The following is a 72,089-nucleotide window of genomic DNA, read 5'->3' on the forward strand; positions in this document are numbered from 1 at the left end:
ATACTTATGCCGTTTGTTTCTAAAGAAACTAGACTCAAAAAGGAACCTATACATATATGGAATGACTTCTAACTATCTCTGGTTAATTTATAATGAATTTCCTAAGTCCGAACAGGGAATCCAGAAACTGCTCTGGCCCTGTTTCGTAAAAACTTTAAAATCTCATAAAATACTGTTCATATGATCTTTTCATTACTTCCCTATGAAAATAGATTCATCAAGGTTAAATTAAATAATTTATTCACTATTTAATTCCATTCTTACTATTTTTAGTGATTTTTCAAATTTACACCACTGCTGCTGTCAGCATCTGTTTTTAAGGTAAACCTTACCTATTTCATGGTTTTCCATGAATCAACTAGAGTTTGTCATACATAGCATCAAAATAATCATAATTAACCATTCCCAATGGCTAATCGTTACCAAACATTTCCATACCTCTCAATGAACAACATACAAGACGATTATAATGCTATGCTCAAAGTGTATATAAGCCATTTTCGCATGGCTATCCAAATTTATACAAAACCAAAGGGTACATGACCAACAACAAAAAGGGTAGTCCTATACATGCCATTTCAGAGTTCAACCAAAAGTGTACCAAGGGGGGGCTTTGATAGTGTGGACGACTTCGACTTCGACAATCCTGAGTCCGATAGCTGACGAACCAAAATCTATAAAACAGAGAATCAAAGAAACGGAGTAAGCATTTAATGCTTAGTAAGTTTTGAATAATGAAATTAGTTTCGGCTAAGGTATAACATTCATATGGCTAAATGGATAACTTCATATATGCACATTCTCATAAACATACTTACTTCACGCTTCAATCAATATATTCATTCACAAGGTATCAAAACCTAACTAAAGGCCGAAAATTCGTTAATCAATTGAACGAATACTATTTAAAACGAATCAACTTTTCCGATGCATATACGAAACATACCTCATCATTTGGATTTTATGAGCGTATTAATTTGAAATTTACAGCAAGATCGCTCATTCCCAAACCAAGTACCTTCGGAGTTTAGCCGGATATAGCTACTAGCTCAAATGCCTTCGGGACTTAGCTTGGTTATAGTAACTCGCACAAATGCCTTCGGAACTTAGCCCGGATATAGTAACTCGCACAAATGCCTTCGGGACTTAGCCAAGTTATCAATCCGAATATCCATGCACATATCAATAAATCATGACACATCAATATTTCATTTTCATAACTAGAATTCAAACACAATTCACTTATCAAGCATTATCATTTTCGGCTCAATAGCTACATACAAAGGGCGTGATTTTGATTTGCTTATAACATAATCTAATCGAATCATAATCTAAGTTTCATTACTCGAAAACTTACCTCGGATGTTGTCGAACGATTTCGACGGCTATTCGATCACTTTTTCCTTTCCCTTATCCAACTTTGGTCCTCTAAGCTCTTGAGCTTAGTCTAGCAAACCACCATAGCCGATTTCCTCAAAGCTCTTTTTCCTTCTTTTTCTTTCTTCTATTCGGCCAAGAACAACATGAGAGCTTTTTTTTTCTTTCTTTTTCTTTCTTCTATTCGGCCAAGAACAACGTGAGAGCTTTTTTTTTCTTTCTTTCTTTTTTTTTCATCATCATTTACCTTCCCATTATTATTTTATTGCCCATACTCCTTATTTTATTTTTCCTAACATAAAGCATTAACCCAACATGTTCATGACATGTTTTTTTAGCCATAACATTTTGTCCACCCTCATGCTCATGGCTGGCCACTACTAATTAGGGGGGGAAAATTGACATGCAAGTCCACCCTTTTGATTACATGCACTAATAGATCCTTATAGATTAACCTATCACATTTCAAAAGTGTCACACATAAGTCCTATTGACGAAATTCACATGCAATTTACTAAATCGAAGCTTAAAACTTTCACACATTCATATTCACATATTTTAGACAATAAATATCATATTCAAATAATTTGGTGACTCGGTTTAGCGGTCCCGAAACCACTTTTCGACTAGGGTCACTTTAGGGCTGTCACAACTTTCCCCCACTTAAGAAATTTTCGTCCCCGAAAATCATACCGGTAAATAAGTTTGGGTATCGTTCTTTCATAGAGTTCTCGGGTTCCCAAGTAGCTTCTTCCATCCCGTGTTTGAGCCATAACACTTTTACTAAAGGAACCTTTTTGTTTCGCAACTCTCTCACTTCACGAGCTAGGATACGAATTGGTTCTTCTTCATAACTCATATCGGTTTGAATTTCAACCTCGGAGGGACTTATTATGTGCGAGGGATCAGATCTGTAATGTCGAAGCATCGAAACATGAAAAACGTTGTGGATCCTTTCAAGTTCAGGGGGTAAAAGCAACCTATATGCAACTGGACCAACTCGTTAGGAGATTTCATACGGCCCAATGAATCTCGGACTCAACTTGCCCTTATGCCCAAATCTGAGTATTTTTTTCCAAGGTGAAACTTTAAGAAACACTTTATCTCCCACCTGATACTCAATGTCCTTTTGTTTCAAATCCGCATACGACTTCTGACGATCTGATGCTGCCTTCAGACTTTCACGAATTATTTTTACTTTTTGCTTAGCATCTTTAATCAAGTCAACTCCGAAAATTTTTCTTTCATCGAGCTCGGTCCGAAACAATGGTGTACGGCATTTTCGACCGTACAAAGCCTCGTAAGGCGCCATCTTAATGCTTGACTGAAAACTATTGTTGTAAGCGAACTCAATCAAAGGTAGATACCGTTCCCATGAACCACTAAACTCAAGGATGCAGCATCTCAACATATCCTCGAGTATCTGAATTATCCGCTCGGATTGACCATCGGTTTGGGGATGAAAAGCGGTGCTAAAATGCAACTTGGTACCCAAAGCTTCTTGCAATTTCTTCCAAAATCGCGAGGTGAATCTCGGATCTCTATCCGACACAATAGAATGGGCACTCCGTGTAATCTCACAATCTGAGAAACATACAATTCAGCTAGTTTATCCAATGAAAAATCCGTACATACGGGAATAAAATGAGCCGACTTAGTCAGTCTATCAACAACAACCCAAATCGTATCTTTCTTACTTGTCGACAATGGCAACCCAGACACAAAATCCATCGTGACTCGATCCCATTTCCATTCAGGTACCATGATCGGCTGGAGTAAACCCGTAGGCACTTAATGTTCCGCCTTCACTTGCTGACATATTAAACACTTCGAAACAAAATCGGAAATGTCTCGTTCCATACCATGCCACCAAAACTGACGTCTCAGATCGTTGTACATTTTCGTACTCCCCGGGTGAATTGACATTTGGCTACAATGAGCTTCGTTCAGAATCATCGAAATGAGTTCTGAATTTCTTGGAACACACAAACGACTTCTGAACCTCAAACAATTGTCATCATCAATTTGAAACTCTGATTCCGTATTCGGAACACATTCAGCCCGTTTTGCAACCAATTCATCATCGACTTTCTGAGCTTCACGAATTTGATGGATCAACAATGGTTTGGCCTTTAATTCTGCCACTAACACATTGTCGGATAGAATGGACAAGTGTACATTCATCGTCAGAAAGCAAACGAAGGATTTACGACTTAAGGCATCCGCAACCACATTAGCCTTTCCCGGGTGATAGTCAATGACAAGCTCATAATCTTTCAACAACTCGAGCCAACGTCTTTGTCGAAGATTTAAGTCTCTTTGAGTCATCAAATATTTGAGACTTTTGTGATCCGAATATACATGGCACTTCTCACCAAATAAGTAATGTCGCCATATTTTCAAGGCGAACACAATGGCAGCTAGTTCAAGATCATGGGTCGGATAATATTTCTCATGTGGCTTTAATTGTCTCGACGCATAGGCCACAACTCGACCTTCTTGCATCAATACGCAACCCAACCCAAGTAGGGAGGCATCACTATAGATGACAAACTCTTTGCCTGATTCGGGCTGCACTAGAATTGGAGCTTCAGTCAAATAAGTTTTCAGTTGATCAAAACTTTTCTGACATTTTTCCGTCCATTCGAACTTAACATCTTTTGAAGTAGCCGTTATTGGTGTGGTTATCATCGAAAACCTTTTACAAACCGTCGGTAGTAACCGACAAGTCCCAAAAGCTCGAACCTCGGTAATATTTCTCGGAGGCTTCCAGTTAAGTATGGCGAAATTTTGTTTGGATCAACTCGAATACCCGATCTGAGATACCACATGACCCAAGAAGCTAACCTCTCTTAACCGAACTCACACTTCTCGAACTTAGCATATAACTGCTTATCCGTAAAATTTGCAACACTAATCCCGGTGTTCAAGATGATCGGTTTCATTTCTCGAATAGAACAAAATATCATCGATAAACACAACTACAAACCGATCCAAATACGGTCTGAAAATCCGATTCATCAAATCCATAAATACCGCGGGGCATTAGTGAGCCCAAACGGCATCACTAAGAATTCGTAGTGACCGTATCTCATTCTGAAAGCAGTTTTGGGTATATCCGAATCTCGAATTCGCAACTGGTAATAACCCGATCTCAAATCTATCTTTGAAAACACTGAGGCTCCCTTTAGTTGATCAAACAAATCGTCAATACGCGGTATTGGATATTTATTCTTTATTGTCACCTTATTCAGCTGACGATAATCGATGCACAACCTCATGGTTCCGTCCTTCTTTTTCACAAACAATACTGGTGCACCCCAAGGTGAGAAACTTGGTTGAGCGAAACCTCTATCCGTCAACTCTTGCAACTGAGCTTTCAACTCTTTTAACTCGGTTGGTGCCATACGATACGGAGCTATCGAAATTGGTGTAGTCCCAGGTACAAGCTTGATGCCAAACTCTACCTCCTGAATAGGTGGTAAACCCGGTAATTCTTCGGGAAAAACATCCGGGTATTCACAAACCATTGGCACAGATTCAGGCTTCTTTTCTAACTCTTTGTCATCAAGTACATACGCAAGGTATGCTTCACACCCCTTTCTTACATATTTCTGAGCCAACATCGATGACATTACAGCTGGCGACCCATTCAAGTCGGTAGACTCAACTCAAATCATCTCATTATTTGCACACCTCAAATCGATAGTTTTTCTTTTGCAATTTACAACTGCATCGTGAACGGTTAGCCAATCCATACCGAGGATAACATCAAATTCATCAAACGACAAAAGCATCAAATTGGCGGAAGCGAGAACCTCGGTTTCTAAGGGACATTTCTTACACACTTTGTCGACAAGCACATAACGACCCAAGGGATTTGACACCGAATTACGAACTCGATGAGACTCAACGGTAAAGTCTTCTTGGTTGCTAAGGTTTTACATATATAAGAATGAGTAGAACCAGGGTCAATCAAAGCAATCACATTAGTATCAAAGAGAGTGAAAGTACCGGTAATAACATCAGGCGAAGAAGCATCCTCGCGTGTACGTATAGCATAAGCTCTAGTAGGAGCACGAGCCTCAGATCTGGTTGTAGCATCTCTAGATCCTCTCTGACCGCCACTAGCATTGCCCGTATTCCTAGATGGTCTACCCCGAGTAGTAGTAGCACCATGTTTCCCACTCTGATTTACATTCTGTTCAGACAACCTCGGGCAATCTTTAATAAAGCGGTCAACTGATCCGCACTTGTAACAGGAGCGGTCATGGAATCTACAACTCCCCGAATGCCATTTACCACAATACGGACACTCCGTTTTGTCTCGACGATCATTTCCAACACTGGCGACCGAAGTGACTCGTGCACTCATAGGGGGTAGATCACGATCTCGTCTAGAAAAACCCGAAGTGTCTCTAGATCGGCCCAAATCATCTCTAAATTTCTTCGATGACTGTTGAAAGGGCCTCTCCGAAGACCTCTTACGAAACTCCTTTGCTCTCATATCAGCTTTTCTTTTCTTCACACTGAGCTCCTCGGCTTTGCAAGCTCGCTCGACAAGTACCACAAATTCTCGGATTTCCAAAATGCCAACATACAGCTTTATATCATCATTCAGTCCATCCTCAAAACGTTTACACATTACGGCTTCTGAAGAAATGCATTCTCGAGCGTACCGGCTAAGCCTTACAAAGTTTCGTTCATAGTCGGTAACCGACATGGAACCTTGTTTAAGTTCAAGAAATTCCTTCCGTTTTTGATCCATGAATCTCTGACTGATATACTTTTTTCGAAACTCGATTTGGAAAAACTCCCAAGTTACTTGATCTTTGGGCACAACAGAAGTCAACGTGTTCCACCAATAGTAGGCAGAATCACGTAGCAAGGAGATAGTACACTTTAGGCACTCATCGGGTGTGCAAGATAGCTCATCGAGTACCCGAATAGTGTTGTCCAACAAAAATTCAGCTTGCTCGGCATCATCGCTGTCCGTAGCTTTAAATTCAGTAGCCTCGTGTTTTCGGATTTTGTCAACTGGGGGCTTATTTAACCTTATTTGGTCGGTTGCCGGAGGTATTGTAGGTGCGGGGGTGGCATTAGTCGGGAATGGAGGTTGTGGAACAGCCGTATTAGTTCGAATGTATTGGTTAAACCAATCATTCATCATGCTATAAAAAGCTTGCCTAGCCTCATCATTCGGATTGCTAGCAATAGGTTGAGAGTCCGGCATTTGTCCCTTGTCTTGAGGAGCAGCACTACACTCTTAAGATCATCAGCTACCGCTCGGTTGGGATCGGGATCCATTACTATAAATAAACAAATCTGCAAATGTCAGAAATCACCACACTATCAAATAATCACAAAATGGCATGTATAGCTAGACCCAAACGTATTACGGTAGTCCTAGAATCGACTAAACTGTAGCTCTGATACTAATAAAATTGTAGCACCCCATACCCGAGACCGTTGCCGGGGTCAAACACTAGGGGTTAACAGACTTAATTCCCTTATTTTTACAGTCCATTTTAAAAATTTCTAGACTAGCTGGCTAACTGCATCACTGTCACCTTAAAAATCATATCTTGAGTTCCAAAACTCGAAAATCAGTTTTGTAAATTTTCCCTGAAACTAGACTCATACATCCATCAAAAACCTTTTTTCTAGAATTTTTGGTCAGCCCAATTAGTACATTTTATTAGTTAAAGTCTCCCCTGTTTCAGGGATCGACTGCTCTGACCTTCATGCATTACGACTTATATATCTCCCTGTACAGGGATTCAATACTTATGCAGTTTTTTATAAAAAAACTAGACTCAAAAAGGAATCTATACATATATGGAATGACTTCTAACTATCTCTGGTTAATTTATAATGAATTTCCTAAGTTCGAAAAGGGAATCCAGAAACCGCTCTGTCCCTGTTTCACAAAAACTTTAAAATCTCATAAAATACTGTTCATATGATCTTTTCATTACTTCCCTATGAAAATAGATTCATCAAGGTTCAATTACATAATTTATTCACTATTTAATTCCATTCTTACTATTTTTAGTGATTTTTCAAATCCACACCACTGCTGCTGTCAGCATCTGTTTTTAAGGTAAACCTTACCTATTTCATGGTTTTCCATGAATCAACTAGAGTTTGTCATACATAGCATCAAAATAATCATAATTCACATTCCCAATGGCTAATCGTTACCAAACATTTCCATACCTCTCAATGAACAACATACAAGATGATTATAATGCTATGCTCAAAGTGTATATAAGCCATTTTCGCATGGCTATCCAAATTTATACAAAACCAAAGGGTACATGACCAACAACAAAAAGGGTAGTCCTATACATGCCATTTCAGAGTTCAACCAAAAGTGTACCAAGGGGGGGCTTTGATAGTGTGGACGACTTTGACTTCGACAATCCCGAGTCCGATAGCTGACGAACCAAAATCTATAAAACAGAGAATCAAAGAAACGGAGTAAGCATTTAATATGCTTAGTAAGTTTTGAATAATGAAATTAGTTTCGGCTAAGGTATAACATTCATATGGCTAAATGGATAACTTCATATATGCACATTCTCATAAACATACTTACTTCACGCTTCAATCAATATATTCATTCACAAGGTATCAAACCTAACTAAAGGCCGAAAATTCGTTAATCAATTGAACGAATACTATTTAAAATGAATCGACTTTTCCGATGCATATACGAAACATACCTCATCGTTTGGATTTTATGAGCGTATTAATTTGAAATTTACAGCAAGATCGCTCATTCCCAAACCAAGTACCTTTGGAGTTTAGCCGGATATAGCTACTAGCTCAAATGCCTTCGGGACTTAGCTTGGTTATAGTAACTCGCACAAATGCCTTCGGAACTTAGCCCGGATATAGTAACTCGCACAAATGCCTTTGGGACTTAGCCAAGTTATCAATCCGAATATCCATGCACATATCAATAAATCATGACACATCAATATTTCATTTTCATAACTAGAATTCAAACACAATTCACTTATCAAGCATTATCATTTTCGGCTCAATAGCTACATACAAAGGGCATGATTTTGATTTGCTTATAACATAATCTAATCAAATCATAATCTAAGTTTCATTACTCGAAAACTTACCTCGGATGTTGTTGAACGATTTCGACGGCTATTCGATCACTTTTTCCTTTCCCTTATCCAACTTTGGTCCTCTAAGCTCTGGAGCTTAGTCTAGCAAACCACCATAGCCGATTTCCTCAAAGCTCTTTTTCCTTCTTTTTCTTTCTTCTATTCGGCCAAGAACAACATGAGAGCTTTTTTTTTTCTTTCTTTTTCTTTCTTCTATTCGGCCAAGAACAACATGAGAGCTTTTTTTTTTCTTTCTTTCTTTTTTTTTCATCATCATTTACCTTCCCATTATTATTTTATTGCCCATACTCCTTATTTTATTTTTCCTAACATAAAGCATTAACCCAACATGTTCATGACATGTTTTTTTAGCCATAACATTTTGTCCACCCTCATGCTCATGGCCGGCCACTACTAATTAGGGGGGAAAAATTGACATGCAAGTCCACCCTTTTGATTACATGCACTAATAGATCCTTATAGATTAACCTATCACATTTCAAAAGTGTCACACATAAGTCCTATTGACTAAATTCACATGCAATTTACTAAATCGAAGCTTAAAACTTTCACACATTCATATTCACATATTTTAGACAATAAATATCATATTCAAATAATTTGGTGACTCGGTTTAGCGGTCCCGAAACCGCTTTCCGACTAGGGTCACTTTAGGGCTGTCACAATTAAACTTATCACTCATACATAATCAAAGCAACATTAAAATACCAACAATTCAATTAACCAACACCTAATCACAAGTATCCATCACATGTTAGTCATTTGACAATTACATGAATCCATCCATTAATACAACACTTTGCATCATTCAGAAATTCACATATCATATATATAACATTAGTAATATTTATAATCCATAACTTATCCGTATAAACAGTATTTAGGCCCGTTGAACTTATTAGAACTTCATAGGATACTCAGTGAACATCATCAATAATATGTCAATCCATTAACGTATATGCTCTTTCGAGCCATTATCGGTAACCTCCTTCTGAGCTGATGAACAGTAAGCTCTTTTGAGCCGAAATGGTAAGTTCCAATGAGCTAAAAATAGTAACCTCTTTCGAGCAGATATATCAGTAAGCTCTTACGAACTGTGGTGAGTCCCCAACAAATGCAGGAGCTTGACCAAAACAGTAATCTTGGTATTATGTCACTCGTATCCAATGAATTCATACGATTCAAATAGGGCTTGGTAACATATACATTAAATCATTAAATCATTTATACTTCAAGTACTTCAAATATATATATTCATTTCAATAATTACAAGTATAGAAAAGTTCAATTCTAATTAGACGAACTTACCTCGTATTTTCAGATAAAACTATCAGCTATTTATCGATATTTCCTTTTCCCCAATCTAAAATCAATCTCGGCTTATCTTGATCTATATTTTATCAAATTCAGTACATTCAGTATTCAATTACTTCAATTTAGCCCTTAATACATAATTTTTGGAAATTTACACATTTACCCCTATACTTTTTAGTTTTTGACAATTTAGTCCTTATCACATAAAATTGCAAATTCATACAATTCAGTACCAACCCAAGCCTAGCTGAATTTAATATTTACTCCTAGCATCCCATATCTTTCATTATTTTACACTTTTAACTACCACATTTAACTTTTTCACAATTTAATCCCTATTTGATATTTTTATCAGAAATCACTTTATAAAACTTTGTAAAACTATCATCAAAGAACTCAAGTATTCAATAATGGCATCATTTAAAATCTATAAAAGTTTAAAAAAAGAAGGTATGGGCTTGCTAGATTAAACTGCAATGAGCTCAAAAACATAGAAATCATAAAAAAATCGAGCAAAAACAGTACCTACATGAGCACAAATAGCTTGGTTAAACCTTAAACCCTTCAATGGCTATTTTCTTTCTTTAATTTCGATGATGAAGAGATAATGGAAGAAGATGATACAATTTGCTTAATTAAAATTAACCTTATTTACTAATTTACTATATTAACCTTTAATAAAACATTAGAAAACCACTTATACCATGTCAAAGATTGTCCACTTACATTATAAATGGACTAATTATATAATAAGTACTTTCATATTAAGAAACCATAGCTATTTAATACTTTTAAACAGTAGAACTCAACTTTTACGCGTTACGCGATTTAATCCTTTTTACCGAATTAAGCATTTAAACATAAAATTTCTTTACAAAACTTTTACATAATTTATCTATCATGCAGTAAACCTTATTAAAATAATTTATCAGATTTGTGGTCTTGAAACTACTATTTTGATTTGACCTAAAACGGGCTGTTACAGGTAGACACACGGGCGTGTGTCTAGACCGTGTGTGACACGCGGCATGGTACATGGGCGTGTGGTTAGGCCGTTGTCCCTTGCACCTTAATTTCAAGAAAATACAATGCTCATAAGTGAGCACATGGGCAGAGATACGGGCGTATGTCTCAACCGTGTGTGCTACACGACCTAGAACACAGGCGTGTGTCTTGGCCGTGTGAAACCTGCACCTAATTTCGAAAGGAATCAATTAACCATACGGCCTAGCACACGGGCATGTGTCATGGCTGTGTGCACAAGTTAGAGAGTTACACGGGGTCAAACACGGGCTCCAGCACGAGCGTGTCCCAAGGTCACACGGGTGTGTCCCTTGGACCACACGGGCGTGTGAGCCTTTCACCTTAGAAAGTTTTTAAAATTTCGTAAAAAAATTTAGAGTTCCCAATTAAGTCCTGAGTCGATTCTAATGCTCGTATTGGGCCTGAGGGTCCAATTAAGGGACATTTTAAATGATCTCGGTTAATGAATAGTAATTTATGAGAATTATCTGAAAAATGTTCTGAAAAATTCTGGTAATGCTCCGTAACCCTGTTCTGGCGATGGATAAGAGTTTGTGGTGTTACATTTAGTGGTATCAGAGCTATGGTTTACTCAGTTTCTCGGACTGAACATAGCGTATGTGGAGTCTAGAAATACATGCTATTATATAAACTGTGATGGTGTGATATCTCCCGACTCTGATGAAAATTATTTAACAAATAGACAAAGATGCTTTCCAATCGAGCTAATTTCGATGGTTCCAAAAGAGATACTCAAGTATCTGAGAAAAATGTTACTTATGATGAAAAAATTTGAAAAGGTACAGATAAATGTTGTATAGTACATGAGAATGATAAATGTCATGTTATATGAGTATATATATGAAAGTTAAATTTTGAGGCTTATGATCTACACACCCTCACCAGTACAGTTTTATATAATGAAATTTACAATATTTATATTGATTAAGTTCATAAGTGTGAAAGAAGAGTTCAAAGGCTAAATGATTAATAATGTAGTCAAAATTAAGAATGGGATAATAAGTAAAGACGGTATTAAAAGAGATATCAGATTTTTCTGAGGATTATTCTGAATATATGATGCATTGTTAAGGAAAAAGTTATTCATGAGTAAACAACTTATCCATATATGATATTTACAGAACGGATTAGCTGAAAGTTCTTCCGAATTGACTTTTTCAGTGAACTGAATAATGTAAGATTATTGATGACTTTATTAGTCAGTGGAATAGTGATGAAATTGCACAGTTATTTGAATGTAGCTGTTATAATCAGGGATATTATAGCAATATCTTCTGGGTACTCTATAAGTTCTGTTATTCTCAGAGGCATATGAAATTGTTCATGTTCAGATACAATATTTATCATATTTGAAAGCTGGCTAATTATATTAGATGGAATTACTATAAGTTTGGTTGATTCACGAGTAGCTTTGCTCTATCTTACTGGGGCTTTCTAATTAATCATGATTGGCATAAGATTGGATGATAAGATTCATATGATATCATTTTCTACTTCTACTGATTGAAGCCTTGAATTGCAAATATGCAAAATTATAGTCTTTGTCATAGTTGTTTCTACTGAGTATACGTGATATTACTCTTCTGAATTTTCTCTGAGATATCATCAACCTCTTTATTATTCAAACATAGTTTATCTGTGAAAGATATTCATTGGTCAGTGGTAACTATACTTACTACTGTTATGAATTCTAACTTGAGCATGGGAATTTTGTAATATGGAACACAGATTATAGAAACTATATTATTGCACTGGTTGATATTGGAGCCACCCTTGGTTTTCCTCTTTTATTTGAAAAATATTATTGAGGTTGAGGTATTATTCCATTTATATTTTGGAAACGTTAGATCTATTATAGTATTATGGTTTTAACCTATCTGATGATTGTTTGCTATTCCGAGATAGAGCCTGTGTACTGAAGAACTTGGAAGTTTTATAGAAAATTTTACATGAATGATCATAGTGGTACTATGTCTATTTATCTGAGAAATGATAAGGTGCACAACAATTTGAAAAAGATGTATTGGTAGCCTGTAATGAAATGTGGTATTTTTGAATCTATATTTAAATGTTGGATGTATCAGCAAGATAGAGATGATACTTTCAAGATGGGTATAGTCAATGGAAGTACCGAAATGGAAATGGGACAAAATTACCATGAATATTATATCAGGATTATCCTTGTCTATGAAAAAGAAAGATACTATTTGAGTAATTGTCAATTGTTTGACGAAGCCTGCACATTCTATTCTGGAATGAGTGGATTTCACACTTGATAGATTGCTTGAATTATCTATTTTTGAGATTGTCAGATTATATGATGTGCTAGTTTCTGCTAACTGATAGAGATCTACAATTTAAATTGAAATTCTGAAATAAGTTACAAGAAACTCTAGGTATACAGTTACATTTTAGTACTGTATTTCATTTTCAGATGAATGATAAATTTGAACATATCATTCAGAATTTGGAAGATCTGCTTCAATGTTGTGTACTTGAATTTGAAGGTAACTGGGAAAAGCATTTGCCTCTGGCTGAATTTGCTTCTTATAACAGTTAATAGTCAAGTATAATTTTTTTACTGTACGAGGCTTTATATGGTCACAAATATAAAACTCCGGTGTTTTGGACGGAGTTTAGTGAGAAAAAGATACATGTAGAAGCTTTGAGTCATTGAAACTGAAAAAAGATGAAAATGACCTGATACAGTTTAAAAGCAGTATTTGATCACTAGAAATTCGATGTGAATCTAAAATGAAATAAGATTGGCGATAAAATATTTTTGAAAGTTTTGCCATGGAAGAAAGTTCCCCGGTTTGGCCGTAAAGGCAAATCAAGTCTGTGGTTTTATCGGGTCATATAAGATTATTGAAAAGAATTGGACCTGTTGCGTGTTTATAAGTATTATTATCAAAGCTCTATAGAATTCTCAATTTTTATATGAGTATATGTGTTATGACAGTATCGATCAGACCCATCATTTGTTATTACTTTGATAAATGTTAAATTCAGCCTGGCACAACTTACAACGAGAGATTAATTGAAATTTTAGCACTTCAAGAGAAAAATTGAGAATTAAAAAGGTAGTTTTAGTAAAAGTTTTCTGACAATGACATGATATAAAGGGAGCTACCAAGGAACTAAAGGAAACTATGAGAAAGTAATGTCTGAATCTCTTTACTAGTAAAATTTTCGAGGACGAAAATTCCTTAAGGGGGGAGAGTTGTAACAACCCAAATTTAGGTGAAATCAGAATAGTGGTTTCGGGACAACAAATTCAAGCAGAAAATAAAATTTATTTTTATTTTATTATATGGTCCATAATATGATAGAAATGTCACGTGAAAATTTTGATATGAAAAATTTATCGATTATGTGCTTAATTACGAGAAGGACCAGATCGCACAAAATGCAAAAATTGAATTCTAATAGCTAGAAGGATTAAATAGCTATGGAATTCAAAACTTGAGGTCCTTATATGGCAATTAGGCCATTAGTAAAAAGTTAGGAGATATTTTTGAGGATTCATCCATGGAAAATTATAAAAAGGCTAAGGACTAAATTGGAAATCAAAATGATTAAAGATGATAAATTAATTAAATAGAAATAAAAACCATTTATATAATCTTCTTTCCCACCCTAGCAAAGAGAAAACAAGCTTTCTTGGCCAAATTGGGTAAGTTTTCTTGTCCCATTTTTAGTAATTTTGATATTTTTGAAACCGGGATAACTTAATCTATCTATTTGGAGAATCAATTTGAGAAGTTATCAAAGTATGGAAAATGGGTCATGGATGTATATGCTGTAAATTTGAAATTTATGGTAGAAAATGAAAGATTGTTGATAGATAAACAACTTTTACAAAGTGATTTTTGATGAAAACATGATTTAGGGACTAAAATGTAAAGTTGTGAAATTTGATGAGAAATTCTATGAATACTTGTGTTGTAAATTTTGTGATAGAATTTTGGTTAGGCTTGGAATAGGGAGTAAATTACACAAATTTTATTTTTCGAGCCTAGGAACAAAATGAGAATTTATGGAAAAGTTAGGGGCAAAATGGTAATTTTCCTAGGATGTAAATTGAGCCTAAATGAGTATGAAATATGAGAAATTGATTAAAAGTTACTCGTATAGATCTAGATAGACCAAATTCGGAGCTAGAACGAGGAAAGAGCAAAATGTTGGATTAGTAGATTTTACGTACACGAACATTGTCGAGGTAAGTTCGTGTAACTAAATTGTGTTTATTTACATGCTTGCATTTATTGTGTTTATGTAAATTGTATAAATGTCATAAATATGTGAAATGATCACATACTTATTGAATCCCGATAAATGAAAGTGCCCGATCAATTATAATGCCCGACAAATGATAAATGATAAAAATGTAAATTTTATGCTTAAATTGAATGTGAACATTTGAATTGCATAAATGCATAAATAAATGAGATTGACCACCTGCTTTATAATGCTTGAAAGATGCTAAATTTCGTTTGAATAAATGGAAAATTCGATAGATATGTGATTTCTCGAAATGAATGAGGTCTTGCATTTGTTATTGACGGGATTTAGCTCGGACGAGTAATCCTATTGAACTCATTATAGAAAGGATTTAGCCCAGACAGGTAATCTTAATATAAGTCATCTCGAACATATGTTATGTATTGGGTTTAGCCCGAATGGGTAATCCAGATCAAGCTCCTTAAAGCATATTTCATAAAAAGGATTTAGCCTAGACTGGTAATCCTATTGCATATATGCGTGGCTCGAGAGTGTATTCTCTAAAATAGTACCTTATAGGTATCACTGAACATGAATTGACGGATTCTGATTTGTACACTTTGTGTGTACTACATGTGTATCCATCGATGTTCCAAACAAATTCAACAACAAAATATCTTGGCATGAAAGGACATGAATAAGAAATGAGTTATTACGTGTAGTTGTCTAAAATCCATGAAAATGATGCTACATGACAATTGACATATGCAAACATGAGATGATGATATTTGTACATGGGATTCTTTTGATGAATATGTTCATCCTTGGTTATAGACTTGTACACTTTAAGTGTACTACTACTCGTGTGACATTGCTATTTTGAGTAAAATGTGTAAAGCTTTTATATGAAATAATCTGAACTTGATATGTGTTATAAAATATACTTGAGATATAGTAATGTGAATTATACATGTTATGGAAAGCATATGTGCATGGAAACTTGATTGTTACTGAGCCCATACATGTTTTTCATGTTATTATGGAATATATGACTAACAAGGGCAATGATGATATGTGAAGGAATTGAGGTCAAATTGAATGTATGTGCCTTACATAGTTACCTCACAATAGAATAAATGGTAAGTTAAGTACCATGTTATACGGACTTAGTAAGTATTTTATGCTTACTTAGTTTTATTTCCCTGTTTTAGAGTAAGTCGGAAGCTCGTTGGATTGGAAGTTTGGTGGAGATCACTCACACTATGCATCGGCCCATATCGGTACAGTATGGTAAAGCAATTATGGTTACAATGGCATGTATAGGTTATATTGGTCATATTGGCATGTAAATGTAAATGATTATTATAATCTAGCCATTGGAATGGCTAGTGATGATTATGTTTTGGTATTTGTATGTATGTATTAAGTTCATTTTATGGATAACATAAGTGTTTATTATTAATTAAGTGAGAAAGGTTAAATGAGTATGCTTATGAAAGGTAAGATTAAAAGCATGAATTCATGTAACAATATATCATGCTAGATGTTATAAATTGCTTGGATTCCATGCTTGGAATAGGTTGGTATTTGGATGTAACTTTGGTGCAGGAATTTGTGTGATTTTGGGTGAGAAATAAAGCTAGGAATGACTTATTTTGTCCACACGGGCAGACACATGGGCATGTGTCTAGACCATGTATGACACACGTCCTGGTACATGGGCCTGTGGTTAGGCCGTGTGTCCTCTGTGCCTTAATTTCGAGAAAACAAAATGCTCAAAATTGAGCACACGGATAGAGACACGGGTGTGTGTTTCAACCATGTGTGCTACACGGCTAGAACACGGGTGTGTGTCTTGGCTGTGTCAAACCTGTACCTTATTTTGAAAAGAATTAATTAACCACATGACCTAGCACACGGGCATGTGTCATGGCCGTGTGCAGAAGTCAGAGAGTTACATTGGGTCGAACACAAGCGTGTCCCTTGGACCACACGGTCGTGTGAGCCCTGCACCTTGTAAAATATTTAAAATTTTGTAAAAAAAATTTTAGAGTTCTCGATTATGTCCCGACTTGATTCTAATGCTCGTATTGGGGCCCGAGGGTCCAATTAAGGGACGTTTTAAATGATCTCGACTACTAAATAGTAATTTACGGGAATATCTAAAAAATATTCTAAAAAATTTTGGTAACGCTCCATAACCCTGTTCCGATGACGAATGCGGGTGAGGGGTGTTACACACACCAGCAGAATGTTTAAAATGTGTTGTATCACTTTTGAGAGACACTGCATATCAATGGTGGAATACTTTGGTGTTTGTGGTATCGAGAGAAAGAGTTTCCTGGGAATTCTTTCAAGCTGAATTCAAAAAGAAATACATCAGTTAATAGTTCATTGATAAAAAATGCAAAGAGTTTCTAGAGTTGAAACAAGGCCGTATGTTTGTGACAAAGTATGAGCGAAATATGCTCGTGAATGTGTTTCAACTGAGGCCATTATGTGTAAGAGATTCGAAGTAGGTCAAACAAGGATATCAGTTAGTCATGATTCTAGAGTTGAAAGAATTTGTGGTGCTAGTTGACAGAGCCTGTAAAGCCGAAAAACTTGGCAAAGAAAAGAGAATGATTGATTTCGAGGCTAGAGATTCAAGAAAGAGATTGATGAGCAAACCATATCGATCCTTGTCAAATAAATCACGAGACTTATACAATCGTTTGACTGTTTCAATGGGATTTTCAAATAGAGATAGAGGAAAGCAACACTCGAGTTCTAAAACCCAAGCTATGTCAATAGCTAGCTTTGGTAATGCTAGGTTCAATAGACCTGAATGTCAGCAATGCAGAAGATGACATCCTAGTGAATGTAGATTAAATGATAGGGCTTGTTTTAGATTGGCTCGCCAGATCACTTTATCCGGGATTGTCCTGAGTTAAATGAGAAAGATAAATCTTAGAATGCAAGATCAAGCAATACAACTGCTAGAGGGAGACCAACCCGAAACACTGGAAGTATAAGTAGTGATCATGATACTACGAGAGATTCTATAGTGAGATCAGAGGCTAGAACACCTGCTAGAGCTTACACGATTCCTGCTCGCGAAGATGCATCATCACCGATGTTATCACAGGTACATTTTCTCTTTAAGTCACTAACGTAATTGCATGGATTGATCCTGAATCGACTCAATCATATATTTGTATTAATTTTTTTGTCTAGTAAGAGTTTTCCTGTTAAGTCTACTGGGTTTGTGATTAAAGTATCGAAGCCTTTAAGCAAGTATGTCTTAGTAGAAAAACTTTGCAAGAGTTCTCCTTTAATGATTCAGGGTTACAATTTTTCGGCAAATTTAATGCTTTTACCGTTTGATGTCTAATAGCCCGTTTTTAGTCAGAACGGAACAGTGGTTTCAGAACCACAAATTCGAGGTTGAAATATTTATTTTATTATTATTTCGATGTCTACACTATGATATTATGTTGGTGTGAAAATTTTGTGTAATAATTTTATCATTTGAATGTTTAATTCGATAAAAAAGACTTAATCGCATAAAATACAAAATTAGTGTTTTGTTAGTTAAAGGTGTCAATAGCTTTGGTTTTTAAATATAGAGGCCTTAAGAGGTAGTTAAACCATTTGAAACATTAGTGGACTTATATGGACACATTTTAGGTGTATTAAATGGTTTATTATTAAAGGTTAATTATGTAATTTAATTATTAAATATAAAAAAGTTAATTCATCTTATAACCTAAAATTAAAGAAGAATAAGAAGAAAATAGAGTTCTTCATTCGACTAAGCAAAATTCAAGCAATTAAGTATGTATTTTGATTCGTTTTTAATGATTTTTATGTTTTTGAGATCATTGCTTCGTATTCTAGCTAGCTCGTACCTTAAATTTTGAAACTGTTAAAGATTTAACATGTTGCCATTGTTGAATGTTTGATAATTTGATGTTGATGATAGATTATGAATGTTTATTGATAGATTTACTAGTTTTGTAAAGTGATTTTTGACAAAAATGTCAAAAAGGGATTAATTTGTGAAAATGTAAAATTATGTGGGTAAAAGTGTGAATAAATTGAAAATATGGGCTGCTAGTAACATGTAGTATATTTGGCTAGCATGAAATTGTACTAAATTGCATGAATTTGCAATTTAATGTGATAAGGACTAAATTGTAAAAATGTGAAAGTTTAAGGGCAAATATGTAAAATAGCCCTAATGTGTGTTTTAGACTAATTTGAATAAATAGTTGATTAAATAAGCTGATTTTGATAATATATAGATTAAGATAAGTCGAGATTGGGATTAGATCGGGGAAAAGGAAAAAGTTAACGAATAGTCGATAATTTCCATCTGAGCAACGCAAGGTAAGTTCGTATAATTAGAATCAAATTTTTAAATACTTATAATGATTTGAAAGTAATGTATGTAATTTAGTAAATGATCTACTTGAATTTAAATGCCTTATTGATAAAATTTGATGGTTACTGAACCCCGTTTGAACTGTAGGAATTCGTAGGATACGATTGACATGTCACTAGGGTTACGGTTTAGGTTGAGATCCTGCATGTGTTGTGGACTCACCGCAGCTCATATGAGCTTACCGATATATTAGCTCATAAGACCTTACTGATCTCAGCTCATCAAAGCTTACTATTTTCAGCTCGTTAGAGCTTACTGTTTATCAGCTCAGGAGGAGCTTACCGATCATAGCTCGAAAAAGTGAATACCATGATGAATTGATGGATTACCAATTAATATACTTAGTGTGTATCATCCGTGTATCATCGATATTCTAATAGGTTCAACGAACATAATTCTGCTAATGGTTATACGAATGAATTACTGGTTATATAAATGGCTTATCGATTATATGAATAAGAAGCAATTGTTACATATGTTATATATGTTACATGAATTTTGTATGATATAATAAATTGATGTATGAAATTGAGATAAATGTTGATTATATATATTTATGAGACTAACAAATTGATGAATGCTTGTGTATAGGCATTTGACAAGTGAAATTGATATACTTTGTTAAATTGTTTGATTATGTATAAATGGTAAGTTAAATTCTGAATTATACGGCCTTACTAAGCTATAAAGCTTACTCTATTTCTTTTTCGTGTTTTATAGAGGTTCGATAGCTTGCTCAATTCGGATAAGTCAGAGTTATGCATCACACTATCCAGTTGCTGCTTGGTACCTTTGAACTTATTAATATATGTAAATATGGCATGTATAGGCTAGTTGTAAATATGATAGTTATGGCCACTTGAGATGGTGATTTTGATTCATGTTTTGGTATAAGATAAAGCCATGTGATTTGTCTTAACTTGGTATAATGCTTTGGTTGTGTATAAGTATTCAAATATGGTATGTTTTGGTAAGTAGTCGATAGAATGGAATTAAGCAAATATTGTCTTGATTTGTAGTAGGCATATGAATGGAAACTGCATGATATTAATTAGGTATTTGAATACTATATTGAATTGGTATAAAATGTGTATGAAATGTTATGGATTGGCTACTTAATGAGTTATAAAATGTTGCAATTTATGCTTGTACAGGTATAAAAAAAATAGGGTGGCAAAATGGCTTTGCAAATAGCTTATTTTTGTCAAAACAGGCAAAGACACGAGTGTGTGTCTCAGCCATGTGTGACACACAGTCAAATTACACAGTTGTGTATCCCCTGGTCTTGAAATTAAAATGAAGTTAGTATACTCCACACGGTCTCACACACGGGCGTATGACTAGCCGTGTGGTACAAGTCAGTATACCCCTAAACTGGCACATGGGCATGTGACTTGGCTATGTTGCATAAGTCAATATACCCTATAGGATTGGCACGGCCTGGCACGCAGGCGTGTGTGGCCACTTTGAAGGGCACATGGGCTAGACACACGGGTGTGTGGTTGGCCGTGTGACCGAAGTTAGTATGTACCCCCTGTTTTCCCATGGTTGGTGACACTGACGTGTCTAGTGGCTGTGTGAGACACACGGCCTGCCCACACGAGCCTGTGTCTCCTATTTGAAGCAAAATTTTCTAAGTTTCCCATATTTGTCCTAACTTATCTGTTTAGTTCTGAACTATTTCTAAAGCATGTTTAAGGCCTCGTAGACTATTGTAAGGGACAAATTGATAGTGATTGTATAAATTGATTGAATGCATGAGAAAAGTACAGTTATATGTGTTATAAGTCTGGTAATGTTCTATAACCCTATTCCAGCGTTGAGTACGGGTAAGGGGTGTTACATTTATTGGTATCAGAGCTACGATTTATTAGATTCTAGGACTAAAGTAGCATATGTGAGTCTAGCTATACATGCCATATACAAACTATGATAGTGTGATGACTCCTGACATTTTCAAATGTGTTTTTATATAGTAAATAGACCCTAATCCTGACATTTTCAAATGTGTTTTTATATAGTAAATGGACCCTAATCCTGACATTTTCAAATGCCATCTAATTCTAGACTCGTAACGTGTAGCCAAGGAGGAGAGGCTAAAGAAGCCTTCTTACAAATGATGAACAAGTGGTTCACTCAATACAATCGTATGAACCCAGCTGATCAACAACCTCTACCCCCACCTATTCCCTAACCGATCCCTGTAGTTCCTAAAGGAATGGATCCTTTGCGATTGAATAAACCACCTGTTTATAAGATATGAAAATAGGGGGCTGAGGAATTTAGAGCCACTATTAACGATGACACTGAGAGAGCTGAGTTTTGGCTCGATAACACGATTCAGGTATTTGATAAACTTTCTTGGACACCTGAAGAATGTTTAAAATGTACTGTATCACTGTTGAGAGACACTGCGTATCAGTGCTAGAATACTTTGATATCCGTAGTTCCACAAGAAAGAGTTACTTTGGAATTCTTTCAAGTTGAATTCAGAAAGAAATACATCATTCAATAGTTCATTGATCAAAAACGAAATGAATTTCTTGAACTGAAACTGGGTCGTATGTCGGTAGCAGAATACGAAAGAGATTTTGTACGACTCAGCAAATATGCTCATAACTGTGTTTCTTCTGAGGCTATAATGTGTAAAAGGTTTGAAGATAGATTAAATGAAGAAATTAGACTGTTGGTTGGGATTCTTGAACTGAAAGAGTTTGTCGTTCTAGTTGGCAGAGCTTGCAAAGCTCAAAAACTTAGCAAAGAGAAAAGAAAAGCCGATTTTGAGGCTAGAGAGTTTGGAAAGAGATTTGCGGGTAAATCACATCAGTCAACATCAAAGAAATTTAGAGAATATCATCCTTGTTCTAATGTTTCTGCTGGGACTTCAATCAAAGATAGAAATGCAAGACATTTCAGCTCTAAACCTCAGACAACATCTGTTGCTAGTATGGGTAGCGTTAGAAATGTTGGACCTGAATGTAAGCACTGCAATAAGCGACATTTTGGTGAATGTAGAATAATGAGTGGAGCTTGTTTTAGATGTGGATCTCTTGATCATTATCTCAGGGACTGTCCAGAAAAGTCAATAGCTGAAAGAGATCAACCGGTGAAAGAGAGTAATACAGCTACTAGAGGGAGACCACCCCGAAACACTAGAAATACGAGTGGTAACTGAAGTGTTATGAGAAATTCTATTGTGAGCTCTGAGGCAAGAGCACCTACCCGAGCTTATGCTATCCGTGTATGGGAGGAGGCATAATGGCCAGATGTCATTACTGATACTTTTTGTCTATTTGATACTGATATAGTTTCATTGATAGACCCTGGATCAACCAATTCATATATCTGTATGAATTTAGTGTTTAAAAAGAGTTTACATGTCAAGTCTACAGAGTTTGTAATTAAAGTATCGAACCCCTTAGGCAAGTTTGTTTTAGTTGATAAAATTTGTAAGAATTGTCTTTTGAGGACTCGGGTTACTATTTTTTAGATGACTTGATGCCTCTACTGTTCGATGAGTTTGACATGATTCTGGGTATGGATTGTGAATTGTAGACGGAAGACTATCGAATTGAAATGTCTGAACAGTGAAATTATTCGGATTGAGTTTGATGATTCGCGTGAATTACCTACTGTGATATTGTCAATGTTAGCTCAGAAATGTATGAAAAAGGGCTATGATGCATATCTTGTATATGTACTAGATACAAAGGTGTTTGAATCAAAGATTGAATCTGTACCTGTTATTTGTGAGTTTTTGGATATATTTTCAGAAGAATTACTAGCTTTGCCACTGATCAGAGAAGTTGAATTTGGTATTGAATTAGTACCGAGAACAACACTGATATCGATAGCTCCGTACAGAATGGCTCCAACAGAATTAAAAGAGTTGAAAGCTCAATTGCAGGAATTGACAGACAAAGGTTTTGTTTAACCGAATTATTCACCCTAGGGTACACCGGTATTGTTTGTAAAGAATAAAGATGGCACGATGAGAATGTGAATTGATTATAGACAACTGAATAAAGTAACTATAAGGAACGAATACCCTCTACCGTGGATTGATGATTTATTCAATCAGTTGAAAGGGGCTACAATATTTTCAAAGATTGATTTGAGATCGAGTTATTATCAGTTGCGAGTTAAAGAATCAGATGTGCCGAAAACTGCATTCAGAATGAGGTACAGACATTATGAATTCCTTTTTATGCCTTTCGGATTAACTAATGCTCCTGTAGTTTTTATGGATTTGATGAACCAGATATTCAGACTGTATTTAGACAGATTCATTGTTATATTCATTGACAACATTTTGATCTATTCGCGAGATGAATCTAAACATATCAAGCACTTGAGAATTTTGTTACAAACTATACGTGATAATCAATTATTTGCAAAGTTCAGCAAATGTGAGTTTTGGCTCTGAGAGGTTGGATTTCTAGGGCATATTGTTTTAGCTGAAGGTATTAGAGTTGACCCGAGTAAGATTTCTGCTATTGTTTATTGGAAATCTTTGAGAAATGTGTCTGAAGTCCGTAGTTTCCTAGGTTTAGTGGGCTATTACCAAAGATACGTGAAAGGATTTTTGATGATTGCGACACTGATGACACGACTGCTTCAAAAAGATGTGAAATTTGAGTGGTCAAAAAAATGTCAATAGAGTTTCAAATAGTTGAAAGTACAGTTAACTGAAGCAACATTTCTGGTTCAACCTGAACTGGGGAAAGAGTTTGTGATTTATAGTGATGCGTCGTCATTAAATGGTTTGGGATGTGTTCTAATGCAAGAAGGAAAAGTTATAACTTAAGCTTCCCGACAATTGAAACTGTATGAAAAGAACTATTCGACGCACAACTTAGAGCTAGCTACAATTGTGTTCACATTGAAAATTTGGCAACACTACTTATATGGGGAAAAATGTCACATCTTTACTGATCATAAAAGCTTAAAATATATTATGACTCAGAAAGATTTGAATCTGCGACAAAGAAGATGGCTTAAGTTATTGAGAGATTATGAATTTATGATTGATTATCATTTGGGAAAAGCTAATGTTGTTGCTGATGCCTTGAGTCAAAAATCTTTGTTTGCATTATGAGCGATGAATACCCAGTTGATGATTTGTGATGATGGGTCCATTTTAGCTGAATTAAAAGCTAAACCAAAATTTTTCAACAAATCCGTGAAGCTTAGAAAGATGACCATGAATTGCAAGTTAAACGAATTCAATGTGAGACTATCCCTAATTCAGAGTTTCAGATCAGAGCCGATGATTGTTTAAGGTTCTAGAATAGACTTTGCATACCGAGAAATTCTGAACTTATTTAAAAGATTTTGCATGAAGCGCACAATAGCTACTTATCGGTTCATCCCGGGGGTACCAAAATGTACAATGATTTGAAACAATTTTACTGGTGGCAAGGCATGAAACGAGATACCTCAGAGTTTGTTTCTAAATGTTTGATTTGTCAGCAAGTCAAAACTGAACATCAAGTACCATCTAGTTTACTGCAGCCTACGATGGTTCTCGAATGGAAATGGATAGAGTTACAATAGATTTTGTGTCTGGATTGCCCCTAACTCCGAAAAGGAAAGATGCTATCTGGGTTGTTGTTGGTAGACTAAGGAAATTTACTCATTTCATACCAGTATTTACAGATTACTCACTTGATAGACTAGCTGAATTGTACATTTTTGAGATTGTTCGATTGCACGGGGGCCACTATCTATTATTTGTAATAGAGATATGAGATTTACATCACGATTCTGGAAGAAACTGCAAGAAGCTCTGGGAACACGATTGAATTTCAGTACTACTTTTCATCCTCAAACTGATGGTCAGACTGAGAGAGTTATTCAGATTCTTGAAGACATGTTAAGATGTTCTATTTTAGAGTTTGAAGGCAGTTGGGAAAAATATTCACTGTTGATTGAGTTTCCGTACTATAACAGTTTTTAGATGAGTATAAAGATGACACCGTACGAAGCTTTATATGGTCGCAAATGTTGAACTCCGCTAGACTGGACTGAATTGATTGAGAAAATAATTCACGGGGTTGAATTAATCAAAGAAACTGAAGAAAAAGTGAAAACGATTCACGACGGTTTAAAAGCAGCTTCAAATTGACAGAAAACATATGCAGATTTGAAATGTAAAGAAATTGAGTTTCAAGTCAGGGACCGAGTGTTTCTAAAGGTGTCACCATGAAAAATGGTTCTTCGATTCGCCCGTAAAGGATAGTTGAGTCCACAATTTATCGGACCGTATGAAATCATCTAAAAAATAAGGCTTGTAGCATATCGACTATCTTTATCGTCAGAACTTGAAAAGATTCATAATGTATTTCATGTTTCTATGCTATGACAATATAGATCCAATCCATCACATGTGATTTCTCCGGTAGATGTTGAGATATAGACTGATTTGACGTATAGTGAAGAACTGATTAGGATTTTAGCTCGTGAAATCAAAGAATTGAGAAATAAACGCATAGATCTAGTGAAGGTTCTTTGGCATAAACACGGGATCAAATAAGCTACATGAGAAATCGAGGAAGCTATGAAAAATTAGTACCCTAACCTTTTCACTGGTAAGATTTTCGAGCACGAAAATCCCTAAGGGGGAGAATTGTAACATTCTATTTTTAGTCAGATCAGAACCGTGGTTTCAGAACCAAAAATATGAGGTTGAAGTATTTATATTATTATTATTTTAATGTCTACAGTATGATATTATGTTGGTGTGAAAATTTCATGTAATAATTTTATCATTTGAATGCTTCATTCGGTAAAAAGGACTTAATCGCATAAAATGTAAAATTAGTGTTTTGTTAGTTAAAGGTGTCAAATAGCTTTGGTTTTTAAATATGGAGGCCTTAAGAGGTAATTAAACCATTTGAAATATTGTGGACTTATATTGTAAAGCCTCGAATTTGGGCATTGAGTATAGGTCCGTAAGGAGGTTGTATATAAGTATTTAATTGTACAAGGAAATGACACAATTAAATGTCTGCTTTAGTGGTTAAGGGTCCTGAAAGGAGTTGGAGAAATCTTGGATTCAAACCTGGGCTTTAGCAAAAATTTATTTATTTTTTCTTAAGGGAGCCTTGATGTTAGTGGGTAGGCTTTAAGAATATTTTTGATGAATTTATAACACAGAAAGAGCCTTGTGGTGTAGTGGCAAGGTGACGTGTTGGGTAACTGTGAGGTCTAAGGTTCAAGTCTTGGGATATGCAATAGAGTATTTATTTTGCTGTTTGAACTGTGTAAGAGGTGGAGCTGGACTGGAACTATGTGGTTGAAATGGTCATAAAAAAATAAAGAGTTTTCCTAATGGTTGAAAGTAATCCCTCATTGGGAAGCTAACATGATAATTGGCAAGAAGCTGGCTTTAAATAGAAGTGAACAAGATGAGTTGGTGATCACTGGGTTTGAGGGATTATTTCATACCTACTTAACCAAGGTGGGTGATCGTGGTCTTTGACGCATTCTCATAAATAGGTGTGTATTCACGCCCTTCTTTGTTGGAAGTCGACAAAAGCTGAAACTTCGGTATTTGGGACCTGATGAGCGTGCGATTGCTCGTGGGGTAAATCGAGCGCATGAAACGTGGGCGTACTTTGAGGAAGGCCACCATGAGCGATCTCATGGGCTTGGGCCGCAATGGGTCGTTTGGGCCCAATGGGCCTGTGGGCTCGCGTGGGTAAACTTCACTGTTAAGTGGGACGTAGATAGACTTGCCATGTCGCACACACGACTTAGGTAGTTCTGGGCCACGTTGGGCCTAGATGGGTCATGTGGGCCTAATGGGCTCGTAGGCCCCACACAGATTAAATCTATAATTTGTTATAATTATTGGACTGGGCTATGTAGGTCACATAGCCGTATCTAAATTTGGGCTAAATCGGCCACACGAGGGTGTGGGCCCACTTGGGCCGAGTAATGGGCCTTAGGCCCATTTGCACCGTTATGTCTGTTTAGGTTACTTAAGTCGCTCGAGGCAACAATGGACCTTCTGTTGGGTCGTTAAGACACCTGTTTGTAAAATCAGCAAAATATCCTTGTAGTGTAAAATGACCATAAAACCCCTGTATGGTAGAATGACAATTATGCCCTTATGTTCTGTATGACTGATGTGCCTATGATTTACATATATGATTGTACTGAGTATGACTCTGCATGCACGTAATATTTATGACATGACATATTGCATGGGGTTGGGTTATTATGGATGGAGGAAGTGTACGGCCTGTAGCCGTTCTATTAATTGGTAGCGTTGCTACGACATTTACAGCCTTTAGCCGTTCTATCTACGGCATTGAGCCGTTTTATTGACTTAGTGCCTCAACCAGTGCTAAGCTTGGTGTGTTGGTTGGGTGGGTCAATTTTATCCCCACATGATGTGTTCGTTGGTACGGGTGGTGTGTTCGTTGGACTAGGCTAGATATCTGTCTACATATTTGCATCTGACATTGATCCTATATTGCTCTTAGGCCCACCTGGTTCTGTTAATAGGCTAGGCCCAACTGTTACTGATATTGAGAATGGGCTAGGCCAATTGATTCAGATGAGGGCTGAGGTCCAAGTGAGATTGCACTGGGCTTAGGCCCACACTCATTGTTCTATTACTGTAATGGGCTCTGGCCCAGATTGATTCTGAATTCTGTCTGTTTCCTAACTGTTTTAATTTAGAAGGGGATTTGACACTGAGTATTCATAAACTCACCCCGTTTATTAACGGTGCAGGTAATCCCCAACCTTAGGCGATTTGGAGCCGCGAAGGACTCGAAGGTGGCCACACGACTGCTGATGCTCTACTGTAGACTTTTTATTTGAATTTTATATTTTGAGGTTTTAATTCTGTAATAAGGCCATTGAGGGATTAAATTTTTAATTGGGCTTTTGATTTCCTTATTTAAAACTGCTAAACACGATTTTTCAAAATTAATAACTATTAAAAAAACACTTAAAAATAGACGTTTTTATGTTTCAAACTTTAGTAGCTTCCACGATTTGAAATAACATAAAGTATCAATGCCAGACAGTAAGTAATCATTTTTGACAAGATGATTTGCTAACCTCGAGCAAAAGGTTTTAATCATAGAAATGAACTTTTAACGACAACTCAATTTTTGAACGACGCTTTGATGTGACACGCCAGATTCGGCCATAACGTCTAGACCGGGTTTGGGGTGTTACATATATGGACACATTTTAGGTGTATTAAATGGTTTATTATTAAAGGTTAATTATGTAATTTAATTATTAAATATAAAATAAATAAAACAAAGTTAATTAAAGGTTCCCATTATCATCTCATAACTGAAAATTAAAGAAGAACAAGAAGAAAATAGTGTTCTTTATTCAGCTAAGCAAAATTCAAGCAATTAGGTATGTATTTTGATCTGTTTTTAATGATTTTTATGTTTTTGAGATCGTTGCTACGTATTCTAGCTAGCCTATACCTTAAATTTTCAAGCTGTAAGAGATTTAACATGTTGCCATTGTTGAATGTTTGAGTAATTTGATGTTGATGATAGATTATGGAGGTTTATTGATAGATTTACTAGTTTTGTAAAGTGATTTTTTACAAAAATGTCTAAAAGGGATTAATCTCTGAAAATGTAAAATTATGTTGGTAAAAGTGTGAATAAGTTGAAAATATGGGCTGCTAGTAACATATAGTATAGTCAGCTAGCATGAAATTGTACTAAATTGCATGAATTTGCAATTTTATGTGATAAGGACTAAATTGTAAAAATGTGAAAGTTTAGAGGCAAATATGTAAAATAGCCCTAATGTGTGTTTTAGACTAAATTGAATAAATAGTTGATTAAATAAGCTGATTTTGATAATATATAGATCAAGATAAGTCTAGATTGGGATTAGATTGGGGAAAAGAAAAAGTAGACGAAAAGTCGATAATTTTCATCCGAGTAACTCGAGGTAAGTTCATATAATTAGAATCAAATTTTTAAATACTTGTAATGATTTGAATTGAATGTATCTAATTTACTAAATGATCTACTTGAATTTAAATGCCTTATTGATAAAATCTGGTGGTTACCAAGCCTCGTTTAAACTGTAGGAATTCGTAGGATACGAGTGACATGTCACTAAGGTTACGGTTTAGGTTGAGATCCTGCATGTGTTGTGGACTCACCATAACTCATATGAGCTTACCAATATATCAGCTCGTCAGAGTTTACTGTTTCTAGCTCGTTAGAGCTTACTATTTATTAGCTCAGGAGGAGCTTAACGATCATAGTTAGAAAGAGTGAATATGATGATAAATTGACGGACTATCGATTAATACACTTAGTGTGTATCACTCGTGTATCTATTGATATTCTAATAGGTTTAACGGGCATAATTCTGCTAATGGTTATATGGATGAATTACTGGTTATATAAATGGCTTATCGATTATATGAATAAGGAGGAATGGTTACATATGTTATATATGTTACATGAATTTGGTATGATATAATAGATTGATGTATGAAATTGAGATAAAGGTGGATTATATGTATTTATGAGACCAATAAATTGATGAATGCTTGTGTATAGGCATTTGACAAGTGAAATTGATATAATTTGTTGAATTGTTTGATTATGTATAATTGGTAAGTTAAATTTTGAATTATACGGCCTTACTAACCTATAAAGCTTACTCTGTTTCTTTTTCGTGTTTTATAGAGGTTCTATAACTCGCTCGATTCAGATAAGTCAGAGTTACGCATCACAACATCTAGTTGCTAATTGGTACTTTTGAACTTATTAATATATGTAAATATGGCATGTATAGGCTAGTTATAAAGATGATAGTTATGGTCACTTGAGATGGTGATTTTGGTTCATGTTATGGTATAAGATAAAGCCATGTGATTTGGCTTAACTTGGTATAATGCTTTGGTTCTGTATAAGTATTCAAATATGGTATGTTTTGGTAAGTAGTAGATGGAATGGAAATATGCAAATATTGTCTTGATATGTAGTAGGCATATGAATGGATAATGCATGATATTAATTAGGTATTTGAATACTATGTTGAATTGGTATAAAATGTGTATGAAATGTTATGGATTGGCTGCTTAATGAGTTATAAATGTTGCAATTTATGCTTGTGCAAGTATATAAAAAATAGTGTGGCAAAATGGCTTTGCAAATAGCCTATTTTTGTCCACACAGGTAGAGACACGGGTGTGTGTCTCAGCCGTGTGTCACACACGGTCAAGTTACACGGCCGTGTGTCCCCTAGTGTTGAAAATAAAATGAAGTCAGTATACTCAAAACAGTCTCACACACAGGAGTGTGACTGGCCGTGTGGTACAAGTCAATATACCCCTTATTTGGCACACTGCCTAGCACACGGGCGTGTGACTTGGCCGTGTTGCATAAGTCAGTATACCCTATAGGTTTGGCACAGCCTGACACATGAGCTTGTGTGGCCACTTCGAAAGGTACACGGGCTAGACACACGGGCATGTGGTTGGCCGTGTGACCCAAGTCAGTATGTACCCCTTGTTTTCCCATGGCTAGTGACACGGATGTGTCTAGTGGCCGTGTGAGAGGCACGGCCTGCCCACATGGGTGTGTGTCTCCTGTTTGAAGCAAAATTTTCTAAGTTTCCCAAATTTGTTCTGACTTATCTGTTTAGTTTTGAACTATTTCTAAAGCATGTTTAAAGGCCTCGTAGACTATTGTCAGGGAAAAATTGAATGATGATTTTATGAATTGACTGAATGCAAGAGAAAAGTACAGTTATATGTGTTATAAGTCTAGTAATGCTCTGTAACCCTATTCCGGCATTGAATTTGGGTGAGAGGTGTTATGTGATGAGTTTGATGTAATTCTGGGTATGGATTGGTTGACACTGAATTATAGGCAAAAGACAATTGAATTGAAATATCATAATTGTGAAATCATTCAAATTGAATCAGATGAATCGAGTGAATTACTTATTGTGATTTCATCTATGTAAGCTCAGAGATGTGTGAGAAAAATTTGTGAAGCTTATCTTGCTTATGTTTTAGATACAAAAGTTTTTTATTCGAAAATTGAATCTGTGTTAGTAGTTTGTGAGTATACGGATGTGTTTCTAGAAGAGTTACTGGGGTTACCACCGATTAGAGAAGTTGAGTTTGCCATTGAATTTGTACCAAGAACATCGCCGATATCGATAGCTCCATATAGAATGGCTCCAACAGAATTGAAAGAATTGAAATCTTAGTTGCAAGAGTTAACAGATAGAGGTTTCGAATGACCTAGTTTTTTGCCCTAGGGTGCACCTGTGTTGTAATAGCCCATTTTTAAGTGAAATCAGAACAGTGGTTTTGAGACCAAAAATCTGATCCAAAAACAAAATTTATTTTTATTTTATTACGAGATCCGTAATATGTTAGAAAAGTCATGTGAAAATTCTGATAAGAAAATTTTATTGATTATGTACTTAATTACGAGAAGGACTAAATCACATAAAATGTAAAAGTTGAATTCTAGTAGCTATAATGATTAAATAGCTATGGAATTCAAAACTGGAGGTCCTTATATGGTAACTAGACCATTAAATAAAAGTATGTAGATAGTTTGGTGAATCATCCATGGAAATTTAGAAAAAGGGCAAGGACTAAATTGGAAATTGAAAATTAATTAATTAATTAAAAGATGATAAAATATATCATCTTATTTTTATGTCATCTTCAACCTAAAATACATGGAAACCCTGGGAGAGAGAGAAGAAAATTTCATGGCTTAATTGGGTAAGTTTCCTTGTCCCGATTTTAGTAATTTTGATATTTTTGAAACAGGGATAGTTTAGTCTATCTATTTGGGGGATTAACTTGAAAAGTTATCAAAGTATAAAAATTGGGTCATGGATGAATATGCTAAAATTTTGAAATTTATGGTAGAAAATGAAAGGTTGTTGATAGATAAATAACTTTTACAAAGTGATTTTTGATGAAAACATGATTTAGGGACTAAAATGTAAAGTTGTGAAATTTAATGAAAAATTCTAAATTTTTATGAATACATCTACTGTAAATTTTGTGATGGGATTTTGGTTAGGATTGGAATAGGGAGTAAATTGCATAAATTTCATTTTTCGAGCCTAGGGATGAAATTAGAATTTGTAAAAAGTTAGGGGCAAAATGGTAATTTTTCCTAGGACAAAAATTGAGTCCAAATGAATATGAAATGTGTGAAATTGATGGTTAAATTCATTTATATAGATCTGGACAACACAAATTCGAGGTTAGATCGAGGAAAAGAAAAGTTTTCGGATTAGTAGATTATATACGCGAACAAGTGTCGAGGTAAGTTCGTGTAACTTAATCGAACATGTAAATATGTTAAATTGAATGTTGTGTTTATATGGAATATGATTTATATTGATGTGAATTATTTGATTGCTATGATGAAGAATTGAATACATGTTTTGAAATGTTGGAAAAAAGGTAAAGTCTCGTTTGAATATTTAATTCCAATGAATATATGTGCTTTCCCAAAATGAATGAGACCTTGCATTTGTTGTTGACTGGATTTAGCTTAGACGAGTAATCCTATTGATCTCAATATAGAAACGATTTAGCCCGGACGGGTAATCCTAATATAATACTGGAAACACGAAAATTTACGCATTTTTACATACCCTTTTTAGCTTAAAATCATACTGTTTCGATTAAATTCTTGTCAAAAAATAATTAATTTTTATAAAATAATTAAATTATACTTAAAATATGAACATGATGAATTTTAGTTAATTTTATAATTAATTTTGAGTAATTTTGGTTATTTTCGGTAGAATTGCGCAAAGGGCGAAAAATGGCTCAGCAGACATTACTTGAAGCACAAAACCAAGAAGCAATTTGAAGTATCAAGGTGAATTAATTTCCAGCCTAAAATGATCCAATTATGTGTTTTAATTCATAATATAATTAATTTTAATTTATACCCAATTTAATTTGGGCTAAATAAATTAATATTAATTAATTATGGAAAAAGTGGTCCCGTTGAACCGAACCGATTGAAGTGAACCGGCCAAAGATTGGGCAGCCCAAAACTGGCAATATGCTAACCCAAATCAGCTTATTAGCTGATTAATTAAGCTTGCAAAGAATCCCTTGAAGTCTTGTCAAATTTGCATTCAAACCCTCCACAATTAGTGGATTTTTGGATTTGCCACAAGCCATTTTTCGCAAAGTTGAAAGCATCAACTTTGCCACATAGGTGGCCAGCCAAGGGGTGGCTCTTTGGCTGCTATTTTTAGCAAATTTCAGCTGCCACACTCAGCTATAAAATCCCCCCTTGGCTGATCATTCAAAACATCTCATTCATTCCTCATTCATTTTACAAAACTTCTCTCCTTTCTCATTCTTTTTCTCTCATTTTTCCATTTCAATTCCCTTGCTCTTATGTCGATTACTTCCCTTGGAAAAGGGGTGTTCTTCAACCATTTTGGAGCAGAAATTGAGTGTTCATCGAAGCCTTGATCGGCGAGGACAACGAGAAAGAAGAACGGAGCAACCAAGTCAAGCCTCGGAAAACCACCCGATTTGATTCTAGTTCCCTATCTCTTTAATTTTTGTTGTTGTTATGATGAACATATCTATGAGTATTCATGTTGTTGGAATGGTTAATTTAATCAGCTTAGCTTGAATTTAATTCATGCTGGTTTGATTGCATTTTGTCTTCTTAAATTGTTAAAATTGTGTTTATGTTGTTATAGGCCTCGATAAAATGCTTGATTAAGTAAAATCATGCCTAAGTTATTCTTGCGTTACGACTGTGAGGTAAGTAATGAATTAATTATTTAAACAGATTGAAATTGTAATTAATTGACACAGAACTTGATCAGTGCATGTTTATTCTTCTAAGGTAGCTGAAGGTTAAATTAGCAATGTATCTAGCGATATTATTGCCTTGCATAACTTGCAAGATTATTGTGATTAAACTATTTCAAGGTAGGGATACCTTGTTACCTCACATAGTCTTTTATATGCTTGTTAGATTTAATTAATTGTTTGAATTGACATATGGATATGCAAGAGATTAGTTCAGTTTAATGAGTATGTATGTGCACTAACATGTTTGCTTACTAAAATCTGTTTAGTCTGTTGAATTGACATAGGGATATGTCAAGAGATGAATGGATTTTGGTATGTAAGTATGTTCATAAGTTAGCAAATTACTGGGTTGCCATGATTTTATTCGTAACAACATAAACATAAGTTTAATAATTCTAAGATGAGAAGTGTAATCAATCCAACACAATTATATCATCTTGATTAAATCTTATTTTGAAATCATGCATTAGAACTTTCTTTTACTTCATTTTTTATTTATTTTAATTTTCTTAAGTTTTAAATCACCCTCTTTAAACAAAATAATTTTCTTCACCAAAGTGTTTTAAATTGCATTCATAAATAATCCTTTTCACAGTCCCTGTGGGTACAATAACTTGACATTTACTTGTCACTTTATTACTTGTTGTGATTGTGTACACTTGCACATTTTCGTCGTTCCAAGTTTTGGCGCCATTGCCGGGGACTGTTTTAAAAAGTCATTATTTGTAAATTTGTTAGTTTTACATTTTGGTTTATTTTTCCTATTTAATTTTTTAATTTAATTAATTTTTCTGTGATTAATTCAGGTGTTTATGAGTATTGACCGAATTATTGACCTTCTCCCTGTAGACCCTGAGATAGAAAGAACTTTTTGACAGCGAAGAAGACAAGCAAATCAGAGGAGGACCGAAGAGATGAACTTCAAAAATCCAATCCAAGGAAACGGAGCAAACCCTGCTCAAAATCCTATCCTTATTGCTAATGATAAGGGTAGAGCTTTACGACAGTATGTCGTGCCAGTATCTAATGATCTTAATCCGGGTATTAGGAGACCCGAAATTGAGGCACAACAGTTCGAGCTGAAGCTAGTCATGTTCCAGATGCTTCAGACAATGGGCCAATTTAGTGGAATGCCTACCAAAGATCCTCACCTACACTTAAGACTATTTATGGAGGTGAGCGATTCTTTCAAGTTAGCTGGAGTACTCGAAGATGCATTACGATTGAAGCTGTTCCCATATTCGCTGAGGGATAGAGCTCGAGCCTGGTTGAACTCATTGCCACCAAACTCAATTTCCACATGGAAAGAGTTAGCAGAAAGATTCCTTATGAAGTATTTCCCGCCTAGCAAGAATGCTAAGTTAAGGAACGAGATCACTGCCTTCCAACAAATGGATGATGAGTCCTTATATGAGGCATGGGAAAGGTACAAAGAGTTACTACGAAAGTGCCTTCATCATGGAATCCCACATTGCATCCAACTTGAGACATTTTATAATGGTCTTAATGCTCACACGAAGATGGTTGTAATATCCTGATTTTGGGCCTAGTCCGAATAGTGGTTTCGTGACCACAAAATCCGAGATAGAAATAATTATTTTATGATTATTTTAAGGTCTATGATATGATTGCATGATTGTGAGAAAATTTCGTGAAGAAATTTTATGCATAAAGTGCTTAAATTGAAATTAGGGACTAAATCGAATAATTTGCAAAACTTGCATTCTAGAAGTTTCTAGTATGAAATTGTTTTGAAATATTAATTAGGAGGTCTTAAATAGAATTTTACCAATTTCTAAGTCTATGGACAAAAATTGGATATGGATGGAATTTTTGGAAAGTTTAGTAGTAAGGGCATTTTGGTCATTTAGGGTAAAATGAATTAAAATACAAAATTAAAAGCCAATTTTGCTCATCTTCAACCCCATGGCCGAATATAGCAAGGAGAAACCATGGCTAGGGTTTTCAAGCTTCCAAGCTCGATTGTAAGTCCGTTCTAGCCTCGTTTTTAATGATTTTACGCTTTTGGAGTCCCTAGCTCGATTTAGCTTATGCTAGCAATAATTTAACCTAGGGTTTATATTTGGAAAAATACTCATAGGTGAAATTTGTGTATTTTGGTGTTTTATGATAGAATATGAGATTTTAAATTATGTTAGACAACTTGTGCTACTCGGTTTTAAGTGAAAACGAGCAAAGGGCTTAATCGGTAAAAATACCTAATAGTCATAAGTACATGTTAGAGTGAGAATTTGATGTTGCCATAGAAGGGAAAAATGATCAACATGTCATAAAACATAAGAAAATAGGCTGAAGTTTAATTTACTAGCATTGGGGCAAAAGTGTAAATATGCAAAAGTTTAGGGGCAAAATTGTAATTTTTCCAAAATATGATTTTGGGTCAATTTGAATAATGTGAGTCCTAATTAGACTATATTTTAAATGATAGAGCAAGGAAAACTAAAATTCGGGCTAAAATGGGGAAAATACCAAGTTGTGGACGAAATGGTAAAAGTAGCCATTTTCGCATACGAGGTAAGTTCATGTGTCAATGTAGTAACATAATTGTCATTTTAAGCAATTTAATGTTGTTTATATGATATGATGCTGATTATTATCATGAAATATTATGCTTTGTGGTTATTGTTGAATAATATGTAATTATGTGAATTACTTGATGATTATGCAAATGATGTTTTATGTTTGCTTATATGGTTATGTTACTTGCTATTTGCATGTGAACTTATTAAGCATTTATGCTTAATCCCTCCTTTTCATTCCTTGTAGTTTTGACAAGCCAGCTCGAAAATCAGGAACGGCCTGAGGCTCGCTCACACTATCCGTATACCATCTTGGTATAATGGCTTGTATATTTTGAGTATGGCATGTATAGCATTATAATCATTTTGTATATATGGTCTTATGATATGGTTATTGAGTGGTATGGAAATGCTTGGTAATGATTAGCCATTGGAATGACTAATCATGATCATATTTGGTGTTATGTATGTCAAATTGCTAGCTAATCCATGGAAACCATGAAATAGGTAAAATTTACCATAAAATAGATTCAGACAGCAGTAGTGATGTGAATTTGAAAAATCACTAAAAATAGTAGAAATGGAATTAAATAATGAATAAGTTATGAATCGAAGCTTGATGAGTCTATTTTCATATGGAAGAAGCGAAACAGGTATATAAGCTATATTTTATGAGATGTTTAAATTTTTGTGAAACAGGGCCAAAGCAATTTCTGGATCCCCTATTCTGACTTTGTAAATTCACCATAAATTTTACAAAGATAATTAGAAGTCATGCTTTATATGTACAGATTCCTTATTGATTCTAGTTTTATTAGAGACAAACGGCATAGTCATTGAAGATCTGTACAGGGAGATATCTGATTCATAATACACAGAGATTAGAGTAGTTGAACCCTAAAACAGGGGAGACTTTAACTAATAAACTGTACTAATTGGCCCAACCAAAAATTCTAGAAAAAAATTAGTAGATAGATATATGAGTCTAGTTTCAGGAAAAATTTACGGAATTGGATTTTGAATTTCGGAACTCGAGATATGATTTTTAAAGTGACTCGATGCGCTTACCCAAATTTGTCTGGAAATTTTAAAATGAATTGTATGAGCTATTTAAGTAATGAATTGAGTCCATTAACACCTCGTGTTCGACTCCGGCAATGGTCTCGGGTACGGGGCATTAAATTTAGTGGTATCAGAGCAGGTTTAGTAGGTTCTCGGACTAATCTAGCATGTGTAAAAGTTTAGCTATACATGCCACTGATCTGTGATAGTGTGATGTCTTCCGACGCGTGTGAGTACCGTCTTATTTAGACAGGGTACTCTCCAACCGAGCTGTGCCAACCATGTTCAATGTTATGTGAAGGTATTTGAGTAAAAGTATGATTATGATAAGTCTCGGTTCAGAAAAGTATGAATAAAGGTTTATGATACATATGTGATAAATATTCATATTTGCTTAATGCTCATATGATGTAGTGTATGTGGCTTACTTGATAAGATGAATGGAATAAATAGAAAGTAGTAGAGGTATGAATAAAGGTCATAATATCATGATACGAATGAAAATGTCCTTGTCTTGATTGGACGTTGAATGTTGATGAATGTTAATGATATATAATTTTATGAGATAAAGGATTATAATGAAATCAACTTATCTATGTTAAATTGTTGGACCTGAATTATATGATTGTAATGATATGTACATGATGATGCACGAAATGAAAGTTGTGATTGTGATGCAAATATCTATGTTTGTTTGGCCTTATATAATGTCATGAGCATGACTTAATTTAATTAAATGAATGGATAAGTAAAGCTATCTAGAAAACATAGAATGTATGCATAAGTATATTGTCTAAATGGGACAATAGGAAAATTGGTGTAAGCCAACATGAATGAATGACATGATTTTGATGATGTTACTATGATGATGGAAGTTGTGTCATATGTGTATGTATAAGAAAGTCGAGTCGAGGTCCTACAACCCTCCCCTTATCAAGTGGTACTTATAATGGAATTTCATGAGATTTGTATTGAATAAGTTTCCGGTTGAGAACCCAAAGAGTACAAAGGATAGAATAATTATAAATATGATTAGAGATTGAAAATGAGCTGATAAGTAAAGTCGAGCCAAGAAAGTATCGGATTGACGTAAAGATTATTGGAGTTATGCATCGTCCCAGCTTGGAAAAGGAATTCTCCTTGGTAAACCGAATTACTCTGTGCAAGGTTGAGAAAAGTGTAAATCAAATTTATTCGAATTGGCCTTCTTTAGTGAATGGTTTAATATGAAATTTGTGACGGCAGAACTAGTTGGGGAAATGATATTTGAAATGTGAATTATCTGAGTGTGACAGTTATGACCGGACAGATTTAGCATTCTCTTTTGAGATGTTCTATGTGTTCACCCGTTCTCGTAAATATTTCTATGGCTATTGATCTTCGAAGAAATTCTTGTTATATGGGAATGTCTTCTAATTCGGTGTTGGATGAAAGCATTGGTAGTCCGATCGGTTTATAATTTATATTGCTCTATTTCATCGGGTATTCTATTTCATTTCATTCGATAAGAATTGATGAGAGAATACGTATGATATTATGATTCTGCTTTCTTCTACTCGATGCTTCATCTGATATATATGTATGGGAAGATATATTGATCCTGTTATATTTGATTTCGATGGGATTAAATGATGTTTTCTTTTGGACTTTCTTTCTTTGAAGAATTATCGTGGTATTCTGTATTTTCTCTATGAATTTGGTTTTCGATTCTCCGCATAGTATCGTATCTTGGGTTTCTTTATCCTTGATCTCTTTATTCGGATTTCTTTATTCGGGTTTCTATCTTGGATTTCTTTATTCGGTTTTCTTGTTATCTTTGTTCCATAATTTGTCAATTATGACTCATGTTCAAGTACGTTCTTCACTCGTGATAATCATGTCAAATATGACTATACTTCTAATTTGATCTTGGTAGTGTGGTGATTTTAGTATTGGGATTTTTCTAATTTCGTGTAAGGATTTGACATCAAGAAAGGCATAGGTGATAAAAGCGCGAGTTTCATCGGTATGGTAAATTATTTATTTGAAAGATTTCATGTGACAATTATGTCGGATTATTTTTCCCAAGTCCGATAATAGAATTTCATTTTGTACTAATAAAAGAGTAAATAGTTTGAACGAGAAGTGTATATTTATTAGAAAGAGTTGAATATTAGTTTAAGTCACTACTGAATGATAAGGTTTCCATCTTGTGAAAGCTAAAAAGTTTATTACATGTTGACAAAGTTCGGATAGATGAGAATATTGGTAACCAAGCGTCCGAACTAGACTAGTCTACATTGAGCAAAGACTTCGACTTTCAAGAATGTATTGTTGTATGAATTGTGACGTGTTTCAAGACAAAGTGAGGTAATGTGATAGTTTAGAGCATCCGATGTTACATAAAATCGGAGTTGTTAAAGGGTTAAAGTGAGCATTGGGATCTATCAAAATTATCCTTGTCGGTGTTGATATTGGGATGGAAATGAGAAGGATTATTCTTGAGGCCATATCGTAATCATTTCTATGGCGGAAAGAGGAAAATGTGATGTATCCTATTGTTAAATGTTTGGCGAAATCTATAAATCATATCAGATTGAATGAATTCCTACTCACCAGATTCATGGAATTTCGTGTCTCTTTGATTGTTTGATTTCTTGGAATTCGGTCTCCATTAAATCAAGTTGAGATCCGGTTCTATGTCATGATATCATGGGAAACCGAGAAGGGTTGAAAATTTAAGAACAGTTGAGAGTTGAGACTGTAAGCTTTTAGATCATATGAGAAATTGAAGAGATGTATTGGAGGTACAGTCTAAGTGCAAGTTCTTCGGCACCGAATATGAGATTAAAAGTGAAGACCACTTTTCTAGTAAGATTTTCGGGGACGAAAATCCCTCAAGGGGGAGAGTTGTAATATCCTGATTTTGGGCCTAGTCGGAATAGTGGTTTCGTGACCACAAAATCCGAGATAGAAATAATTATTTTATGATTATTTTAAGGTCTATGATATGATTGCATGATTGTGTGAAAATTTCGTGAAGAAATTTTATGCATAAAGTGCTTAAATTGAAATTAGGGACTAAATCGAATAATTTGCAAAACTTGCATTCTAGAAGTTTCTAGTATGAAATTGTTTTGAAATATTAATTAGGAGGTCTTAAATAGAATTTTACCAATTTCTAAGTCTATGGACAAAATTGGACATGGATGGAATTTTGGAAAGTTTAGTAGTAAGGGCATTTTGGTCATTTAGGGTAAAATGAATTAAAATACAAAATTAAAAGCCAATTTTGCTCATCTTCAACCCCATGGCCGAATATAGCAAGGAGAAACCATGGCTAGGGTTTTCAAGCTTCCAAGCTCGATTGTAAGTCCGTTCTAGCCTCGCTTTTAATGATTTTTACGCTTTTGGAGTCCCTAGAGCTCGATTTAGCTTATGCTAGCAATAATTTAACCTAGGGTTTATATTTGGAAAAATACTCATAGGTGAAATTTGTGTATTTTGGTGTTTTATGATATAATATGAGGTTTTAAATTATGTTAGACAACTTGTGCTACTCGGTTTTAAGTGAAAACGAGCAAAAGGGCTTAATCGGTAAAAATACCTAATAGTCATAATTACATGTTAGAGTGAGAATTTGATGTTGCCATAGAAGGAAAAATGATCAGCATGTCATAAAACATAAGAAAATAGGCTGAAGTTTAATTTACGAGCTTTGGGGCAAAAGTGTAAATATGCAAAAGTTTAGGGCAAAATTGTAATTTTTCCAAAATATGATTTTGGGTCAATTTGAATAATGTGAGTCCTAATTAGACTATATTTTAAATGATAGAGCAAGGAAAACTAAAATTCGGGCTAAAATGGGGAAAATACCAAGTTGTGGACGAAATGGTAAAAGTAGCCATTTTCGCATACGAGGTAAGTTCATGTGTAAATGTAGTAACATAATTGGCATTTTAAGCAATTTAATGTTGTTTATATGATATGATGCTGATTATTATCATGAAATATTATGCTTTGTGGTTATTGTTGAATAATATGTAATTATGTGAATTACTTGATGATTATGCAAATGATGTTTTATGTTTGCTTATATGGTTATGTTACTTGCTATTTGCATGTGAACTTATTAAGCATTTATGCTTACTCCCTCCTTTTCATTCCTTGTAGTTTTGACAAGCCAGCTCGAAAATCGGGAACGGTCGGAGGCTCGCTCACACTATCCGTATACTATCTTGGTATAATGGCTTGTATATTTTGAGTATGGCATGTATAGCATTATAATCATTTTGTATATATGGTCTTATGATATGGTTATTGAGTGGTATGGAAATGCTTGGTAATGATTAGCCATTGGAATGACTAATCATGATCATATTTGGTGTTATGTATGTCAAATTGCTAGCTAATCCATGGAAACCATGAAATAGGTAAAATTTACCATAAAATAGATTCAGACAGCAGTAGTGATGTGAATTTGAAAAATCACTAAAAATAGTAGAAATGGAATTAAATAATGAATAAGTTATGGAACCGAAGCTTGATGAGTCTATTTTCATATGGAAGAAGCGAAATAGGTATATAAGCTATATTTTATGAGATGTTTTAATTTTTGTGAAATAGGGCCAGAGCGATTTCTGGATCCCCTATTATGATTTTATAAATTCACCATAAATTTTCCAAAGATAATTAGAAGTCATGCTTTATATGTACAGATTCCTTATTGAGTCTAGTTTTATTAGAGACAAACGTCATAGTCATTGAAGATCTGTACAGGGAGATATCTGATTCGTAATACACAGAGGTCAGAGTAGTTGAACCCTGAAACAGGGGAGACTTTAACTAATAAACTGTACTTATTGGCCCAACCAAAAATTCTAGAAAAAAATTAGTAGATAGATATATGAGTCTAGTTTCAGGAAAATTTTACGGAATTGGATTTCGAGTTTCGGAACTCGAGATATGATTTTTAAAGTGACTCTGATGTAGTTACCCAGCTTGTCTGGAAATTTTAAAATGAATTGTATGAGCTGTTTAAGTAATGAATTAAGTCCATTAACACCTCGTGTTCGACTCCGGCAACGGTCTCGGGTACGGGACGTTACAATGGTAGTGGATGCTTCTACTAATGGTGCTCTCCTTTCTAAGTCTTACAATGAGGCTTATGAAATTATCGAGAGGATTGCCAGCAACAATTACCAATGGCCAACCAATCGAGCAGTATTAGGAAGACGAGTTGCTGGAATACATGAAGTAGATGCTCTTACTTCACTCGCATCTCAGGTATCATCAATATCCTCAATGCCTAAAAATCTTACTACTAATAGGTCTAACAGTTTTGCAGCACAACCACCAAATAAATTTGAAAATATAGCATGTGTTTATTGTGGAGAAGGACATTTTTTTTTAAGAATGTCCATCAAACCCAGAATCCATGTACTACATAGGTAACCAGAACCAAAATTGAGGAAGGCAAGGACTGCAATTCAATTTTTATAACCCATCGTGGTAAAACCACCCGAATTTTTCCTAAAGTAACCAAGGAGCTGGAACCAGTAATACTTATGCCCAACCTAGATCAACCCAGCCACCAAGTTTTCCCCAACAAGTTCAGAAACCAACCCAAGCTGAACCATCCAATGGCTTAGAAAATCTGTTGAAGGCATACATGGCCAAGAATGATGCCTTAATCCAAAGCCAAGCAATTACATTGAAAAACCTAGAAAACCTAATGGGCCAACTTGCAACTGAACTCAGGAATCGACCACAAGGCGCTTTACCTAATAATATAGAAAATTCGAGGAATCTGGGGAAGGAGCATTGCAAAACATTAACATTGAAGAGTGGAAAGATAGTAGAGCCCAATACCATTGAAGGTGAAAAGGAGCAAGCTGATGCTCAAGAATCAGAGGAAATTCAACCTAGCGTTGAAATTCCAGTTTCACAACAACCAAAATCTTCAAAACCCGACAAAGTAATTTCAGAACTAACTAATTCTGATCAACTATCAACGCCGTTAGATGCAGACTTGCCACGAAAGATGAATCAACCAGTTCCAGTAAAGAAACCACCACCACCCTACCCTCAAAGACTTCAAAAGTAGAAGTAGGAGATTCAATTCAAGAGGTTCCTAGACATACTCAAGCAACTTCATATCAATATCCCATTGGTTGAAGCACTTAAGCAAATACCGAACTACGTCAAATTCATGAAGGATATCCTGTCCAAAAAACAAAGACTCGGAGAATTTGAGAGGGCAACTCTGACAAAGGAATGCACTGCATATATTCAAGACAAACTACCCCCAAAATTGAAGGATCCTGGATGTTTTACCATACCTTGCAACATTGGAACAACATATTGTGGTAAGGCACTATGTAACTTGGGAGCGAGTATCAACTTGATTCCTATGTCAATATTTAGAAAGTTGGGGATAGGTGAAGTTAGACCTACTACTGTTACACTTCAATTAGCAGATCGATCCTTAGCACATCCAGAAGGAAAAATTGAGGACGTATTGGTACATGTAGATAAATTTGTCTTCCCTACTGATTTTGTTATCCTAGACTTTGAAGTAAACAAAGAAGTTCCAGTTATCTTAGGAAGACCGTTCTTAGCAACCAGAAGGACCCTTATTGATGTGCAGAAGGTCGAGCTTACTATGCGTGTTTAGGATGGTCAGATAACATTTAATGTTTTTAAATCTATGTGATTTCCTGACACAATTTATGATTGTTCTGTAGTGTTCGATTTAGAAGATTTAATAGTGGAGAAGGAGCTCAACTATGTGGAGGATCCGTTGGAACAAATTTTGACATCAGATCCTTAGAATGATGAAGAGGAGGATGAGTACTTAGCTTTGTTAGAAGCTAATCAAAGGGGATTTATTCTGCAATCTCGCTTTGAATCTTTGGAGTTAGAGGAAAGGGATTATGTCCAACCAAAAGCGAGGAGCCACCTAAATTAGAACTCAAGGTACTACCTTCATATCTAAAATATGTTTATTTAGGTAACTCTTCTACTCTGCCTGTGATTGTTTTAGTAGAATTAACTACTGAGTAAGAAAAGAAACTTATCTTGGTGTTGAAACAATTCAAAAGGGTTATCAGGTGGGCCATAACCGATATCCATGGTATTAGCCCATCTGTATGCATGCACAAGATCACACTAGAATATGGAGAGAAAGGGATGATTGATGGACAATAAAGACTGAACCCCATCATGAAGGATGTAGTAAAGAAAGAAATCATTAAGTGGTTAGATGCAGGTATAATTTACCCCATCTTAGATAGTTTATGGTTAAGTCTGGTCCATTGCGTGCCAAAGAAAAGAGGTATCACGGTCATTGAAAATGAGAATAACGAGTTGATACCGACTAGAACTGTAACACCTCTCGCCCGTATCCAACGTCGAGACAGGGTTCGAGGTGTTACCTAACTTAAACTCAATCAATCACACAAAAACTGGGCCGTAAAATTTCAATCAATTTAAAACTTTTCATTTCACATACATTTTGTCCCTTAAACTGGCTCTCGAGGCCCAAAACATGCGTGAGAGGAAGTTCGGGACTAAAAAGAGAACGTAAGAAAAACTTGAAAAATTTCATGCTTTAAGGCTCCACACGCCCTTGTGGATATAGATCGTGTAGTCACACACGCCTGTGTGGCTTGGGACATGCCCGTGCCCTTAGCCCGTGTGCAACACTGACTTTAAAACACGACAATGACTGTGACAGCCTTAAAACGACCCTAGTCAGAATGTGGTTTCGGGACCACAAAACCGAGGCATAAAAATAATTTGATATTTATTTTGATGCCTATAATATGTGTTAACTCATGTGTGACATTTTTGATGCTTTAATTTAGAGTTATAAATGTGAATTTCACTAGAAAGGACCTAGTAGTAAACTTTAAAAGTATGAGGGGGAAATGTGTAATGACTAGTTGATCATGCATGCAAAATGAGGGGTTTGCATGTCAACTTCCCCATTTATTAGCTAATGGCCGCCATGACAAGTGTGTATGGGCTAAACATGTCATGAGACATGTTTTGTTGGTGCATTAGGGAGAAACAATAAACAAATAAGTATGGGTGATAAAGAAAGAAAAAAAATGTGTGTGTGTGAGTGAAACCCCCTTGCCGTGTATTGAGGAAAAGAGAAGAAAAAAATTTGTTCATCCATTTTTTCTCCCTTGACCAAAAATACTAGAGGAAGGAAGGAATTTTGCTTCATGTTTGGTTTGGAAGAGGATTAGGAAGAGGTTGGCTATACTTGCATCAAGATTAAGGTATGTTTTGTGCCATGAGATTCATGCATGTTTTTAGTTGCTAGCTTGATGTTCTTGTTAGCCCATGGTTCAAATCTTTGCTATGTCACGGAATGAAGTTCGCCAAAGTGAATATGGTGTTAATGCCATTGCATGCTAAATATCAAGCTTGATAATGAAACATGTGATGGGGATTGAGGACTCTTAGATTTTCTTTTAGCATTTTTGAAGGAGATACTAAGTTCTTTGTTTAATCATGACCAAAATTATGGTGTTGTGGTATTCGGCCATGGTATATCCATAAGTATGATTCATGCATGTTGCATGGTAAGTAAGATTTAAGCTTTGGATATGTGTGTATATTTGGATATAAGCCACTTGAGAATTCGGCCCTTGCACCTACATGAATATATGTTTGCACATGTATTGGTATGCCATATATACTATTTCAAGTGTATATTTGCTTGTGATGATGTTTCGGTTATGAAGTAAATGAGAGAGGTGTATTGAGCTACGATATGTAATGCGTTAGTAGTAAAATGTATGCTGTTTTTGTGTGGTATTAAGTGTATAATTGGCCTCAACATGGACATGTATATTCGGCCACATGAGGGGAAATTGGTGTGCATGCATTCGGTTAGAGGCAAGCATATTGATGCCTATTCTTGGCTTAGAAAATTCTGCTAAGAGGAATATTAACTAATGTGTTGAGTTTGATTCATGATTTCGTACATATGCGACTTTGATGCCTAATGAGTATATATATTGACTAAGTACCTTGAATTCCTCTTTCGATGCTCAAATGATTAAATCGATTTATTTGTCAAATTAAGCTCAAGAGCAAAGGGGAGCTAAATCCGATAAAGGGAAGGAAAAAGTAGTCGAGTAGCCGTCAAAATCGCTCGACAACATCCAAGGTAAGTCTTCGAGTAATGACCCTACTTGAATTATATTGAAATCATGCTCCTTGTGTGTGTGGCTATTGAGCCGAAATTGTAAAGGTTTGATAAATATTTTGTGTTAGAGCCTTAGTGACGAAAATGAATTATGGATGTGTCTTGATTATTGATATATGTGTAAATGAACATTGGAATGATATCCGGCTAAGTCCCAAGGCAATTATGCTAGTAATTATATCCGGCTAAGACCAAGGCATTCGTCTGAAGTTGTTATATCCGGCTAAGACCCAAAGGCATTTGTGCAAGTTACCAAATCCGGGTTAAGACCAAGGCAATCGTATGAATCACTATAACCTGCTAGGTCCCAAGACAATCGAGCGAGTCGCTATATCCGGTTAAATCTCAAGGTACGTGATTCGAAGTGAGCAATCTTGCTGTAAAAATTTCAGTTTATACACTTGTGAAAATTCCAGCAATGAGGTATGTTTGTATGTGCTTGAATTAGTTGAGTCCTTACAAGTAAGTATGCGCCGTTGATAAACGAGCCACGGCCTTTGGCTAAGTTGTTCTTTATGTATGAACATAAGGGTCGGTAATGTGAAATAAGTATGATTATGGGAATGTGTATTAATAAAGTGATTCATTTAGCCATGTGAACGTCATACGTTAGTTAAAGCTGATTCCATTGCTTGAGACTTACTAAGCATTAAAATGCTTACCCGCTGCTTTGGCTCTCTGCTTTATAGGTTTCGCCGTTAGCTATCGGATTCGGGATCAACGAAGTCGAACTCATCCACACTATCAAAGCCCCTTTTGGTACAATTTTGGTTGAGCTTTGAAATGGCATGTATAGGACTACCCTTTTGTTGCGTTTTAAGTACTTTTGTGATGTATGTGTACGACCATGCGAAAATGGCTCGTAAAAGTGGAGTATAGCATTAGACCATTTGTGCTTATGTATATATGTATGGTTTTATGATGTGACTACGGACTGAATGGAAGTGTGAGCAAATGATCAGCCATTGGAATGGCTAAAAATGATTATATGTGGACCTATGTATGACAAAACTCTAGTTGGTCCATAGAAACCACGAAATAGGTAAGGTTTACCTGAAAAACAGATGCTGACAGCAGCAGTGGTGTGGATTTTAAAAATCACTAAAAATTGTAAGAATGGAATTAAATAGTGAATAAATTATGTAAATGAACCTTGATGAATCTACTTTCATATGGAAGAAACAAAACGGTCATATGAATCATATGTTAAGAGATATTAAAGTTCTCGTGAAACAGGGCCAGAACGGTTTCTGGATCCCCTGTTCCCACTTTAGAAATTCATTGTAAATTAACCAGAGATAATTATGAGTCATGCCATATATGTATAGATTCCTCTCTGAGTGTAGTTTCTATAGAAATAAACGGCATCAGCATTGAAGCCCTGTACAGGGAGATATCCAAATCGTAACGCACGAAGGTCAGTGTAGTCGATCCCTGCAACAGGTGAGACTTTAACTAATAAACTGTACTAATTGGCCAGACCAAAAATTCTACAAACAAATATGTTGATGGAATTATGAGTCTAGTTTCGGGGAAAAATTACAAAACTGATTTTCGAGCTTTAAAACTCAAGATATGATTTTTGAAGCGACAGTGATGCAGTAACCAGCTAGTCTGGAAAATTTTTATGGACTGTGAAAACAATTTAGCTGAGTTTGTGTGCACCTTGTGTTCGACTCCGGTAACGGGCTCGGGTACGGGGTGTTACAATTTTATTGGTATCAGAGCTACGATTTAGTCGGTTCTAGGACTACCGTGATGTGTTTGGGTCTAGCTATACATGCCATTTTCTGTGATTATTTGATAGTGTGGTGATTTCTGACGTTTGAAATTGTGTTTATTTATAGTAATGGATCCCGATCCCAACCGAGCGATAGCTGATGATGTGGAGAGTGTGGCGTCGCTCCCAGACAAGGGACAAAGCGCCAATGACTCTCAACCTGTTGCTAGCAATCCGAATGATGAGGCTAGGCAAGCCTTTTATAGCGTGATGAATGATTGGTTCAACCAATACATTCGAACTAATACTACTGCTCCACAACCTCCATTCTCAACAAGCACAACCCGACCTACAATGCCTCCGTGAATCGACCAAATAAGGTCGAATAAGCCCCAGTTGATAGAATCCAAAACATGGGGCTACTGAATTTAAAGCTACGGATAGCGACGATGCCGAGCAAGCTGAATTTTGGTTGGACAACACTATCCGGCACTCGATGAGCTATCTTGTACACCCGATGAATGCCTAAAGTGTGCTATCTCCTTGCTACGTGATTCGCTTCGCTATTGGTGGAGCACTCGACTTGTTGCCCCGAGAGCAAGTAATTGGGAGTTTTTCCAAACCGTGTTTCGGAAAAGTATATCGATCGAGATTTGTTGATCAAAACGGAAGGAATTTCTTGAGCTTAAGCAAGGTTCTCTGTCGGTTATTGATTACGAGCGAAAATTTGTTAGACTTAGTAGATACGCCGGAATGTGTTTTGTCCGAGGTCGTCATGTGTAAACGCTTCGAGGATGGGCTGAATGAAGACATAAAATGTTCGTTGGCATTCTTGAAATACGAGAGTTCAGAGTACTTGTTGAGCGAGCTTGTAAAGTCAAGAGCTTAGAAAAGAAAAACAAAAGTTGATGTGGGAACTAGAGAGTTTCAAAAGATCCTCGGAAAGTCTCTTCAACATGCATCAAGAAATTTAGAGATGATGTGGGCGGTCTAGAGGCGCTTCAGCCTTTTAGACGAGATCGTGATCGACCCCACAGGGTACACGAGGCACTTTGCCGCCAGTGTTGGGAATGAACGTCGAGACGAATCTGAGTGTCGAAGATTGTGGCAAATGACATTCGAAGTCTGAGGTTCCGTGACCGCCTCTGTTATAAGTGTGGATCAGTCGACCACTTTATTAAAGATTGCCCGAGGTTGTCTGAACAGAATACAAATTAGAGTGGGAAACCGGGTGCTACCACTGCTCGAGGTAGACCATCTGGAAATACGGGCAATGCTAATGGTGGTCAGAGAGGATCTAGAGATGTTACGACTAGATCCGAGGCTCGCGCTCCTGCTAGGGCTTATGCTATACGTGCACGTGAGGATGCTTCCTTGCCAGATGTTATTACCGGTACTTTCACTCTCTTTGATAGTAATGTGATTGCTTTGATTGACCCTGGTTCTACTCATTCTTATATATGCGAAACCTTAGCATCCAAAGAAGACTTTACCTATTGAGTCTCATCGAGTTCGTAATTGGTGTCAAATCCTTTGGGTCGTTACGCGTCTGGTCGACAAAGTGTGTAAGAAATGTCCCTTAGTAATTCGAGGTTCTTGTTTTCCCATGGACTTGATGCTTTTGCCGTTCGATGAATTTGATGCTATTCTTGGGTTAGATTTGTTGACCGCGCATGATGCGGTTGTGAATTGCAAAAGCAAGTCTATTGATTTGAGGTGCGCAAATAACGAGACGATCCGAGTTGAACCTACGGACTTGAAGGGGTTGCCAGCTGTAATGTCATCAATGTTAGCCCAGAAGTATGTAAGAAAGGGGTGCGAAGCATACCTTGCGTATGTACTTGATGATAAGGAGTTAGAAATAAAACCCGAATCTGTGCCGGTGGTTTGTGAATACCCGGATGTTTTTCCCAAAGAATTACCGGGTTTGCCACCCGTTTGGGAGATAGAGTTTGGCATTGAGCTTGTACCTGGGACCACACCGATTTCGATAGCTCCGTATCGTATGGCACCAACGGAATTAAAAGAGTTGAAAGCTCAGTTGCAAGAGTTGGTGGATAGAGGCTTTGCTCGCCCAAGTTTTTCACCTTGGGGTGCACCAGTGTTGTTTGTGAAAAAGAAGGATGGAACCATGAGGTTGTGCATCGACTATCGCCGCCTTAAGAAAGTGACAATAAAGAACAAGTATCCGCCATCACAGACGATGATTTGTTCGATCAACTCAAGGAGCCTCGGTGTTCTCAAAAATAGATTTGAGATAGGGCTATTATCGCCATAATCCGAGATTCGGACATACCCAAAACCGCCTTGAATCGAGATATGGTCACTACGAGTTCTTAGTGATGCCGTTTGGGCTCACTAATGCCCCTGCGGTATTTATGGATTTGATGAATCGGATCTTTAGACCATATTTGGATCGGTTCGTAGTTGTGTTCATTGACGACATCTTGGTCTATTCAAGAGATGAGACCGAACATGCGGAGCACCTGAGATTGGTGTTGCAAATTTTACGAGATAAGCAGTTATATGCTAAGTTCAGCAAGTGCGAGTTCTGGTTAAGAGAGGTTAGCTTTTTGGGTCATGTGGTATCTGCATTGGGTATTCGAGTCGACCCGAGCAAAATTACAGCCATACTTAACTGGAAACCTCCAAGAAATATTACTGAGGTTCGGAGCTTTTTGGGACTTGCCGGTTACTATCGACGGTTTGTAAAAGGATTCTCGATGATAGCCACACCCATGACGAAACTGCTTCAGAAGGATGTCAAGTTTGAATGGACAGAAAAGTGTCAGAAAAGTTTCGATCAATTGAAAACTCATTTGATGAAGCTCCGCTTTAGTGCAAAATTAATCGGCAAAGAGTTTGTCATTTATAGTGACGCCTCCTACTTGGGTTAGGTTGCGTATTGATGCAAGAAGGTCGAGTTGTGGCCTACGCGTCGAGACAATTAAAGCCACATGAGAAAAATTATCCGACCCATGATCTCGAATTGGTCGCCATCGATTCGCCTTTAAAGATATGGCGACATTACTTATTTGGTGAGAAGTGCCATGTGTATTCGGATCACAAAAGTCTCAAATATTTGATGACTCAAAGAGACTTAAATCTGCGACAAAGACGTTGGCTCGAGTTGTTAAAAGATTATAAGCTCGTCATTGATTATCACCCGAAAGGCTAATGTGGTTATGGATGCCTTAAGCCGAAATCACCGCTTGCTTTTACTTCTGCGATGAATGTACACTTGTCTATCCTACCCGATAATGTGTTAGTAGCCGAATTAAAGGCCAAACCATTGTTGACTCATCAAATTCGTGAAGCTCAGAAAGATGATGATGAGTTGCTTGCAAAACGGGCTGAGTGTGATCTGAACAAGGAATCGATGTTTCAAATTGATGATGACGATTGTTTGAGGTTCAGAAGTCATCTGTGTGTTCCAAAGAATTCGGAACTTATTTCGATAATTCTGAACGAAGCCCATTGTAGCCGAATGGAAATCCACCCGGGGAGTACGAAGATGTACAACGATTTGAAACGTCGATTTTGGTGGCATGGTATGAAACGAGACATCTCCGACTTTGTTTGAGATGTTTAATATGTCAACAAGTGAAAGCGGAACATCAAGTGCCTTCGTGATTACTTCACCGATTACGATACCCGAGTGGAAATGGGATCGAGTCACAATGGACTTTGTGTCCGACCGCCATTGTCGCAAGTAAGAAGGACGCGATTTGGGTTGTTGTTGATAGATCGACTAAGTCGGCTCACTTTATCCCTCGTATGTAAGGATTTTTCATTGGATAAACTAGCTGAATTATACGCTTTCTCGATTGAGATTACACGGGTACCGATTTACATTGTGTCGGATAGAGATCCGAGATTCACCTCGCGATTTTGGAAGAAATTGCAAGAAGCTTTGGGTACCAAGTTGCATTTCAAAGACCGCTTTTCACCCCCAACCGATGGTCAATCCGAGCGGATAATTCGACATCGGAGGATATGTTGAGATGTTGCATCCTCGAGTTCGCTTGTTCATGGAACAGTACTTACCTTTGATTGAATTCGCTACAACAATAGTTTTCAATCAAGTATTAAGATGGCGCCTTCGACGCCTTGTATGGGCGTAGATGTCAGTACACCATTGTTTTGGACCGAGCTCGGTGAGAACAAAATTTTTGGAGTGGATTTGATTAAAGATGCTGAATGTAAAGTAAAAGTAATCCGTGAAAATCAAGATAGCCTCCGATCGTCGTAAGTCGACGCGATCTCAAACGAAAAGACATTGAGTATCAAGTGGGAGATAAAGTGTTTCTTAAAGTTTCGCCTTGGAAAAAGATACTCGATTTGGCAGAAGGCAAATTGAGCCCGAGGTTCATCGGGCCATATGAGATATCCGAACGAGTCGGTCCAGCTTATGTATCGCTTGATTTTGCCCCGAACTTGAAAAGATTCACGACGTCTTTCATGTTTCGATGCTTGGCGCTATAGATCTGATCCGTCGCACGTAATTAGTCCATTAGAGGTTGAAATTCAATCCAATATGAGTTATAAAGAAGAACCGATTCGTATCCTAGCTCGTGAAGTGAAGGAGTTGCGAAACAAAAGGGTTCCGTTAGTAAAAGTGTTATGGCTCAAACACGGGATGGAAGAAGCTACTTGGGAACCAAGAGCTCTATGAAAGAGCGTTACCCAAACCTATTTACGGTAAGATTTTCGGGACGAAAATTTCTTAAGTGGGGAGAGTTGTGACACCTTTAAAACGACCCTAGTCGAATGTGGTTTCGGGACCACAAAACCGAGGCATAAAAATAATTTGATATTTATTTTGATGCCTATAATATGTGTTAACTCATGTGTGACATTTTTGATGCTTTAATTTAGAGTTATAAATGTGAATTTCACTAGAAAGGACCTAGTAGTAAACTTTAAAAGTATGAGGGGAAATGTGTAATGACTAGTTGATCATGCATGCAAAATGAGGGTTTGCATGTCAACTTCCCCATTTATTAGCTAATGGCCGGCCATGACAAGTGTGTATGGGCTAAACATGTCATGAGACATGTTTTGTTGGTGCATTAGGGAGAAACAATAAACAAATAAGTATGGGTGATAAAGAAAGAAAAAAAAATGTGTGTGTGAGTGAAACCCCTTGCAGTGTATTGAGGAAAAGAGAAGAAAAAATTTGTTCATCCATTTTTCTCCCTTGACCGAAAATACTAGAGGAAGGAAGGAATTTTGCTTCATGTTTGGTTTGGAAGAGGATTAGGAAGAGGTTGGCTATACTTGCATCAAGATTAAGGTATGTTTGAGGTTGTGCCATGAGATTCATGCATGTTTTAGTTGCTAGCTTGATGTTCTTGTTAGCCCATGGTTCAAATCTTTGCTATGTCACGGGAATGAAGTTCGCCAAAGTGAATATGGTGTTAATGCCATTGCATGCTAAATATCAAGCTTGATAATGAAACATGTGATGGGGATTGAGGACTCTTAGATTTTCTTTTAGCATTTTTGAAGGAGATACTAAGTTCTTTGTTTAATCATGACCAAAATTATGGTGTTGTGGTATTCGCCAAGGTATATCCATAAGTATGATTCATGCATGTTGCATGGTAAGTAAGATTTAAGCTTTGGATATGTGTGTATATTTGGATATAAGCCACTTGAGAATTCGCCCTTGCACCTACATGAATATATGTTTGCACATGATGTATTGGTATGACATATATACTATTTCAAGTGTATATTTGCTTGTGATGATGTTTTGGTTATGAAGTAAATGAGAAAGGTGTATTGAGCTACGATATGTAATGCGTTAGTAGTAAAATGTATGCTGTTTTGTGTGGTATTATGTATAATTGGCCTCAACATGGACATGTATATTCGGCCACATGAGGGGAAATTGGTGTGCATGCATTCGGTTAGAGGCAAGCATATTGATGCCTATTCTTGGCTTAGAAAATTCGCTAAGAGGAATATTAACTAATGTGTTGAGTTCGATTCATGATTTCGTACATATGCGACTTTGATGCCTAATGAGTATATATATTGACTAAGTACCTTGAATTCCTCTTCGATGCTCAAATGATTAAATCGATTTATTTGTCAAATTAAGCTCAAGAGCAAAGGGAGCTAAATCCTATAAAGGGAAGGAAAAGTAGTCGAGTAGCCATTTAAATCGCCGACAACATCCAAGGTAAGTCTTCGAGTAATGACCCTACTTGAATTATATTGAAATCATGCTCCTTGTGTGTGTGGCTATTGAGCCAAATTGTAAAGGTTTGATAAATATTTTGTGTTAGAGCCTTAGTAACGAAAATGAATTATAGATGTGTCTTGATTATTGATATATGTGTAAATGAACATTGGAATGATATCCGGCTAAGTCCCAAGGCAATTATGCTAGTAATTATATCCGGCTAAGACCAAGGCATTCGTATGAAGTTGTTATATCCGGCTAAGACCAAGGCATTTGTGCAAGTTACCAACCGGGTTAAGACCAAGGCAATCGTATGAATCACTATAACCTGCTAGGTCCCAAGACAATCGAAGCGAGTCGCTATATCCAGCTTAAACTCAAGGTACGTGATTCGAAGTGAGCAATCTTGCTGTAAAATTTCAGTTCATACACTTGTGAAAATTCCAGCAATGAGGTATGTTTGTATGTGCTTGAATTAGTTGAGTCCTTATAAGTAAGTATGCGCTCGCTTGATAAACGAGCTACCGCCTTTGGCTAAGTTGTTCTTTTGTGTATGAACATAAGGGTCGGTAATGTGAAATAAGTATGATTATGGGAATGTGTATTAATAAAGTGATTCATTTAGCCATGTGAATGTAATACGTTAGTCAAAGCTGATTCCATTGCTCGAGACTTACTAAGCATTAAAATGCTTACCCCGTTGCTTTGGCTCTCTGTTTTATAGGTTTCGCTCGTTAACTATCGGATTCGGGATCAATGAAGTCGAAGTCATCCACACTATCAAAGCCCCCTTTTGGTACAATTTTGGTTGAGCTTTGAAATGGCATGTATAGGACTACCCTTTTGTTGCGTTTTAAGTACTTTTGTGATGTATGTGTGTACGACCATGCGAAAATGGCTCGTAAAAGTGGAGTATAGCATTAGACCATTTGTGCTTATGTATATATGTATGGTTTTATGATGTGACTACGGACTGAATGGAAGTGTGAGCAAATGATCAGGCATTGGAATGGCTAAAAATGATTATATGTGGACCTATGTATGACAAAACTCTAGTTGGTCCATAGAAACCACGAAATAGGTAAGGTTTACCTGAAAAACAGATGCTGACAGCAGCAGTGGTGTAGATTTGAAAAATCACTAAAAATTGTAGGAATGGAATTAAAAAGTGAATAAATTATGTAAATGAACCTTGATTAATGTACTTTCATATGGAAGAAACGAAACGGTCATATGAATCATATGTTAAGATATATTAAAGTTATCGTGAAACAGGGCCAGAACGGTTTCTGGATCCCCTGTTCCCACTTTAGAAATTCATTGTAAATTAACCAGAGATAATTATGAGTCATGCCATATATGTATAGATTCCTCTCTGAGTCTAGTTTCTATAGAAATAAACGTCATCAGCATTGAAGCCCTGTACAGGGAGATATCCAATTCATAATGCACGAAGGTCAGTGTAGTCGATCCCTGCAACAGGGGAGACTTTAACTAATAAACTGTACTAATTGGCCCGACCAAAAATTCTAGAAAAAATATGTTGATGGAATTATGAGTCTAGTTTCAGGAAAAAATTACAAAACTGATTTTCGAGCTTTAAAACTCAAGATATGATTTTTGAAGCGACAGTGATGCAAGAACCACTAGTCTGGAAAATTTTTATGGATTGTGAAAACAATTTAGCTGAGTTTGTGTGCACCTTGTGTTCGACTCCCAGAATCTGCTCGGCACGGGTGTTACAATGACACACGCATATGGGGGCAGACCGTGTGTCACACACGGTTTAGACACACGCTTGTGTGTCTACCCGTGTAGACAATTACAAGGCTATTTTCCAAAGTATTTGTCACCCTCACAACATATGCACACATACTTATCCAATAACATACAACATGGCATAAATGAGCTCTTAAACATCTACAAACATGTTATGTTCATGTCAATTTCTTATGCAATAAATGTCATAGAATTTACTCACATCATTACCACATACTTGTTATAACTATCATTACGTCACAAACTTCTTGTCCATCACTAGGAATGCATAATCATATCCACAAACCATTCATGAGGCATTATTAACTATTTACCAATCACTTAATCTTTCATCAGTTACTAACTCATCAATGAATCTCAATTCAATCTCTAAGCATACATGTTGTAAGCCACATCACAAGAGATAATAACATACATGCATGAGAATAATCATATAAGCCCATAACGTCATTAGCCGACATAGGCCAATTTACATGACTACAAACTACCTTAATAACAAGCCAATGACTTTGGCTAAATCATAATATCACATACTCAACATTAAGACCCTAGTCATAGTCATACACAACAAGCCATAGACTTGAAACACTAGGATTTACTTACGCTGATAGCGTTAACTCGACAATCTTTGACGGCCTCCAACCCGAGCTAACCTGGGAAACCCTAGGGAACATGGGAAAAAAAGGGGGTAAGCTTTACGCTTAGTAAGTTCATATGAAAACAATAAGCAACTCATTAACATGTTTTATCAATGTTTACAACATATTCTCAATTTCACAACAAGCTGTCTTCCTGAGTAACAGTCACTAAATTATTTATATCTAGAACTACGAAACTCCAAATTAAGTTAGGTTAATTTTCCTTGAAAACTAGACTCATGTACCTTTCTATCGTAAAGTTTACAGAATTTTTGGTGTATCAAATTAGTACAGTTTATTCCTCAAAGTTACCCCTGAATCACTATCTGACAATTCCAACCCTTCTGCACTAAAGTTCAGTTATCTCATAGCACAGAACTCGAATAAGGTTCTTGTCTATTTCTCTTGAAACTAGACTCATTAAGGATTCTAAGAATATAAATCATAACTCATAAATTTTTTTTTAAAATTTATAATGATTTTATAAATTCAGAACAGGGGATCTCGAAGTCATTATGACTCTGTCCCATGCAACTTCAAATATCTCATTATAGGAAATTCTTTTGCTTACACGATTTATTTTACAAGAAACTAGACTCAATAAGATTTATTTGAATATTTTATTCAGCTTCTAACTCATTTTCTAGTATTTTTAGTGTATTTTCAAAGTTACACTACTGCAGTAACTCAAATCTATCAAGGTTAAGTTACTCATTCATGATCATTGTTCACAAAATTAATACAACATCATTTCATCCATCATGGTAAGAGCACATATTTATGCATCATAGATCATTCACATACCAAGGCATTCTTATAGGCTCAGTGTACATACCTGCACATCTCATAACATAACTCAAGTACATACTCACCAATGACTTACCTCATTGGGACCATCATCAACTCTTTCCTCAGATTACCCATTGAAAACTCGGAATACTAATTGGATACTCAAAAAAACCTTTGCACATAAGTGCCTCAATTGTAGTTAAAGCTACCTCATATCTCATGACATTAAAATGCTGACTCTTGAGCTAGTCATCTAGACTCATAATTCCTAGTGACATGTCACTCGTATCCTATTTTATTCCTAAGTTTCAAATAGGATTTTTCCTCGTCTATTTAGGCTTTGTCTTATCATATTTATATTAATCACATACACTTAATATCTATACAATTCAAGTAATGATAACATTTAAATACATGTATAGCATGGTATCGTTTACATACGAACTTACCTCGATACCACAAAAGTGAAAAAGACGTAATCGTCCATAAATTGATTTTCCCCGTTCTAGGCCCAAATTGCATTTTTCAACATCTAAAACATCAAATTTAGCTAATTAAAACAATGTACCAATCAAATTAGTCCATTGACACATTTTGAAAAATTTACAATTTTGCCCCTCTATTTTGTCAAATTTACCAAATTGCCCCTAGGCTCGAAACAAGATTTTTATTCAATTTCTTTACTCCTTAAGCCTAGATAAACCATTTTCATAACTATGGCAACTCAAAAAAATCATTATTACACACATTAACAACCCATTTTACAACTTTGCATAATAACCTTTTTAAGGTATTTTCATGCAAAATTCCTTCACAAAAGTTGTTTATTAGACAACTACAATTCATATTCTTCCATAAAAACTTAGCAAAAATACATATACATTCATGGTAAAACCCTAGACTCTTTATCATTTTGCAAAATAGTCCCCTCTTATGAAAGCTCATGCTTTAGGGGTTACAAAAATGTAAAAATCTTCAAGAAAAGTATTAAAATCACTTCCTAGAAGAGAAACTAAGTGGCTGAAAGTTTCAAGCTCTCAAAACCCTTTCTTTGCTGCATATTTTGGTGGAGGAGAAGAGAAAAATGATAGTTTTTTCTTTTTGATTTGTTAATAATAAAACTAGTCAAAATTGGTGACCAAATTTCAACTAATTTTGACTTTTCAACAATTTTTGTCCCCCATGACCGGTCATGCTTTATTTAGGGGTCTAATTTCACTTTAAAGTCCCCCAATCTAAGACACAAAGCAATTTAACACCTTAGGCATCAAAACACAACTTTTATCTTTTACGCGATTTAGTCCTTTCTCGAAATTGGACTAGAAATCGCTAAAATTAACTTACCAAAATTTACATGCACTTATAAAATTATATTAAAACACAAAATAACATCAAAATAATTTTCCCTGGCCTCAGAATAGTGGTTTCGAAACCATTGTTCCGACTAGGCCCAAAATCGGGCTGTTACATTTCTTTCCCCCTTTAGGGATTTTTGTCCTCGAAAATCTTACTAGAAAAAGTTGCTCTCAACTTTCACGAATCACTTATATCTTTTTCTCACAACTTACAAAACAACTCAGCTCAAGCTCATACTCAGGATTTCTGTAACCTTTTTATAGTTACCATAAGAGACTCGACTCAATTCGAAATACTGAAAACTGACATTCTAAGAACTAGAAGCTTAGAAACACAACTTGTCCAAATCCGTCTAACAATACCTCTGTATATACCAGAATAGTCATGCGGACTACTATCATCAATCTATCAAAATCCAACATGGTTTCTCTTATTTACCCGGAGAAGAGAGACATCCCAGTACGAAATTCATACTAGTCCTTTTTCTTTTTTTTTTTAAATGCCATCGCTGATAATCATAAATCTCAAATATAACTGATAATCGACCTTACCTTGTACCCTTTGGAAGAACAGATAAGATGTTATTGAGAACTCTCTACATAACTTGGAGCTTCTCGGTACTCAAACCTTACTCACTTATAGCCTCTTCTCCATGCTCAAGCCCTTAACTATTTTGAAACTTTACTATAACCACATCTCTCAAATAAAAGAAATCCAACGAATGAGGTCTTCCATATCATACTTATAAGATTAAAACCTCATCATTTCTGACTGTACGACTACTTACCAAGGAACATGTAATGGTATTCTTGAACCAGAGAATAAACTTAAATGTACATAACTCAGATTTACTTTTGCAGAATAGCCATTCTATACCCCAAGAATTTTAAAGAAATTTCGACACTGAAATCCCCGCACTTCTATAGTTGAGCTAGAAGCATAATCATAACAGATTCTAACATCGCAAGTCAAAGATTTCTCGTAAAGATAAGCCAAGCTCGATAGTTCTCGAAACAAGAACGAGAGAAAAATTGATATAAGAAATTCCAAGATATAAGACTATACCAGAAATCCGAGAATATATTCCAAAAGAAAATAATAAAGATGATCCGGAAAATCCCTCAGAGAAAACTAGAAGGAAACTATTGTCTATACGCTCTAGAATTCCTCATAACAAAGATAACATAATACCCGCATATCTAAACCACAATCAATAGAACATCAGAATAATCTCACATAGATTTTTACTATCAACTTCATTCCAATATATCAGAATAGAAATCTGAAGAGATGGAGAAATGTCGATCATAACTAACTGGACCAATAGAGCTTTTCATCTAATATCATAGTCACTAGCATCCTTATATGATAGAATTCCCACTCGAAAGGGATAACCATACGTATTCTCCAGAATAGAGGAAAATATAGAATACTCAGAAGAGAAAAATAGCCATAAATTTTATTTAATTGAATCCGACATACTCAAACATATGTGCAAGTCTGACATTATTCCTCTAACTAATTCTGTCTTCACTAATCCCATACTATTCCATCATTGTACTCTTTAATTTCACTTTTACAAGCTTATGCAACATATCTCTCGAGAATCTCATCGTATAACTCTATTTTGGTAAGGGGACGAATATTGTAAAGCCTCTAAACTTTTGACTCTCAAGCAAATACATATTCAACAACAACATAGCTTTACGCGCATTGATTCAAACATTTCAAATTTACAACTTGTTATAAACACATTTTCACATATCTCAATAATACATGCAAATTTATTTCATGTGAATATTAGCTAAACATAAGTAAATTTCTCACAACTCAAACTTTCATTTCTTTTACCCAAATTACTATTAATGTCTGATCAAGTTCCCACATTTAGTCTTAATCACTTGCCAGTATATATCAAATTGGAGAATGTCTTAGGTTTTGAGTACATCGCTTACTTGATGCCATAGTCCAACTATGGTCTTGTACTAGCTCTCGTCCATCTGTGTCGATGCTGTGTCCTAGACAGGTCTTACATTGACACATGTAAGCGTGCCGATGCATGTCCCAGACATGTCTTACACTAGCACATCTCGTAGCCGACGCATGCCGCAGACATGTCTGACACTGGCTAACATCTTGAGGCCGATGCATGTCCCAAACATGTCTTACACTGGCTCTCATAATATGGCTAATGCATGTCCCAGACATGTCTTACACTAGCCCTCATCTCAATACCGATGCCATGTCCCAGACATGGTCTTACATTGGCTATCATAATATGGCCGATCATGTCCCAGACATGTCTTACACTGGCACACAAATCTCATATATTGTAATGGTCTAACCATGGTCTTTCCTGTCAATTCATTAGTGAACGATCGTACTCATTCCCTGCATTCCACCCAATTTGATCTTTCATTACAACTTTCATGCTATTGTGACATTTATGATTCTGCAACTAAGATTATAAAGCATTACATTACGGCATTTTGACTTCATTAATCTAGACATAAATGTCAAACTCATGTATATACTGATTATTAATCATGCAATAAAAGCATTCATACATACATTCTGTCATTTCAAGCAATTTTATTTTTATAAACACTTGGCCAATCAAGTTAGACATTTAACATCGTATGAACACTAACATGCATAAAAGAGCTTTTCACAACTTAACTTTGTTTTATTCTACTATTTCATATTCTTTAACTCAAGAGTATCACATAATGAATACTAGTTCATGTAAAAATCATGAATTTCTTGTCATACCTTCCCCACTTTCAGCATATCACAAGCATGATTCAATAATCTCAACTTTACTCTTATCTCTATCAAGATTTGCTCGGTTGGAACTCATTCCTATCTTAACCAACAGTTTTGTTAGGGTCGGGAGATATCACACTATCATGAGTAATACTATGGCATGTATAGCTAGACTCTCTTACACTAGGTTAGTTTGAGAATCGACTAAACCATGCTCTGATACCACTAAATGTAACACCCCTCGCCCGTATCCGACGCTGAGACAGGGTTCAAGGTGTTACCTAACTTAAACTTAATCAATCACACAAAAATCGTGCCGTAAAATTTCAATCAATTTAAAACTTTTCATTTCACATACATTTTGTCCCTTAAACGAGCTCTCGAGGCCCAAAACATGCATTAGAGGTGGTTCGGGACTAAACCAAGAACTTAAGAAAAACTTGAAAAATTTCATGCTTTAAGGCTCCACATGCCCGTGTGGATATAGATCGTGTAGTCACACACGCCCGTGTGGCTTGGGACACCCCCGTGCCCTTAGCCAGTGTGCAACATTGACTTTAAAACATGACCATGACACACGCCCATGAGGCAGACCGTGTGTCACACACGGTCTAGACACACGCCCGTGTGTCTACTCGTGTAGGCAATTACAAGGCTATTTTCCAAGCCATTTGTCACCCTCACAATATATGCACACATACTTATCCAATAACATACAACATGGCATAAATGAGCTCTTAAACATCTACAAACATGTTATGCTCATGTCAATTTCTTATGCAATAAATGTCATAGAATTTACTCACATCATTACCACATTCTTGTCATAACTATCATTACGTCACAAACTTCTTGTCCATCACTAGGCATGCAAAATCATATCCACAAACCATTCATGAGTCATTATTAACTATTTACCAATCACTTAATCTTGCATTAGTTACTAACTCATCAATGAATCTCAATTCAATCTCTAAGCATACATGCTGTAAGCCACATCACAAGAGATAATAATATACATGCATGAGAATAATCATATATGCCCATAACGTCATTAGCTGACATAGGCCAATTTACATGACTACATACTATCTTAATAACAAGCCAATGCCTTTCAGCATGTATGTTATTTAAATGACTACATACTATCTTAATATTTTGGTTAATGTATATAAGCCATGCGAAAATGGCATCTTTTGAATGTTTACTTAGAGATGTTTAAATTTTATCCCTGGTTGTGCTTAGTACTTATTTAAATGAATGATCTTTATTTCAAGAAAAAGTTCAAAATTTTACTGTTCTGACATGAGTTACAAGTCCGGTAATGCCCCTTACCTATTCCGGCGACAGTTACGGGATGGGGGTGTTACATTTTATTGGTGTCAGAGCTACGATTTAGTCGATTCTAGGACTAACGTAGCATGTGTGAGTCTAGCTATACATGCCATAAAGTGATAAAATGATAGTGTGATGATTTCTGACAGTTAAAATGTGTTTTTCGTACAATAATAAATTTTGATCCTGATCGAGCTGTAGCAGATGGTATTGAGAGGATTGGAACATGCTTATGATGTGTCAAAATTGAGAAAAGAGTGAATTACGGAATATGATATGCTATGTGAAATGTACTTGTTGATTTTGCTATGTGCCTTTTTCGAATGATGCAATGAATTTTATGATATGCATATATCATGTGCGAACTAGAAGTATAAGCCCTAAGGTATGTGATAAATTTAGTAAGTTTTGAGTAATTAAGTTTAGTATAAAAGTTAGAATGGCATGTTATAAAGGTATGATATATGAATCATGGCCCATTGATCTTACTTTACTCAAATTTGTTTACGAGATAGTTGTGTATAAAGCATGTATCCGAATGATCATTAGAAAATAAACTGTGAGAATTAGGTGGATATGTGATCCTTGTATATATAGATCGAATGTCAAATGAAAGTTATACATTATGTGCTTGTATACGAATAAAGCAAATGAAATGCCAATGTGATAAATTAGTGAAATGTATACTTGATGGATAAATATGCATAAAAGTTCAGTATGTTATATCCGGGCTAAGTTCCGAAGAGCATTCGTGCTGGTGTTATATCCAGGCTAAGTCCCGAAGAGCATTCGTGCTGGTGTTATATCCGGGCTAAGTCCCGAAGAGCATTTGTGCTGGTGATGTATCCGGGTAATGCCCCGAAGGCATTCGTGCTGGGACAAAATCCGGACTTGAGGTCCGAAGGCCTTTGTGCTGAAATTATTTATGGGTTAAAGTTCCGCAGGTCTTGTAATGGTGATGTGTATTCGAGCCTTCGTGCTTAGCAGGCTTAATGCCAGTTATTCGAGCAAGTTTAATGTTCTTCACTATATGAATTCAAAGTTAAATGAAAAGATACGTTAAAAGTGTACATATATGATGTTTTATAGACTTGGTTAAGTTACTTTAATGAATAAGAACGAATGAATATGAGGAACTATGTGTGCGAGTTCTTCAATTGAGCACTATGTGTGCGAGATCGGTCAGTGGGCACTGTGTGTGCGGATTTTGTTTCATGTAAGACCTCGTCTAGGACGACGGCATTGATCTGTGATAGTGAGTAAGACCGCATCGAGGACACTGGCATCACTTGTGTGAAGCTTTATGACTATTCGACTGTATACTGGTAATTTTAACTATGATTGAATGAATTAAATGAACTAAATGTTCAGGTACGTGGAAGTTGATATTCTTTTGGAAATAAGTTAAGTTGAATATTTAGATATGATAAAGTTGTAAAGGATATTCATTGGGATGTCTGAGAATATGTGTACTTTCGGCCAGGATACAACTTATACATGAATGAAAATATGGGTTATGAATATGTGAGTTGATGTTATGTATTTGTTTTAAGATAAACAAATGATGTTATAGATCAATGTGAAATCTGTAATGAATTACAATTGTTATTGATGAGCTAATGTTTACATGGACATAATTCAATGAGAGAACGATATCTGAACTTATTCATTAGTAAGATTTTCAGGGACGAAAATCCCTAAAGGGGGGGAGTGTTGTAACATCCCTAATCTGACCCTAGTCGAGAAGTGGTTTCGGGACCACTAAACCGAGCCACAAAAATAATTAAATGTTAAATTTCATGTCTATTATATGTGAAATTACATGTGTGAAATTTTGGTGTATTGATTTTGTCATTTAGATGTGAATTTTATTAAAGGGGCTTATATGTGAAACATTGAAAATGTATGAGGTTAATTAAAAGGGCCAAATATTTGCATGATTTAAAAGATGGGATTTGCATGTCAAATGCACCATTTTAATTTTAGTGGCCGACCATGATTGCACTTAATTTATGTGTATATGTATTTTATATTAAGTAAAATGATTATAATAAAAGATAGTGAGTGATAAGAACATAGGGGAGACTTCATTGTTTTTGGGTTCTAGCCGAAACTAAAGAAAGAAAAAGGGGAAAGTGACTTGGGAATGTTCGGTCTTTTGGAGGCCAATTTCTAAGGTAATTTCATTGTAATTTTGTTAAATTTTGATGAATACAAGCTTCACTTCTTTATCTAGCCGAAACCCATTTGCTAATTTTGGTCTAAGTGGCGTATTAAGTTCGGTTCATGTGTTTTTGAGCTAGGGATTTGTTTTTAAAGTTAAAAGTTGCTGGATAAGTGTTGGATGGACTTGATAATGTTAAAATTATTAAGTGTGTAAAGTTATAAGTTTAGTTTATGATTGGGAGCTTAAATTTAGCTCAAATTTAACTCAATTTCTTACATTAAGCATTTCGGCTATGGTGTGGATTGCATAAAATTTGAAGTATTTGATGTTTGAGAGTTCTAAATAGTTAATTATTAAGTGAGGCTTAGTAATTTTGTGTTAAAGATGAATTTCATTACTAAAAGTGGTATTCGGCTATGTGGCATTGTGTTAAATTTTGGATGTTGTTTTTTTAATTTTAAATTGACTATTAAGTAAGCTTTAAGGTTGTTAAATGGTAAAAAGAGACTTGAGAGTGATGTTTAGGTAGCTTTCGGCCTTAGAGTGAATTATGATTGTTAAAGGATGGACTTAAGTTGTGTAAATGGGATTTAACCTTGCCGATTATGTGTTAACAAGGTGAAAATGGTTATGTTGCGTTAATAGAGTGTCGAATGTGAGTTTGGTGTTAAGCTATATTTGAATACTTGGTTGAATGATTTTTTTTTTAGTAAATGAAACTAATAATTTAGTTAAGACTAAGGTTCTTATGATAGTTATATATATGTATATGCCTTATGTATGTGCTTTGTAAATATAGAGACATTCGGCTAAATTTATTTAAGAGCTATGTGGCATATAGTCATTAGAAAATTTATGTCTAATTTGATATGTGTTTAAATAGCGAAAAATGAAAGTATTGTATGTACTATGTGAATAAAATTATCGAATTTTTTTATTTAGATGAAATATGATAAGATGTTAATATTTGATGTGGTTTTCTATTAAAGAGTATATGAATTCGAATGTAATGATAAGTGAATAATTATACTTCTTGTTTTGAATGAGTTTTGATATACCCGAAATAAGGTGCATGAATTATGGATTAGTAATGATTTGAATTTGTTTAAATCTAGCTCAAGAACAAAGGACACCAACTTCGGATAGGGGAAAAGAGAAAGTAGTTGAATAGCCGATTTGTACTAAGTTAATCAAATTCAAGGTAAGTTCTTAAGTGTTTGAACTTTGGAAATTTAAGAATAAATTGTAATAACTCTGCTTAGGACAGCAGCAGTAATGTGAATTTATAAAATCACCATAAATTGTTGGAGTTGAATTAGGGGCAGAATAAATTATGTAATTAAAGCTTAATGAATCTAGTTTCTTATAAAAGAAACTGTGTAAGCAAAGGAATTTCTGGTAATGAGATATTTAAAGTTGTGTGAGACAGTGTCAAAATGACTCCAAAATCCCTTGTTCTATTTTTAGAAAACAAATATAAATTGTACAAAAAATTTTATAAGACAAAATTTATATGCTTAGACTCCTTAATGAGTGTAGTTTCAAATAAAATAAACAAGAATATATTTTAAATTCTGTACAATGAGGAATTTGATTCGTAGTGAAGAGTGGTCAGTATAGTCAAATGGTGATACAGGGGAAACTTTAAGAAAAATCTGGTATTGATTGGCCAAACCAAAAATTCTGAAAATTTAATGGATAAAATATGTATGAGTCTATTTTTATGGAAAATTAACGTCTCTATTTTTATGGAAAATTAACGTCACTTCATTTTGAGTTTTGTAGCTCCAGTTACGAATAATTTAATGACTATTGCTCGGGAAAAACAGCTCGTAGTGAATTTGTGATTAAGTAGTAAACATTGATAAAACTGTTTGAGTTACTTATAAACTATCAATTAAAATATTAGTCAAAGTACTGAATCCGTATTAAAGTGAGGCTATAAGCCGTAAATGACTAGTATACCTAGTCAATTTTGTTATGATGAAATTGATGTACAAGATATATATATGTGGTAAAGCCGAATGGCTAATGTGAAATATGAATGAGCCATGCATATGTGGTAAAGCCAAATGGCTAATGTGAAATATGTATGAGATGTGTATATATATTGTGGCCGAATAACAAATTGTGAAAGGTGTGTATTAGTAGATATTTGATAAGGCAAATGAATTACAAATATGATAGTCGATGTGAATGTTGTCACATGGGATTAAATGTACTTGAATCTTGGAAATATATTCCTGGTAAGACCCGATGACTACGTGTGGAGATTATGTTCGGGTAAGACCCGATGACTACGTGTGGGGATTATCTGAGCTAAAGGTCTCGCTGTTGATTCGAGTAAAGCGTAAGATTATATGACTTCACAGTAACAATTGTTAATAAATACGTTCAATGCGTTAAGTTGGACAGGTATGTATTCTGAGCTTGTATTTAAGCTTGATTTGAATTAAATCACAAGGTTGTTATGTGATGCATATGTGAGTAAAACAATAAGACTGTTTCTATGATTATTGCGCATTTGGTCAATGTGAAAAGTTAGGTGAAAATACGTAATGTACCTATGTTTATAAGAGATCACTATCAAGTGAGAATTTATCTGTTTATTGTGTATTACGTAATTGTGTATATTCGGGCAAAAAGGGCAGTATACCTAGAAAGAGGTTATATGAGAATTCGTAAGATCGACTTTAATTTGGTTGGTCAGGTATGTGATAAATACTTGTACATGTTAGACCCATCAGAATTAAATCATGATTGTAAAGTGGAAAGCAAATATGAAAATGCCATATGAATATGTGGGTATACAGTTATGGAGAAATATTATAGGATATTGGGAGATATACATTTTGACTTGACCGATGAGGGTAACTATAGATATGAAATGAAATGTTATATATATGAATCAAATAAACAAATTGGTTATATTTGAGTTCAAGAGTTTTTTTAAAATTTTCTTAAGACTTACTAAGCTTATAAAAGCTTACTCTGTTGTTATGTTTCTCTGTTTTATAGATTGTTGAATTTGGCCTTTTGCTCGTGGATCGTCAAGAACTTGTCACACTATCACTATCCACCGCTTGGTACTGCTATGTTTTGGATTATCGATGGCATGTATAGAATAGACTAGTGGCGGAAGAATATTTTGGTTAATGTATATAAGCCATGCGAAAATGGCATCTTTTGAATGTTTACTTAGAGAAGTTTAAATTTCATCCCTGGCTGTGCTTAGTACTTATTTAAATGAATGATCTTTATTTCAAGAAAAAGTTCAAAATTTTACTATTCTGACATGAGTTACAAGTCCGGTAATGCCCCTTACCTATTCCGGCGACGGTTACGGGATGGGGGTGTTACAAGTCTGCTTGCTGTCCGGCGGCACTTGTGCGGCACACACTTACACCAAGCCCCTTAGCCGAAATCTTCCAACCCACCTTAAATTGACCTCTTTTGTTTATTAATTATTTTTAAGAGTTCTGAGTTTAATAAAAAAAGGTGGTAAGACAATTTGTTTTCTCCCAAATTTTAATTTTATTCAATTATTTAATTTTTCAGTTTACTGAATTATTAATGAATTTTTTAAATTAAATTTTTGAGAAAATAATTTTTCCCATCTTTTGTTCAGGTTAACCATGCCTCGCAAGAGAACTCATGCTTGTGCCCAAATTGATGAAACACAAAACAAATTCCATTGTGAAGAAGCCAAGGAAAGATACGCCAGTATCTTCAAAAAATCAACAAATGCATCTAGAGAAAGGCTTCACTATGAAAGAAAACAACTACAAAGACTTTATGGCACGTATTCATCAAGTTGCTGAAGCCCTCAACTGGGAATTGTTTTGTGAAAAGAGGCATAGTGTGGATGAGGAACTAGTTCATGAATTCTAAGCGAATTTAACCTCAAGCGATTTGATAGAAGTTCCAGTTCACGGAATCAAGGTACCAATAAGTTCAAAGGCTATTAATGAGTTCTTTGAATTACCTGATTTTGAAAACGATGAATATTCTTCTTTGATAAGTAACATCAAGCCTGAAAATTTGCAAGAAATTCTTGAGAAACTTACAGTTCTAGGTTCTAAGTGGACTGTGTCAAAGCAAGGAACCCATACTTGTCGAAGAGAATCTTTGACACCACTTACAAAGGTATGGTTCTATTTCATCCGTTTCAGCCTTATGCCTAGTTCGCATGGGACTACAATCTCGTTAGAGCGAATGGTCTTATTATATTCAATTTTAACTGGAAAGACCATTGATATGGGAAAAATCATCCTACAGAGATGAGGAATTGTGCCACTAAACGTTCTAGCCTAGTTAACTTCCCCTTTACGATAACAATTTTGTGCTTAAAAGCTGAGATTCTTGCAAACGTAAAGAAGACAGGGTATAGCCAGGGCACAATCACAGATTGGGACTTCTACCGAGTAGCTGGAGATTCTATTCTATAGCAGCAAGTTGAAGAAAGTGACGATCCCGATGAAGAGGAGGAAGATCCCATAGAGATCGAGCCAATACAATCAGCTGAAGTCCCTAATAAGGTGGAACCAATAGAACCAGAAATTGAGCCCGATGATGAAACTTCAATATTTAGAGCTCAACCACCTAGCCTAGATCCTTGAAATGAAGTGTCAAAGTTGATGGACATAATGCAGCATATGCAATGGCAGCAACAAGCTTACTGGAGATACTAAAAAATAAGGGATGACTCGATGAGAAGTGCTCTTAAGGAAATTTACAATGACCCATTTATTTTTGTGCTTGAATTTCCAGATTTTAGATTTGAACCATGGATTCCATTATCGAAGAAGGAGCGAAGCAATTCATGCAAAGGCGAAAGTGATAGAGCAAAAGATGAGTCAAATTTGGAAGGGTCTGCAAATAAGTAAAAGGGGGATCTTGACTTTATTTTATTTCTATTATTAGGTCATTTTAGGATTAAGTTAATTAGGATTTTTTTTATTAAGAGAGGAAAATCACTATTAAAATTTGAGCAAGTTACGAAGTATAAAGTGTGGCAATGGGTATATACATGTCTAGGATTGGATTTAGAAAAGAGCTTGGTACTTAAGCAGTCAAATTGACTCACCTCCTCTTTTCTAGAATCCTACCTGGTGTATAGTATCTATTCACTTTAAACAATGAGAACATTGTTCATTTTAAGTTGGGGGACTGAAATTTTGAATTATTTTCACTCAGAATAATTTTTTCTGTTAATTATGATTAGATATATTTTGTTCAATAATTTGAAATTTTATTAAGTATAAGTATGAATAAAGTTCTATTATTTCAATGAATTGTTATATTAGCTTAATAATGATATAAATGTATCTTTAATAAAACATGCAAATAACACCATAAAATTTTAGTTCCTTACGAAAGTTAGGCATGCATGAAAGTTTAAGTCTTTAGAATTGACTTAGTAGTTTCTTGAGGCGAAATCCTAGGAAGCATGGAATGTTGGAAATGATTTAGGTAACTTTTGATTGGACCGTTTGAGCCTTTCAAGCCAACCATGATGAAATTTTTATCCTTTGAGACCGAACTTTGAGACTATATGGCTTAATTTTATTTGAACCCTTGCAAATTTAGCCATCACTTCTCTCTTAACTATCTTAAAATTGTCCCAAACACTAGACTCAGTACTATTGCAAGTATTCATTGAAAATAAGTTTGGGGGAGTTGAAAAGATGTAAAAAATGCTCTTAAAATTGTGGTACATTCAGGAAAATGCTCGCGTAGATTAAAAAAAAACATATGTACCTAAAAGAGAATGTACAAAAGAGCATATGAAAGCAAAGAAAGTTGGTGTATTGAAGATCATTATTTCGAAGTTCCGATACAAGATGAGTCTAGGGTTTGAAAGCCTAAAATTATCTATCTTTTACCTGCCCTTAAGCCCAACCATGTTACAACCTTGTTAAAGACCTATTGATTCAAAAGTTCCAATGCTACCTACATTAGTGGAGAGAAATTGCTACGTACAACATATGAAAACATAAGTTAAACTTAATGATTGCTGCTTAATCTTGAATAAAGGGAATAAAATCACATTGGTAAGCTTTAACATGACTTTATTAAGAAGCATTTAGTCTAATTTCTGCTATCATAACAATTGTTGAGATTAATTTGAACAATATGTATACTTAAGTAGCCTAACTATC

The 72,089-nt window shown here is 35.5% G+C and overlaps 1 non-coding gene across 1 annotated transcript; it reads right to left on the bottom strand.

Moving 5' to 3' along the window:
• Window positions 1–35,736: 35,736 nt before the first annotated feature.
• On the bottom strand, window positions 35,737–35,843 carry LOC128280990 (small nucleolar RNA R71). Its single transcript, XR_008271207.1, has one exon. It is a non-coding gene; the product is annotated as a small nucleolar RNA R71 (small nucleolar RNA).
• Between the last annotated feature and the right edge of the window lie 36,246 nt (window positions 35,844–72,089).

Source organism: Gossypium arboreum, chromosome 9 (genome assembly GCF_025698485.1).
Source record: "Gossypium arboreum isolate Shixiya-1 chromosome 9, ASM2569848v2, whole genome shotgun sequence".
NCBI lineage: Eukaryota > Viridiplantae > Streptophyta > Magnoliopsida > Malvales > Malvaceae > Gossypium > Gossypium arboreum.